This window comes from Thalia democratica, chromosome 8, assembly GCF_965202585.1.
Source record: "Thalia democratica chromosome 8, ktThaDemo2.hap1.1, whole genome shotgun sequence".
In the NCBI taxonomy this organism is placed as follows: domain Eukaryota; kingdom Metazoa; phylum Chordata; class Thaliacea; order Salpida; family Salpidae; genus Thalia; species Thalia democratica.
The window spans coordinates 18,455,551-18,527,639 of record NC_139172.1 but is presented as its reverse complement, the minus strand read 5'-3'; the positions used below and the strand labels follow the sequence as shown (position 1 = coordinate 18,527,639).

The window sequence follows — 72,089 nt, the reverse complement described above, 5'->3', positions numbered from 1 at the left end:
CTCATCAGATTCCAGGTTAGCAGTAGTCTCGGAACAACTCATTTCGGTGCACGTTTGTGTGCGTGGCACTTTCAAGACTAATGCCTTTTTTAGGGGTTTTAAGGACATAACTATATAATTTATATAACTAAATATAATAAAACTAAGTAATGTTGTTTTATTATGTACAAATAAACGCAATGACAGCTCACAATAAGTCTAAACACTTAAAGTTAACAATTAGAAGGAAAACGTGCTCTGGATTCCCTCCTTGACGTGTCACTGGAGACGTGTCACTGGTCTCCGGTCGCTCAGTTTCTGGCACTCGACGTTGGTCCGTCTCGTTTACAGAATCTTGATGTACGTGGCTTGATCTTCTTCAGTTTCCTTCCCGTAATCGGAGCGTGGCGATAAAATACAATATAAATAGGCACGATGATATAAATATGTATAAATATTACAATACAAGTACAATAGTAAATTGATACGATAATATAAATATGTATAAATATTACGACAGAATTATTTAAAAGTACGAAAACAACTTGTTCGTAGAAGTGTAGCTAAGGTTGACGCCACAATCTGTGTGGGCTTGCTCAATAAGATGAATGTTCAAGTTTGTTTCTTTGAACGCTGTGGACTCAATCGTGGAATTCAGTGTTCAAATTGATCCAAAGAAGTTGTCTGCTACAGTATGCGTAGGCTTATGATTATGGCACGTTAACAACTCAAATCGAGTTGTTCGCCCCGTCGACGTTGTTGTATAAGAAGGTTTTCTCGGGTGTCATCTAGCTTTTCCAAGATGGCGGCTAACGCTTAAATTTTCGAGCAGCAGAGTGTCGCTTCGTGCTTGTTTCGAGGTAAATGACCTGCTTCACGCTCTGATTGGGCGTATTTATAGTTTTTCGATTCTTTTTCTAGAATTTTCAATAATCACGCGATCTCTCATTTGATTCTCTCATTTTCCTGGACTTTGGACTGTAGATCACTTGATCTATCATTTGATTCTCTCATTTTCCCTTAGCCACACCCATAAACAAGCTATTTCCAGTTCAATCAAGAAATCAAAGACAAAAATCATTTTAACTAGCACTTATTTTGTTTGTGAAAAATAGTTTTTTTGGGAATTAGTTTTACTATATTTATTTGTTGTTTTTTTTAAAGGAAAATTATAATATCAAGTGATTAACATTAATTTCTTTAAGTTATCAAAATTTGGACACAAGGCAAAATAAGATTTTGCATAAGTGTCCTACACTCTAAATGGTATTTTAAAATAGTATTAACCAACCTTACAATATTTATATTACTTTATAAACAGTAAACAAAGTATTGTAAGGTACATGGTTGCCACTGATCAAGCTGAGAAAAATTTCCTGACTTTTTCCTGACTTTTTACTAAAATTTTCCTGACTTTTCTAAATCAAACTCTTAAATTAAACTTATTTTAGAATACATAATCTAACACTTGAAATTATATAAAGCTTTCAATCTAATTTTGATACAGGTTAAAAACATGAGTTTTTTGCTGAATTCTATCATCAAACTTCCAGTACATCACTTGAACCATCTGTGTATGATTGATGTTTGTAATAAACAGCTTTATCAGCAAAATACTTGTATTATTACCTTATAAACACAGCTCGTCTGAAAAATGATACAATTTTTTAGCATTTCCTAGCATAGATGTATCTAGATAAACAAACGACATATAAGGAACTTTTACAATAAAAACCTTGAATTAATAACGAACTTTCACAACTAAAATCTTAAAACAATAACAAATTTTCAAGTTGAAACCTTAATACAATAAAGTACACTTTTTTATAATTTCCTAGCATAAATTTATCTAAATAAACGAAACAACATATAAGGAACGTTTACAATTAAAAGCTTAAATCAATAAGGTTTTACTCAACTATTTACTTAAACAAAAAACACTTTGATTCTAAAATTATGCTAGATAAATTTTTGTGTATATATCATAGTTTCACTATGGAAGTGTCCTTGCTTCAGATCATCAATACTAAAAAGCTTACAAAATCTGCTTGTTCAAGTAGGGTATGTACATTTTCAATATGTTAATAGAAAATTTTTGCAGTTTTATAAAGGATATTTTACTAATTTATACCAGATGAAGGCATTGGAAATAAAATTAAATATTTTTAAATTTCTAGGAGAATTTTGGAAATTTTTTATGACTTTTAATTAACATTTACCATTTGAAGGCTTTGGAAAACAAGGAATTTTGTAAATTTAAACTGATAAAATCTGACTTTTTTTAAATTTTATTTAATTTCCTGACTTTTTTTCAAAACCCCCCATTTTTTCCTGACTTTTGTCAATTTTTTAAATTTTTCCTGACTTTTCCTGACCGAGTGGCAACCCTGAAGATAAAATATACTTTTTTTAAACTACACAAGGAAAGATTTTGATTTAAGCTAAATAAACTGAGAAAACTACTAAAAAATAATAACTTATATTTAAAATAGTTATAAAAACAATTAGTAAAATTTATTAATTCAGATGCCACTGAGAAAGTGTGTATGTCGGCAGAACTTCCCAAAAGTTTCATATAACAAGAGATCAACATATATCAAAATCCCTTAAAAGCTAGATGGACACGGGTTTGAACAAACCATCTAACAGGTTATCTGCAATTGCTGAACACTTATTAAATAATTATGAATGTTCAAAGAATTATCATGATAGTCGTTTTTCAATTTTAGGTAAAGCACGTAAGAAATATCATATAAGCGTTTTAGAAGCTCAGATTATAAAAACTTTTAGACCTAAGCATGGTTGCCACTGATCAAGCTGAAAAAAATTTCCTGACTTTTTACCAAAATTTTCCTGACTTTTCTAAATCAAACTCTTAAATTAAACTTATTCTAAAATACATAATCTAATACTTGAAACTATATAAAGCTGTTCATTATGTTAATAGAAAATTTTTGCGGTTTTATAAAGGATATTTTACTAATTTATACCAGATGAAGGCATTGGAATGAAATTAAATATTTTTGTAAATTTCTAGGAAAATTTTGGAACTTTTTTCTGACTTTTAAGAAATTTTAATTAATTTCTACCATTTGAAGGCTTTGGAAAACAAGAAATTTTGTAAATTTAAACTGACAAAATCTGACTTTTTTTTTAATTTTTATTAAATTTCCTGACTTTTTTTCAAAATTCCCCATTTTTCCTGACTTTTGTCATTTTTTTAAATTTTTCCTGACTTTTCCTGACCGAGTGGCAACCCTGCCTAAGTTATGCAAGCAATAGTACGTTTTTAAATCTAATCTCTAAAAGTTGATATAAATGTTTTGTCTAGTTTGTCGCTTATTTTATTTATTGTTTGTTTTAATTTTGTACGTATGCTTATCTTAGTTAAATTACTAGTTAATTTATAATTATGTGATTATAAATTGTTAACCTATTTCTAATTATTTTTGCTTAGTTTATCAATTCTTAAATTATAATCAATAAAGTAAGTTCTACTTACCTTCATCTATAAGTAAGTCTTTAGTTACTCTAAATAACTATCTGAACGAATAACTTTAACACCAAAAATAATAACCTGTGTTATTTTGTAGAGGTTTTTAACTTATTCTGAACTCATATAATTCTAATTATCACAACATTTTAATAAAATGTTCGGTTTTTTAATGACTTTTGTTGGGTAAAAAAATTAAAATTACCAAGATTGTTTTACCTCACAACAAAGTTAATAAAACAAAACTTAATATATTAAATTTTCCATGAAATTTTTGCAACTTTATATAAACTGTTCTGCCATTAGTGTTCATTCATGAGTAAAATATAAGATTACTTTTATGATGTCACAATTGACTAACGAAATCACTCATACGTTTAGTATATAACTAAATTGTACTGTTTTGTTAATTTTATACGTGTATAAAAGTATTTAAATTACAAAATGATGTTACATAACTCTTGAATGATTATCGACAGTTACTTTATACAATAATGACTGCAGAAGCATAACTAGAAGTATAAAGAAGTATAACTACTTCATATCCAAAAAGTTTCAGTATAGCATCTAAATAGTTTTAACAAACAAATAACTTTGATGTAAATTAAATGTTAGGTTCATTTTATGCAGTTGTTGTAACAGTTTTGAAAACTGTAAGCTAGACGTGTGTAAATTGTTAAAGCACAGATATGCGAACTTACGTTTAATAAAAAAACTGCACTGCTTTTAACATTACTAAAAAGATATTGACTTTTAGTTTTTTTAAATATTTACTTAGCAAAAAAATCCTTTTTCCGAGTAGAAAAACATAGAAAAAGTTTAATATAAAATTTAAACATTAATATTTTAAATTATAATTCATAATAGTTAATTATTTAATTTGCTGCAAATAATCATTAAAAACAATTTTCATTAATTGCAGAGTTAAATAAAAAATATCAGATACATAATTAATATTTTTGTGCATAGTTTATTTAATATCAACATTGAGAAATGCAACATAAATAATTTAATACTTTTTTATACAACTAAAAAAAATATTACACATTTAAATAGCTGGGATGTACTAAAAGTAATTAATTACCATGTTTTATAATCATAAATAATATCACGTTTCAAAATGTAAAAACTTTGAAGACCAAGGAACAAAGGTAGTTTATAAAATTGAAGAACATAAGAACAATAAAAAGCAATGTAACATAAAAAAAATCTCAACAAATTTATAAAAAAGGCTATTTCACTTAAGTTATAATTAGTAATTTGTGTATAAATGCTTCAATTATTCTACTATAACAAACATATAATATCAATGATATCAATAATATTTGTATCAATAAATAAAGACCATAAGAATATGGCTGATTAACATTTTTTTATATTGAATATTTGCTATTGACTAACCATTTGCAAAAAAAAATAATAATTTATTAAGCAGTAAACTATACAGCAAAAAATTCTGCTCACTTTCTGGCTTGATCGTAATTTTCAACAAACCAGTTACAAGTTTCCTGAACCGCCTGCTCGAACGGAGTGAATTTGAAGTCGGGCAGGTAACTCATCAGCTTGCTGTTGTCCGCCGTCTTCTTGTATTGACCATCTGACTTGCTTGTGTCAAACTGCAGTGGCTCCTAACAGATAATAGTTTGTTAATATAATTTTAATTATTTACAATTTGATGAAACTGTATAAAAAATATTTTCATACAGATCAGTTGTATTCATTGAAGCAGTGTAATTGAAATTTTCACTAATGGTATTTCATGGTTTGTAAATCCATAGTATGCTATTTAAAAAAAAGTAATTTGCTTTCAAAATCATTATTAAAAAATTAAACAAAAATTAAAAACCAGTCTTTTATGGTAAAACAATAATAATTAAAAATGCTTTTTTTCACTAAAAAATAATAAAGGTTATTGTTATAGAAAGAGTATCAAAAATAATTTTTATCTGTAGCATGAGTAACTCATTATTAATGATTGTTCTTCATAGAATATAACAGGGTTTCCCAAAGTGGGCCAAGTGGCCTTCTTGGGGGCCATGACAGGTACTCAGAGGGCCATGAGCATCAAAGGGGCCAAAGGGGGGCATTAGGTTATAATTTGAAACTTACACTGGATATTCTGGACTTGTTGATGAAGAGCAAAAAAGGTCTTAGGTGGTTTTTATGGCAGTTCTTAAACTTACACTAGATGTTGTTGAGTTACTGATAAAGAGCAAAAAAAAAGGTCTTAGATTTTTTTTATGGTAGTTTTGAAACTTACACTAGATATTCTTGAGTTAATGATGATCAGCAAAAATAAAATAATAAAAGTCTGAGGTGGTTTTTATGGTAGTTTTTGAGTTATCTCGGTACAAGGGGGTGGTAGCTTTTTTTATTTCTTTAAAGGGGGCCATTTGAAAAAAAGTTTGGGAAACCCTGGATTATAACAATCAGTATTTACGTTAGGTTGATTTAAGTAAAAAATTATTAACTAATTCGGTAATGTTTTTAATTATCATACTATATTTTGAATTTTAAAAGTTAGTGAGCACTTTTACTACAGTTTTAATTTATAAGACTTTAAGTTTATTAATTAAGTGTAATCAAATTAAAAAACCTAAGATACGAAATACTTTTTTAGTTATACAATTGATGTTTTATAATTAAATTAAATATTTTTAATTCAAAATTTTTTAAACACTTAATAATTATAATAATTAAGTGTAATTAATTAAATTAATTATTGTAATTATTAAGTGTTTAAAATATTTTAAATAAAAAAAATTCAATTTAATTTTAAAAACATCAATTGTATAACTTAAAAAGTATCTCGTAGCTTAGGTTTAAACATACCGTTATACATTATTTTGAAATAAGAAATCTAATTTAAAATAGCACTTAAAAGTTAGTGTACAACTAATTTATGTTTGAATTATCAAACTACTAATAATAAATATATTATAAATATTTCTTACTAGTCATTTAGAAAAAAAAATAATATTTAACATATAAAACTTGTTATTAGAGTGTTGCTTGAGAAAAAATACTAAACTTATAATCTAATTTTTTTATCTTTTTAATACTTTATACTTTTCAAAAAAAAATTTAAACTAGAAAAATACTATTTTAATTTAATAAGATTTAAGATGTTTTTTGATAGTAAGTACACCTTCCTAGTTAATGCCAAGCTTAAATCATTGCCTAGTTCCGGTTCTTAAAAACGCCTACAAAGACATATACACATAACTGTTTTTCTGATAACTAACAGTTTAAAGTTTACTTGCAATACATTTACAACTTTCGATTACTTATCTTTAGTTAAATTGTTTTCTTAGAAAAATTCAATAAATCTTAATCTTGTTGTTGATAAAAAATCCTGGACAACTAAAGCTAATTTTATTGTTTTTTTAAATGTTTACAATTAAAAACTACATTTTAATTTTTCTATATCAAAGTTTATTATGTTGTTTGGGTTTGTATTTAATCAAGCACTTACTTTGATTAAAAACATATACAGGTAACTACTAAAGTCTTAGAAGGTATTATTTAAATGAGTATAGAGTAGCAATAAATTTAATAAAAATAATACCTGATAATAATACTTCGACTTTATTTAAAATTTTTACATTTGACAGGGTTGCCTTTTATAGAGTCAAAAAAACTGTCCTGATAGACCTTAAACTATCCTGAGTCATCCTGAAAATTTTCAATTTCTTAAATATGTCACTTTTTAACTTGACAAACTTAATAAAAATCAGGTTCTTTAACAAAAGTTTGTAATAAAAAAACAAAATAATTCAAAAAAATATTAAATTTTATTCTCAATCTAAAAAAATATGTTCTGAGATTTAAAAAATATCGAAACAGTTCTGAGTATTTTATAAAACACAACACTATTTTGAGTCAGTCTAATTTAAAAAAAACCCTAATATCCTAAGTTATCCTAAGCTGTCCTGAGTTTAAAAAATATCCGAAGTATCCTAGTGCATGGCAACCCTGTTTTACTGAATAAATCTGATAGTAATCTTATACCAACAAATGACAAAAATCATGTGAACTTTAAATTATTTCTTCTTGACAAAAATAGTTTAAGTAGAATAGCAACTAGTGCAATATCAAAAATAATAAAAATAATAAATTCAAAGTTATTTATACAAATAATTTTATTCATTGAAAACTAACCTTTTTTATAAACATTGCATATTTTTTAGTTTGTAGGTTTACTATAAGCTAACAAAAAAATAAAAACAAACATCGTATTTCATCGCTTCCATGATGCATTCTGCCGCCTCCTTAATCGAAATTTCCTCATTCTCACCAACAGACAATATTATGGGTTCTGTTTCTTCGTATGATCGAAGCACCCACATCATCAATCTGGCCAGATCGTATGAATATATGAACTGTCTTCGCGGGCTCCCAGTTCCCCATACTTTAAACTCGCTACCTGAAACATGTAGATAGCTGAAAATTTTATAAATAATTGAACATTTATTTTAATTATATTTTTGAACGAGTTGTAGCTTAAATGCATATATATGCATTTTATCAATGTTTTTTGTTTTTTAAATTGTTTTATTGTTTAAAAAGTAAGTTACTGTGTTTAATCAATTAGATAATTTTCATATAACATTAAATGTATCTGTTGATGTATGTAATTTTACATTTACTACCACTTAAAACATGTTTTTTTTCACAATTGTAATAAAATTGATTCCTTAAATAAACTATTTTCATTAACAACAAAGCAATATAAGAACCTTATATCAAGAAAATTAATTATTTATTAATAAAATAATTATTCCTAACACTTAAGGACTTTTTCATACAATACCCTGAGTGGACCAAGAAAACTAAATTAAAATCATATTAATTAGTTATAAACATCAAATTAGAGTTGTAAAAAAAAATATTTTATTAAATTTGAACAACATTTCAAGTATATAACATAACAATCTAACAATTAGCTGAACAGAAACGTGTTACAAGTAAAAACGCAGAAAGTATTTAAATTATTTGAACTAGAATAACCAGCAAATATTTTTAACCTTTATTCTTGGCATTGTATATTTTGTGGATGAGGCCGGGCAGAACATGTCCCTGCTCAATGTTGAAGTTGTCATGGGGACCAAACACGTTGGTGGGGACCACTGATGTGTACTTCCTCCCATGATCGTTGTTGAATCCCCGGTTCAGGACATCAACCATTCGTTTTGCATAACTACCAAATAAAACAAAATAGTAATGTATTATATATAAAACTATTATAATCTACACTACAACTATGTTTTTTTTGCACTTATTGAGACAAAAACAAACTTTAAAAATTTTATTATGAAGTACACAAACTTATAGTAGGAAATAATGGAAAAGTTTTTTGTTATTAAACTGCTAAAACTACTAAATTAAGAACTTAAATAATTAATTTTTTATTGTAACAACCTCTTAACTATTGCATACATTTGGTTTTAAGTGTAACAATATGAGTGTAATAACTTTTTAAACATTTTTTATAATGGAGCTTTGAAAGTTGTTTTTACTACTTTAGTTAAAAAAGGATAAAAATCAGACAGCATTTAAAATAAAAATGAAATAGTAGTATTTAAAACAAGCTATCTTGTTTAAAAACCTTTTAATTATATATGCAAACAACAACAAAAAAACTTTATGTAGCAAAGGCCTTCTAAATTTTTATTAAAAGCGAATAAAGTTTTTAGTCTCAAAAAACTCCTACTTTATTCAGTTTATAAAACAGTTGTGTTTAAAAACTTTCTTGAAATCATCTCATACTTAATGTACTAATGAGTTACCTAAACAATTACCAAACTCAATTATAAAAGTATATTTTAGTATAATAGATTTACAAAAATTATTATAAGCTTGTTTTTAACCTGTATCCATAGTTAGAATCATGAGGAGGCCCATTGTGGACCATTTTTTCATTTATTGGATAAGAAGTTTTATCAGGAAATATGCAGGTAGATAGACATGAAACAACCTTATCAACACCATACTTGTGAGCTGTTTGTAAAACGTTCTGGTTCATTGCCATATTTTTCTGGAAGTACTCCAAGTTTGACTGCACATGTGCGTTTGGTATTATTTAAATATATACATAAGAGTATAAAAAAATATTTAAGGTAGAATAAAAAGCAACACAATAAGCCTATAGCTAAATACAAAATATTCAAAAAAAAACAAAGCACTATAAAGTCTTCTTTTTTAATAATAATTATTTTTTCTTTAATAATCTTACTTTCAAGTTTCCAAAAAGTCCGCCAACTTTTGCAGCTAGATGAATGACATGAGTTGGCCTGTATTTTTCAAACATTTTTTCAGTGCTCTCAGCATCAGTCAGATCTGCATCTTTGCTGCTTGCAAATATCCACTCCTCATTTTCCTTGTTACCTTCAATTTCCACTACATGTTTTATTGCTTTACCAACTAAACCAGATCCTCCAGTGACAAGAACTTTCATTTTTGTTACTTTCATTTTTATAAGATTATTTGTAACTAAATATAAGACTAGTCTAGTTTAAAAGGAATTATAAGTTTTCTAACCATTATTGATATAAGCTTATTTTAATTACAATTGTTAAAATGGCAAAATAAACAGCTTTTTAATATATTGTGAATATGTTTTTATTTTACTTTAAGCTTTATAAAAACCATATTTGAATTACCAGTTTAACAAAAAAAACTATTTAAAAGTGTTCAATAGTTTTTAAAACATTGTATTTAGGTTTATTCTATATTTCATGGTCAAAACTCTTGATGCAAAAAAGAGCAACTAGTTTGATCTGGCTCAGTCTAAGTTTATCAGTAAACATATTTTTTCAAATAGCCACTTGCCTAAGTTATTTTTCATGTTTTTTTTAAATTTAGTATTCTTTTATTGGTCTAGTTTTCTAAAACTTTTCATTAAAAATCTATATAAAAATAAAAAATATGTTTTACTTTTTGCAACAAAACTGGCTGCTTAAAGTTTAAAATTTTACATCTGCAATTTCATTGCTTGTGAAAGTATGAACAAAGATTAATAATTTAAAGTTAGTTTTTTTATTTTATAATGACAATCAAAAAAGGAATTATTTTTTTAAATAAACTTTGTTAATTTGCTTTATCTTTTTAATCATTAAACTTCTTGCTAAAAATTACAAATTTTAATAGAAACATTTTTACAATTAAACTTAAAAATTAAGTTTGAAAAATAAAATTAAACAAAAAAAAATAAAAAATAAATAAAAACATTTTAATCAAATATTACGTTTCAAGTTCTCATTTTAATAGAAATTCTAATTAATTTGATGGCCTAAGATACTGTAAACTTATCTTTACATTAAAAATTTAAATTATGTACAGCATATATAATGGATTGTTTGCAGTTCAAATTAGTCATATATGGTGTGCTTACAGAAGTTGTACTATTCACACAACAGTACATAATATATAAGTAAAGTTATAAACAAAAATTAATAATTATAATAATAATTAAAAAAACTTAAAGTTAATTATTAGTACTAATAATATATTTCAAAAAGTAATAATTGATATAATTATGTGTTTATTCCGTTCTCTTTTTAAATCTGCTATATAATTATTTTGTATTTTATTTTATTTCTTCCTGTTGTGAAAATTTCAAATGATGCAATAATTAGTTAGCTTTTCTTACTTATCAATTTAAAATTATGATTAAAAAAAAATATAATAAATCTCTCTATAAAGAAATCAATACTAAGATAAAAATTAATTTAGTAATTAAACTAAATTAGCTTCATCAAAAAGACAGCAGTACCTTGGTTTGTTAAAAGAACTAAAAACAAGACCAACAATGGATGTTTATATATATTGAAGGATTACTTGTAAAAAGCTGTTATGTTGACTACAAAAAAAAAGTTTTCTATAAAAAATGCAAATAGCTTTTACTTAAATTAAACCAAAAAAGTTAGAACAACTTTTGATTGCTTTAAATTTATCGAATTAAAACTATTTGCATAACTTTTATTTTTAATTTAACGTTCAGTAATAGATAATCTTTTCAAATTTATTAAAAACCTCTTTGTTTTCAGCTCAAGTTAATATTAAGGTTTGATCATAACAATTTGTTCATCAGTTTACTGAAATCTTGTGGTCTTCTGATAGAGTTGGTATGATCAAATATTGTAGTTTTACTGTGTTAACTGTTGAGTACTTTTTGTATACAGGATAAAAAGTTTAATAAACTAAAGAATACAACTCTGTTTTTCTCAAAACAATAAAATATAAACTTTTCTAATATGTAATGAGCAAGATGTTATAATGTATTTGTGGTGTGGACTTGATAACCAATAGGTTTATTTGTACACCAGGTCCTAGGACCAATTATTTTGAGAGTCTTTTTTGTTGTTTAATAAACTATAATATATTAAGATTCAAGTAAATAAATCTATGCTCTAAGGAAACAATATTCATTTCCAATCACTATAGTTAAAATGACAAGGTTGCCACTAGGATGCTAATAAAAAAGGAAATTTTTGAGTTTTTAGCTCTAAAAATTTTTACATAAGGCAAATATAACAAAAACAACATGTGCAAAACTTTAAATGATTGAAAAAACCTAAATTCTAGTAAATTTTTATTTTCTAAAATCAACCCTAAAGTTGGGACCCAAAAGCAGCCCCTTAGAGTTTTCAGCCAAAATTGTTATACATGTGACAATATTAACAACAAAAACACGTTGTAAAAAAATAATATGTACAAAATTTAATGTAGTTTTTATTAAATATGTAATTTAATTAAATTTTCTTGATTTTTTTGTTTTTTTTTTCAATCAAGAAGTATCTCCATGAATTCATTTCAATTGTCTTAAATTCTACATAATGTGTATTGATGACAATTGTCACACTTCAGCTGTTTTCGAAAAATAACTGCTGAATATTCCACTAATGCGTCGCTGATTTGTTTAAAATTTGTAGCGCTAAATAGCGTAAAAAGATTTAAATTTTTTTTAATTATTACGAAACCAGGGACAAAATGATGCGATAACAAAAAAAAAGCAAACATATTGTTAAAAAAATATATAAAACAACTCTAATATTTTAAACTTAGATGTATTAAGTTAACTTGAAAAGTAACTAATTTAAGTAATATAACATAAAACAGTTAGTTTTTAATAATTTAGTTAGTGTTTTTATAAACCACTAAGTATTAACATTTTTTTAATAATTACCTATAAAAAACCAAATTTACGTAAATTTTAAAATAAACAATTAAAAGAAACGTAGTTTTGGGTAAAAAAATATAAGATAATCAATAGTGATTAAATTTTTATGTTAAAACTCAGAAAAAAATAAGAAAACTTAAAAACTTTATAACTTAATCAGTTTCAATAAAAACAATGGTATTTAGTACATTTTGTATATAAAATAAACAATAAAACGTCGTTTAAACGTCATATATAGATCAATTTTTTGTATGTAAATATCAAAATATTATTAAAAGATGGTTTGATGAGAAGTTTATTGAAAAGTTATGTATAAATAAAATTTCACGTTTTAAGAGACAAGAATACACTCTAAAAACATTTTGAATTCTACTTATAACCCTTTAATACATATATGACAGAATATTAAATATATGGTCAAAACAGGTTTACCAAAGGAATTAAATCAAGGTTCGTACAATCAAAAACTTTATTTTAAATTCTCATTGGTTGATAACCCGTTTAGTAATGAATTTTATTAATTCTTTGTACTATAAAACAATATTTTTCATTTGTATTTAAGCTGTTTTCATTGAAAACACTCAGATAAAACAAAATTTTAAATAAAAAATAACACAAAACGCTTACAAAACATCTTGATTCGAGATTTTTATCACATATAATCAAAAAATAGTAAAAAAAATATTCAAGCAAGTTTTTAATATAAACTTAAAATAATTTTTTTTTGGCGAAAATAAACATAAAAGTATAGTTGAAAAAATTTTAAAATTATTTAAAAACAAAACTCTAAAAATTATTAAGAGTTAGTTTAATAAAGGAGTAAATTTTATGAGATCCATATAGTTTAGAAATAAAATGAGTGTAAGGGGTAGGCGTAGGATTCAAAAAACTTTATTAATTGTAGGTTAAAATATTAGGCTTATACTTAGGCATAACAGTTTAAATTAAAGTAACTATTACTTTTATTTAGTTTAACTAAGTCAATTATCTTGTTTGTTTTATGTATTAACTTGTTTTGTGTATTACGTATAATTTTGTTTTGTTGTTTTGTAGTTTTTTAAATAGCAAGTATTATACTTGATTAAAAATAACGATGAAATTAATTTAAATGTTAATTTAGTTGTTTTGTTATGTTAACAAAATTGGTACATAATTAACTATGTTATCATATTTTTATTGAATTAGTATTTATGAATAAATGAATTATTCAATGCAAAAACTTTTGAAAAGTTGTTAAAACTTTTACATTAATAAACGCAAAATGTGCTGCTTTATCACAGACAACATGGACGAGAAGTTAAAGCAGTGTATTTTTGCTCATAAACACCTGTGTTAGGGTTCAAAGCCCACCACTTCCATATTTTTATTTATTTATATAATTATGTAAGTAACCACATATAATTATAAAAAATAAATAAAAAGCCAATTATTATTTATCTATTACATTCAAAGAGTATCTTTAAGAAGTACGCATCCGTGTAAGATAAGGATAAGTTTAAGGGCATAGGGGAGTTAAAACACTTTTTTCAGAATGTGATCTTATTTTATATAGTTTTTACTGAGCTACAAGATGCTATTTACAGATTTTAAAAATTCAAAACAATCTTTGAGATACAGCCGGTCAAAGTCGGAGGCAACAATAGGTTCTTTATGGAAGGCACAACTAAAACAGCAAATAACTAGAAATCACTAAGAATATATATTTTCCTAGGTTTTTGAGATAACTACCTCAAATTTTTAGAAATTGTTCCTTGCAATGTTTAGAAAAGTCTTTTGAAAAAAAAAATAAAATAAAAATTTTATAACAAAAAAACAAAAAAAAATTGTTTTATTTTTTATATATATTTTTTAATATTTTTTAATATTTCCTTGCACAAGTATTTTTAAATATTGCAAGGAACATTTCCTAAAAATTTGTGATAGTAATTTCAAAAATGCTTGGAGGTATATCTTCAGTGAATTCTAGTTATTTGCTGTTTTAGTTGTGCCTCCAATATGGAACCTATTGTTGCCTCAGAATTTGACTGGCTATATCTCAAAAAATATTTTGAATTTTTAAAGTCTGTAAAAAGCAACTTGTAGCTTATTAAAAACTATACAAAACAAGATCACATAGCGAAAAAAGTGTTTTAACCCCCCTATGCCCCTAAATTTATTTTTACATGGGGGTTACACTTTTTCTTAATGAATAACTGACCTTTAACTAATATTTATTTCTAAAAAAAGTGTTTTAACCCCCCTATGCCCCTAAGTTTCTTCTTACCTTACACGGATGCGTACTTCTTAAAGATACTCTTTAAATATAAAACATATATGTTTTAAAAATTTAGTGAGTATCTTACATGGATGCAACCCCCTGGCCTCAACTGTAATTTCCTTTTGCTTATTTAATGGAAGAATCATAGTTATATAAATAAACAAAAACATGGAAGTGATTGGCTTTTGACCCCCTATAGGGGTCGGCAAACTGCGGCCCGCGGGCCACATTAAAATTTCTATTCAACTATTTTAATATACTAATTTTTTCGAAAACACAACAATAAATTTTTAGTGTTATATTTAAAGTATATTCTATCGCATAATTTTTTTTTGTTCAAAAAAATTGTCTTTAAGTATGTTTTTTAAAGCACATAAAAAAACGTTCCTTTTTGACTTGCCGACCCCTGCCCCATACCCTTAACAAAAAGTTCTTGTGGCAAATTAGATATCTGTTGTTCAAACAATGTTTTAGATCCAAAACAAAGTTATAAAAACAATCAGAGGCCTAAGTTACCCTGTGAACTTTATTTTATACATTTAACCTGAACTTAATTAAAACTAACTATAACTGTAAATATTATAAGCTAATACTTTAAGAAATAATAAAAATTAAATCCTAATATATACTTGTTTGCCACTCTTTGAGTCATAAAATCTTATGGGTAACCTTAACCTTCCTGGAGTTTTTTTCAAATCCTTAAATACTTTTAATAAACTGTATAAAAAATTTCCTGAGGTTTTCTTAAAAATCTTAAAACTGCTTTGAGTTTCCCAAAGTTTAAAAAAATTAAAAATTTCGTGAGTTTCCTTGAGATTTTCTATTATTTGAAATTTCTCTGAGCTCATTAGTGTGTGGCAATCCTATATATATTTTATTACATAAAAGCCAATGTGAATTTGATAATTATCTAGTATGATGTTGCACCAATATCTAACTGAAATTATATTGTATTTGATGTATTCTTAACCATAATTTTTGGCTAAAAATTTATATTTATAAGTACATAAATTGAGTTATATATCATAAATTAATAAAACTTAAATATATAATTGCTTTTATTAAACAATATAAAGCAATTAAATTATTTCAATTTTTTATATTGATTATGATATTGTAAAACATAATCAATCGAATAATTTAGTTTGTCATAAATAAATTTTATTTATGTGCACTATGTATCTAATTCTTGTTTAAAACAAAGTATATTTCAGGCTAAACATAGTTAGCATAAAACATTTATTTTTAGCCTAAAATAATGGTTAGAAAGACATTAAATTCAATATAATTTCACCTTGACATTGGTGCAACTTCATCCTAGGTAATTACTGTGAATTTTTAAACCAAAATAATAAACCCCACCACTCATAACCTTATATTAGCAGTAAAAATAAATAATCCTAATTAAATAATTATTATTAAGTTAAATTATTATTTAATAATTTTTTCCCATCCTACAGATGTATTACAGTTAAATTGTTTACAAATTTCTGAAACTAGTAAGGTTTAATATTTGAGAACAGATTTTTGAATTTTAAACTAAGTCTTTTGCTAACTTGTAACAACTTGTGGCTCCAAAATATGATATAAGCATCAACATTTACGGTTGGATAGTTTTATCTCTATGAAAATAGATCAGCCAATCAGCGACACATGTGTAGAATATTCAGCCCAAAAATAAAATTACAGAATGGCCCCAAATATATAATGTTAGGGGTAGTTTCAAATTTCCACAACTTTTTTTGAATTACTTGAAAGTCAAAAAGTAAACAAAAAAAAAGCTGACTCAGCAAATATGCAAATTAGTTGCATGATTTTCAAGTAATTCATAAACAGTAGTGGAAATTTGAAGCTACCCTAATAATAGTGATATTTAAATGAAACTGCAAACTGTACCTATTTTTGCATGAACTTTTCTTAAAACTAAAGCAGTAAAACCCTGAACTTAACTATGTGTTAAAGCAGTGTAAAATTACTTCATTGCTAATCAGCCGTACTACAGCAAACAAAACTTATGAAATTATTGCTGGACGAACTGCTTGTTTTCTTAATGAATGGTTTGGCTAAGGCCAGCATATTATATGAATGGGTCCGATTGTAATATGAAGTGCTTCCCCTAATACTTAAAGAAAAACAACAATTTTTTTTCAATTTTTACCCTTAGGCCTAATCTCTAACTCTTATTACCCAAACACATTAAAAATTTATCCAAAAACACATTTTTTATAACTAATAATAAAAAAAGTTGAATAAAAAACTTTTTTTATTATGCTGACTCACCACATATTAAAGGAAACACCTCCACTCCACATTGCAACAAGACTCGAATGTAATTCATTAAGTTTAATACTAACATAATTACTCCCTTAATCAATAACCTGACACCAATATTAGTTGGGTTTAACAAAAATTATGTATGAAAACCTTGGTAAATAGTTTTTTTTTACAATTAAATCGTTGTTTAATGTTGTTTTTCTTTTTAATCAAATCACAACTTAATTCATAACATTAAAACTACAGTTGTTTTTAAAGGAATAATGTGGTTTTAAAAGTTGTTTAAAAAGTAAGACTTTAGAAGAGTGTTAAATTAAAACTTTTTTAATTAAAAAAACAATTTTTTTTAAACTAATAGCAAAAGAATTTAGTTTAATTTAGTTATTGTACACAATAAACCTAGAAACATCTATTTTTTAGCCTATAAACTTTTCGAAAAGTGTTGACAAATTTATACAATCTAATACTTTCAAGTTTAAATGATCTTGCAGAACGTGTATTATCAAACATTACTACATCTTTTTAAATTTCTGTCATTAAAAAATTATTTATTTTTAAACTAAACTTTTCAATTAACTATAACTTACAGGTAGCTGTCAAATTTGCACGAGCGTATACAATTGCACGATAACACTTTTGCGCGAGTAAACAATTTTGCACGGAGGCATTTTTGCACGGGTTATTTTTTTTACTAATACTGATACCCCTTACCCTTACCCTCGGTCGGTAGAATTTTTATTTGATTAATTTATCTTTATTTATTCTTTTTTTTAAATTTTTTTTTATTTAATTCTTAATTTCATTTATTTTTATTATCACAGTTAGCACTAACCTTTACCCTCGATCAGTAGCTTTTATTTTTGATTTTATTAATTTATCTTTTTGTTTTTCTTTTCAGTTTTTTTTTTTTTACTCTCGTGCAAAACTGACTCTCGGTTCGAAATTGTCTTGGTGCAATTTTAGCCCCTCGTGCAGTTTCGTCTTCGTGCAATTTTGACCTTTTCCCATAACTTACGTAAGCATTTGTTTAAAATTTGTTCTAATGTCAATATTAATGACTACTGCTAGCAAAACTATCGACATCATACATTTAAAACAAGCTAGTATACTTAAATATCAGCCTTGTTTGCATGTTTGCTGAGCCAGCGAAACAAATAAGCTTTTTTTCATGTTGTTTCTAAAAGTTATTTAAAATATTTTGCTGGTTAGTTTTTAATACACTTGGGTAAGGGATAAGAGTATAAATAAATGAAAATTTTTAAATTGCTTTTAAAACATTTTACTGACTTAGCAACAATTCAAATCAGACTTTTAAAACTTTACTACCTCGCTTCATTCAGTGTGCTAAAAACTAAATAATAATAATAATAATAATAATAACTTCTTTAAGCTTTTTCAAATATTATCTGCTAAATTCTATTTCTAAACAAACTTTGATATTTCTTAAGTGCCTGAAGTTAGGCTAAGGTCAAATAAAACTATCTCAAATTAGATGATTAAAAAAATAATCGAAACAATTTTGGTATAAAATATTGAGAAAATTAAACAACGGTTAATTGACTCAGGCATCACTAATTAGAACGGTTCACTATCATTTCTAACCCACGATAATTTCTAAGCCGATCATTATAACCTGATAACTTCTAATCCGATCAATTCTAACCCAAAACTTCTAACCCGCTAACTTCTAAGTTCTAACCGATGGTATCTAACCTTATTTAATGAAGATTTATTATTGCACGAAGATGCTTTTGTACGGGGGGTCACTTTTGCACGAGTGAAAATTTTGCACGAGATTAAAAAAATTAAATAAAGTTAAGGAATAAATAAAGATTTAAATTTAAACATTACCGGACAAGGGCAAAAGTTAGTGGTAACAGTGATAATAGAAAAAGATCTAGAAAAAATAAAATAATAATGAAAAAAAATTATTAATTAAAAAAAAACCAATCAAGGGTAAGGGTTAAGGGTAACAGTAGTTGTCAAAAAAAAAAATATATACAAGTAATAAAAAAAAATTAACGACCAAGGGTAATGGCTAGGGCCTCAGGGTTTAGCCTAGGGGTAACAGTGATATTAATGAAAATATAGTAATAAAACTAATTGATAAAAAAGGTTACTGACTAAGGTAAAGTTTAGGGGTAACATTAATAGTTTAAAAAATTAAACAAAAATTTTAATAAAAAAAAAAAAATTGAATTTGTTCAAAATTGTCTTCGAGCAAAATTGACCCTTCGTGAAAAAGTATTTTTGTGCAAAATTAACCCCTCGCGCAAAAATGTCTTTGCGCAAAACTGACCCTTCATGCAAAAGTGTCTTTGTGCAAAAGCGTCTTCGTATAAAAGCGTCTTCGTGCGTAAGTATCCCTACGCGCAAAAGTGTACCTTTGTGTTTTTCTGACACCCACCCGTTTTTTGCAAACAAAACTTATACTTTAATAATAAAAATTAAGAAACAAACCGAATAACTTTTAACTAACTAACGAGTTTTGTTATAAACAAAACTTGGGTCTCAGTCTATAAAAGTTTATGGTCCGATCATCAACTCTATTGATCGAATTAGTATGATCAATTCTTTGTGTGAATATATTAGAGTAAGGGTTAGATAAAGAGCTTTTTGAATGTTTACCTAAAACTAATAATACAAAAGAGTAAACAACTTTAGTTTTATAAACCATGAATTATAATAATAATAAGTTTATGGGACACAAACAAGAAACAGCAAAAAATCTTTCATAAAAAAAGTTTAAAGACCTGGTGTAAGAAAAAACTCTCCTTCATTGAATCATTCAATACTTGCAAAGTATAATAATATTTCATATTAAAACAAGCATATGAAAATTAAATTCATCCTTTTTATAAAAGGTATTAAATATTTTCAACGTAAATTATAAAGAAAGTCTTAGTTTTACAGTTTTTTTATTTTTATGTATTTTTTGAGGAAAAAAATAATGCAAGTTGTACACTTAAAGTTTAAAAGTTTTAAATTAAAAAATAGTAAAGCATAGTTTCTCGCTATTTTACACTGCTCAACAGTTTCATAATTAACAATTCACATGTTGTTTTATAATCACACTAACTTAAAAGTTTAATGGTTGACCTTTTTATGATTCGGTTTGATTGAACTACAATTAATTTATTATAATTATGTTTTAAAATTTTAAATACTAGAAAAGTTAAATAATACTTTAAGAAAAAAAAGATTCGGTCGGCCGCTTTTAGTCAGCAGGCAAATTTGATACGTAAAACATTTTGTTAGCCGGACATGTTAAAAATGTCGTAGTGGGGGTTTAGTTTAAAAAACTGCATTAAAGAAATTAAACAAACCACTTAAAATTATAAGCACAATATAATAATTGTCTACTGTAATTAGATTAAAAAGCATGACTCAAAATACTTGTTATTACAGTATGTTGTACTTAACTCGATAACCGAAAGGTTATTTTGTACACCAGGTCCTTAGACTAACCTTTTTGAGCGTTTTTTTATCGTTCAATAAAAAGTATATCAAAAATCTCAATTTTATTCGGTTTGAAGAATATATTTCAAAGCTAAAGTTACGTCGCGGGCAGAATATTTGTTAAGTGGGCTTGATCCAGCCTTCGGGTATTTCGTCCTTCTTTACACTAAAAGTTTTTTTGTTATTCACTGTTAGTGGACTTACAACATAAAAAAAATCAAGTTTGAATTTTTTTATTTCTTGAAATTTAGTGGTCAACCAATACTTTAACGTAGGGGTGGGCAACGTGCGACCAGCGGGCCGGGCCAGATCCAGCCGGCGAAATATAAATGACTGGCCCGTCAATTTTTTCTAGTTTAAGTTGAATTCAGCCCGCGAAAAGTAAAACTACGAACCAAAAGCATGGAAATCTGACCCGCTAAACCAATTAAAAAACTTGCACTAAATTTTCTGGAGCATGAAATGAAAAGCAAAAAGATCTTATGTACAATTTACGTAAGTTTAAAACTTATATTAGACGTAGTAAAAAAAAAGTCGTACAGACTTAGCAGTTTGTTGAATTTTGCTATCGTTGAACAATTTTCGTTAATTTTAAAAAGTTAAAGTGCTCCGGCCCGTTTAGTACGAAATTTTTTATCTCCTTGCTCACAGACTAAAAACTTTGCTAAACGCCTACTCTAACGCAGTAAAAGATTCAAAGTGAATTACATCTACAACATAAATTGTCCAATTGATATCTTTAAAAAAATAAACAGTACTATATAGTTTATTAAACGACAAAAAAAGGGCTAAAAATATAAGTCTTAGGACTTGGTGTACAAAAAAACCTTTCGGTTATCGAGTCGTACATTACTTGGATACAGCATAACGTCTTGTACAGATAACAAAACTGATTTAATAAAAAATCCATAAAGAAAAATATATGTTTATTAAAGTAAGTGTTTTATTACTTTTTTTTTTAAACTAAAATATATTTTTAAACCTATTTTAGTAAGTTTTACTAATTTTACTAACATTTTATTTCGGAAAAAAAAAATTTAAAATTTTTGCTTTTTTTTGTTGAGCTACAAAAGTTTTTGTAGCTCAACTTTTAATTAACAATTTATATACTTTAAATAACCTTAAACTTAGTAAATTTAAATATATGTATAAACAATTTATCTAGAATTAAGTTTTCTCTATTTTTTTGTTAGTATTAAACCAGATGTTCTTCAAAAACATCTTAAAGAACTTATCTTCTAAATTTTTATCAAAAATAACTTAAACATTTTTTACTTTTTAATTACCTTCATATTATACAATAATCTACAAAGTATTAAATATTTACAAACTGTTACAAGTCAAAAATAACTAAAACATGAGTTTAACTTGCTTCACTTTCAAGTTAAAAAAGCAATTTTTTATTTCGAAAAAGCTTAAAGAAAAAACTTTTTTAAAAGCTATTGCATACCTTAAGTATAAAAAACTATACTAACGGTTTTTTTTCATTAGTTAGAAAAATTTGTCTGATGCAATCTTGAAGTACAATAAAGTTAAGTTTTGTATAAACTTTTAAATATTGATTTCATACTACAATTTATTTTATTTTTAAAGTTAAAAACGATTTAGGTTGTGAAAAAGTTATTATTTTGCTCTGAATATTCTTTATGAGTTTAAAAATCAGGTATATTTTAAGTATGAAATTTACTACGGTCGAAACATTGAAATAGGTTAGGAAATTTGTAACTTCTAATCTAACTATTGAATAGTTGTAAGCTAAAGTTAGTAGAAAAAGAATGACAATTATTCTTTCTTACTTATATTTGTTAGAAAATGATATATAACTTTCAATATAATCTAAAATCCTTGATTTTTTGCTGATTAAAATTTACTTTTGCAGTTTTCCTGACTCTAATAGCTTTATAATTTTATAACAGCTTTATATTTAATAATTATAATTTTTTTGTTAGAAGATGTGTTGAAATTTTTAATATAAATTATTATTTTATAATAAAAAATGGTTATAAGATATTTTGTGCCACTAAGGAAATAGTTTCAAAGTTTAACCAGTATTATGATAAAAATATAACAAACCTAAAATGTTTATTTTCTATTCTAGAACATTATTACTAGATTTTTGTTACGAAACGCGAATTTAGAAAATAGAATAAGTTTTAAAATTATGTACTGTAATGCTTAACCTTAATTTAAAAACTATAGATTAATAAAATCCTTATAGTACAGATATAAAGTTTAAATGCTAGGTAAAAATGTGTTAAGATTTTTAAAATTACGGAAAACATAAGCAATAAATAGATTCTACTTTAATTAAAAGAGCATTTTATTTTCCTTTGATTAGTTAACACCATTTGGTTTTAAAAACTATTCGACTTGTAAAAAGATGTTTTCTGGAATTTAACTTACTGTTATTAAATTCAATTAAAATTAAACAGATTTTGTTAAAAACACTTAAAAAATAAATAAAAATAAACTAGTCGATGTTAAAAAGTTATACGTAAAACTTTTAACACATAAATTTACTTTTTGTAAAACTTCTTTTAATATTTATATTTTAATATTATAATTTCATAACTAACACTATAAGAAACACAACTTTAATTAGAAAATTAATTAGTAATAAAAAACAAAAAAAAAAAAACAATAGTTTCTGTCATTTTAATTTTACAAGCAACTAAAAATAAGAAACGTCTACGTTGAAACTAAAGTTGTTTGTTTATAATTTACTAAATATAGTTCAACAAACTGTATTTAGGCCCTGGTAATTGTTTGTTTATGATCTTTCTGTTTGCTTGGCATTTCATTTTTCAAGATGTTGTTGCTTCACCACAGTTGGTTGAAATGAGTATAGTATAAATATATAACTTGTAAACTAACCTTTTATATAAGATATAAATAGTATAGATTAATAAAAGTTTATAGATTTAGGTGTTTATGTTTTTATTAGTTTAAAGTATGTTTTTAAGTTATAGATTTAAAACTAACTACTTAAAAGAAATTTTGTTAGACTCCATTTAAAAATGTTCTTGTTATTAAAAAAACGTATGCTTTATTTTATTAGTTTAAGTAAATAATAAAATATTTTATGTTTAAAATCTATGTTTCGATATAATTATTCAATGTTAAGCTAACATTTTTTTTTAATTTTTAGCTTCTAAGTTAAGTTAAAAGTGATAGTTATGATTAAAAGTAAGTTTTTTAAAGTACTGGAGAGCAATGAGCCACATTGAAAAATTATAGTATATTAAATCCCTTTGTTTGTTTTGTATGTCCTGGACAAGAGGTTAAGGACAAGAGGATAGAAGGTATCCATGGTGTGCTGCTCGATGACCGAAAGGTTCTTTGTGCACCAGGTCTTAAGACCAAATATTTTGAGCATCAAATTTTTGTTCTTCAATAAACTATACATAAAAAAAAAGTTGTAAGTAAAATTAGCATAAAAACGTCGTAATTAAAAATGATTGAGAAAATTATGCATGTCACTATAAAAATAAAAAAAGTACCAAATTTGCAATTTAAGGGCATGGGGGTGGGGGGTACACCTTGATTTTTATAAGTTGATCTTATTTTATAGAGCTTTATCTGAGCTATCAGACATTTTTAGCCGCTTAAAAAAATTCAAAGTATATGAGTGATCAAAGTTGATGACCTCAATAGGTTCCTAATAAAAGGGGCAAACTAAAAACAACGCAAAAAAGACCATTTTACTAAAAATCTATCTCCTCCTTCATTTTTAAGCAATCTTCTTCAAATTTTCACAGAAAGTTTATTATTAAATTTTAAAAATATTGAATGCAGGAATTTTTAAATTATTGAAAAATAAAATTTTTATTAGAAAAAAATTACCTATTTTTTTGTTTTTCTGGTCTAAAATTTTTATTTCCTAATGTTTTTTAAATTCCAAGATTCAAAGTCTTTAAAACAATAAAAGGAACATTTTGTGAAAGTTTGAAGTCTCTAGCTCAAAAAATGAAGGAGAAGATAGATTTTAGCAATTTTTTAACTTTCTAAGAAAATCGACGTTGAAAAATTTGTGGTCCATACATTTGTATCGAAAACTTTTTTTTAAAACTACAATATCTCAAAAGTTAAATAAGATTTTTTAATTTTATAAAAACTGGCTTGTAGTTTGTACTTCAAGCTTTCATATAAGATCCAATGTTATTTTTAGTAAAAAATGCCCTTAAAATAACTTAGTTTCAATAATTGATTTAATTTAGCATAACTGCTACTCACAAAGTCAATAGAGATAGGGATTTATCTGTAAGTTCTTTTTTTGAGAAAAGTCATTAAGTTATAGTACCTCTGGAAGCTAAGCTAAGCTGTGTGGCCTGAAAATGTATGGGTCCTAATAATAGAAAACTCTCTGAGTTGAGTGTTGCAGGATAGAAACCCATGGCAGACACATATACAAAAAGTTTTAAATTTGCAGTTTTTTAATTGCAGGTAGTATGATTTTTTTTAAATAAAATTCAACTTTATTGTGTAATGTTTAAGTTGTAAATATAATTATAATTTTATTTTAATTTAATTGTTACAAAAAAATGTGAAATAAATTTCGTTAATTAAATACTTTCATGAGTAACTCTAAGTTTTTAATTTATTAAAATGTCCTTCAATAATTTTAATCTAATACTTTTGTATAAACAGTATTTAAAAATTTTGGTTTTATATCTTTTTAAAACTTTTTTGAATAAACATTGTATATAAAATAAAATAAAAAATGATATGTACTTGTTATTTTTCTGTTTTCATATTTAATTTCATTTCAAAGCTATCCTAGTTTTTTATTCTAATTATTGTTAGTTTGTAAAGTTTTTTATATGTATCTAAATAACTTCAGTTGAGTATTTGTTTATTTTTCTGGCAACATGTCTAAAGTATATCTAAATTAATAAAAATTCCTGACTTAACAATCTAATGTACCTCGTTTTAAAGTTTATGCAAAAAGAAGTATTTCATCTAAAGCTAATTATATAATGTTATAAAATTACTATGTGTCTGAGGGTGCATATCTGTTGCCCCTTAAAAATGAAATTTTGGTGGTAGAGCTGAGTTTAACTTTTTGTAGGTTGGAAATAACATAAACAGACAGCACATAAAACAGCTTTTACTACTGTCAAAATATTTAATTTTTCTGAAAACAAACCCTATGTAAATTGTATGGGACTTTAATATTTCAATCTTTGAGTTTTTGTCTGAATTTTTTTTAGCAATCATCACAAAAACACATTCTACGCCTTTTCAGACAATTTAAAGAAAGTTTCTTGGAGGAACTTCTTGGTTTCTTCAAAAAAAAAAAACTTAAAAATTACAAAAATGATAAAAAAAATACAGAAAATCCAAAAATACCTCAATGAAACTTTCTTCAAATGATCTGAAAATCCGTAAAATGGGTTTTTGGGATGATTGCTACATTAAAAAAAAATAAGTCAAAAACTCAAACAACAATATGTAAGGTTCTATACAATTTACAAAGGGGTTGTTTCCAGAAAAATGTAAAACATTTTTTTTGAAATTTGATTTTATTTGTATAGTGTTTACTAAGCTACAAGATGCTTTTTACAGATTTAAAAAAATCAAAATAATTTTTGAGATATAGCCGGTCAAAGTTGGAGGATCCTTATGAGAGGGGCAAACCAAAACAGTAAATAACTAGAAATCACTAAAAATCTATCTCCTACGTTTTTTAAGATAACTACCTCAAATTTTTAGGAAATGTTTTTTGTAATATTTAGAAAATTCTGTTTGAACAAAATTAAAAAAAAATTTATTACAAAAAAAAAACAAAACAAAAAAGCAAGGAACATTTCCTAATTTTTTTTTTGCAAAAATTAACTTTGGCTTTTATATGAAAGCTTTAATTACAAACTATATGCCAGTTTTTATAGAATTCAAAAATATCATTTATTTTTTGAGATATTTTATTTTTTGTAAAAAGTTTCTAATACTAATGTATGGACTGCAAATTATTCAATATTAACTTTCACGGAAATTTTAAAAATCACTAAAAACCTAACTTCTCCTATATTTTCCAAGCATTATTCTTCAAATTTTCAGGAAATGTTCCTTACATTATAAAAAAAAAAAACATTACTTATGAATTTTGTGGAAAAATTAAAAAAGGAAAATTTTATGACAAAAAATAAAAAAAGTTTTTTTTTCAAAGAAAAAAAATTAATATGATTTTTTTAAAATTCACAAGTAATGATTTTTATTATTGTATAAAGACTAGACTGTGAAAGTTTGAAGAAGATTGCTTGAAAAATGTAGGAGTCAAAATAGTCTTTTTTTGTCGTGAACCTATTATGCGACTGGACTTTGACTGGTCATATCTCAAAAAATAATTTGAATTTTTCAAAACTATAAAAAGCATCTTATAGCTTAGAAAAAAATCTATAAAATAAGATCAACCTGTAAAAAACATGGCTTACCCCCTCTATGGCCTTAAATCTTTTAAAATCAAATTCAAAACTATGATATAAAAGTACAATAATATCTTCTAAGAAACTGCTACTCAAAGTAAATTAAAGATGAATATGAATACATAGTGGCTTAAGTCAGTAGTTCTCTAAATCTTAAAAATCTGCGCGTAGTAGATAATTTATGAGAAAGTCCTGTACCTACCAGATTATTAAGTAAACTTATAACTTCTAGAAGTGTTATTTATAACGTAACTTACAAAGAATAAAATTTTTAAATTTACCAATGAAAATAATGATTTTCACATGTGACAAAAAGAAAAAAAAAAAAAAAAATTAGGCCCTTTTAGCAAATAAAAATTATATCAAAATCTTTCTCTGAGTTTTTCAAATTAAAAAAAAGTTTTCAACCCTTAGGGTTGTCAAAAAGCCTAGAGTTTGACAATTTAGACCAAAATATCTGGAAAAATCAGGAATTTTAAACTATTTTTACATGTAAAGTAACAAAATAGAAAAAAAAATCTATCATAAATTTTTTAACTAATAATTTTTTTTTCCAACAATAGAACATTTAAAGTAGTAACTTCACAGTATTTTTTCAGTATTGGTATACTATTTAGGACATAATTTTTTATTGGGGTCTACCTTGATTTTTACAAGTTGATCTTATTTTATTGATTTTTATTTGAGCTATCAGACATTTTTAACCGCTTGAAAAAATTCAAAGTATTTTTTGAGATATGAGCAGTCAAAGTCGATGACCTCAATAGGTTTCTAATAAAAGGGGCAAACTAAAAACACAAAAAAAGACCATTTCACTAAAAAACTATCTCCTCCTTCATTTTTTAAGCAATATTTTTCAAATTTTCACAGAAAGTGTCTTATTAGATTTTAAAAATACTAAATGCAGAAATTTTTTAATTTTGAAAAATAAAATTTTTATTATAAAAGACAACCTTTTTTTTTGTTTTTTTTTAATCTAAAGCTTTTGTTTTTCAATATTTTTAAAATCCCAACATTCAAAGTCTTTCAAACTATATTAAAGTTCATTGTTTATTATTATAAACTATAAAAGGAAAGTTTCCTGAAAATTTGAGGTCTCTATCTCAAAAAATGAAGGAGAAGATAGGTTTTTGGTGATTTTTTAAATTTCCGTGAAAATTAACTTTGAAAAACTAGCGGTCCATACGTTTGTATCGGAAAAAGTTAAATAATATTTTTTAATTCTATAAAAACTGGCTTGTAGTTTGTACTTTAAGCTTTCATATAAGATCCAATGTTATTTTTGGTAAAAAAAAAATGTCAAACCCCTCTATGCCCTTAACTTAAGTTTAATTTAATACTAAAGGTATACCAAAAAACTTGTATTTTAAAAACCTGGAAGAAATTTACAGAAAACAGTTATCAACCCTGAACTCTGTGTAAAATACACATTTAGTTTAAAAAAGTTTTCTGGTATATATTATTTTTATAAACAGTTTATTTAATAAAAATTTGTAAAGGGGGTAATTATGAAAAAATTTTAGGGAACACTGCTCTAAAACTTAGAAACTAGTCTTAAATTAACATTAATGTGTGGTGTAAATCAAATTAAAAGCATGTTCCAAAATGTATCTCAAAAAAAAGCTCTTTTTTTTTGTTTTGTTATGTTCATTTAAAAAACTTGGTTGGAAAAAATTTCTGCATGGTAGCCTGTGTTGCCCACCCATATCATAGAATATGCATCAAAGTTTTTAGTTTAATGTAAGCTCAATTAAAGTTAATTGTTTTATATGTTAAAGCATTTGGTGAAAAATATTTTTTTAAATTTTAGTGTACACAATGCTATAACTTGTTTCATCTTTTAAGTTTCTTTATACTTTGATATATCTTATTTTGTTGAGCATGTAGTTCCAAGTTGTCAAATTAAAAAAATATTTTTAATTGATATTAGCTTGATTTAGTTGATTAAGTTATGAATTTTAATTCAGTGTTACATTTACCTAAACAAAGAGTTTAGTTTTTATTGACATGGTATTCAGTTACTAATACCTCTTCCTTTTTTGTTAGAGTGTAGAACCTTTAACAGCTTTTTTTCTTAACAAATATGAACATATCACCATTAGCACAGAATCTTTTTGTTGGTGCAGGAGTGATGTTATTAGCAGGAACAAGATCATATTATTATGTTGATGGTGGCCACAAGGCTGTTTTGTTCAGCAGGTTTGGAGGTGTTAAACCAGATATTTATGCTGAAGGTCTTCATTTAAAGATACCGTTTATTCATAAGCCTTTGATATATTCTATTAGATCCAGACCTACTAAGATAGGCTCTCCCACTGGTACTTACTTGATAATTTTTTAAATATTGTTTTTAAATAATTTCAAAACATTCTTATAATGTTAAATTTTATTTGATCCTTGTTATATTTTTCGAAAGAGAAAACTTTTTGAATTATTATTTTACTAAGTATGTACTAAGATTTTTTAAAAATCTTAATATTAAAGGTTTAAAATGATAGATAAATAGTTTTTTGATTTATGTTTCTTATTAAACCAAAAAAAAAAGAACATTTAATTAGTTTTTAAATGTTTCTATGATTTAGTCTACTATCAACAAGTTTTCTTATTGTTAAAACTTTTTAATAAAAATTCCTAGATCTCCAAATCAAAAAAAAAGATCAATTATAGAAATAATTAATATTAAAAAAGACACTGTTCTATGTATGTTTTATGTTTAATGTTTAACTACAGAATCTAATCAGTTTTGAAATTATAATACCTTTTTGAATTTTAAAAGTCAATCTAACTTAATTTTTAATCCACTAAAAGCCACTAAGTAACTTATAATGATAGGTAACGTTTAAGTGTTAGTTTTATATATTACTATAAATTTAAGTGATAATGATTTTTAGTGAAGGTTTAATACTTAGTTTTTGTTACTGGTATCTAAAATTAATATTTATCTTTTTCCTATCCAGAAGTTTAGTAAGTACATCCTCACTTCTAACCCACTCATTTTAAATTAAATGTTTATAATGGTAGTTTCCAGACTAAGGAGCAATTAGGAGGCAGTATTACACATTTTTTAAAGTACAAGTGCAATATTATTGTCCCCTTTTCTACTGAAACTACTTTTCTACTATAACTGAAAATAAAAAGTTTTTTGATTAGTTTGTACAAAAGAAAAGATGCTTGGATCATTATATCCTTAATTTGTTCAATTAACCCACATTCTTTTTAAACCAAGAAAAAAATCTAGGCACTAAAGACCTCCAGATGGTAAATGTGAATGTCAGGGTCCTTACCAGACCAAATGAAAATATGTTGCCCCAAATCACACAGTTTCTTGGGGTAGATTATGACGATAAGGTATTTTGAAGTTTTGTTGATGACGTTTTAGTATTGTTTTTAAATAGATTTTGTTTAGAAATAGCTGTAACTGTTAAAACCTTTATGTTAGCTAAAATGCATTCTAAAACTATTTCAGATATTTTATTAATTACAAAACAGTATATAACTTAAAAGTTTATAGGGTATGGCTTAATTTTTATTGTAGTTATTTGCTGAAAAAGGTGTTGCCTTCAGTAGTAAATGAAGTATTAAAATCCGTTGTTGCAAAATTCAATGCTTCTCAGCTGATTACACAAAGGTCACAAGTTTCAAATTTGATTAAAGAACAGCTGAAAGAGCGTCTTAATGAATTTCACATTGTACTTGATGATGTTGCCATTGTTGATCTTGAGTTTTCACCAGAATACCAAAAAGCTGTTGATAGGTTTTCAATTTACTGCTAATTTATTTTTGTTCTTTCAACTTATCACTTAATAAAGTTGAGATTTTTTATAAAAACCAAAAACATTTAAAGATCATTATTATTTTTAATTGTTGTTATGTAGTCAGAAAGTTAATATTTTTTTAGTAAATGTTTATATAAGTGTATTAAATGTGATATACTTTTCTTTTAAATTTAAGTCTTTTACAATAAGTTCTCATTAGTTTGTAATACACTAGTTTTAACATAATTTAATTTAAAATACATCCAGGAATATTTACAAACACATTTTGATTTTCATATAGTTTTACTGTGAGATTATGAATGTAAGCTTAATGCATAAGATAACTCGTTACTTAAAAACTTTGATGAAACTGTTAGGAAGCAAATAGCTCAGCAAGAAGCTCAGAGGGCCCAGTATCTTGTTGAAAGTGCTAAGCAAGAGCGACAACAAAAAATAGTGAAAGCAAAGGGCGAAGCTGAGATTGCTGAGAAAGTTGGTAAAGCAATGGGACAAAGCCCTGCCTTCTTGAAACTACGCAGGATTGAAGCTGCAAAGAAAGTAGCCAGTTCCATGGCAAACTCTTCCAACAAGATTTATTTAGACTCAAACTCGTTGATGCTTAACATCTCCAAAGATCAATACCATAGCAATTCCAATCCTAGTTTAAACATTGACTGATGTTTGATTAAAAAAATAATATAAATAATTAAATATTATAGAGTTCTAAAAAAGACTGCTAGTTGTAAATTTTTTAATGAAAGTGTAGTGTGTTTTAGAGCAGCATTTTTTGAACTAATTCTATTATTCTTTCTATGAATTTTTAGTATGATTTTTTTTAAAGGTAGATGAAGTTGTTCATTTGTACATTCATTACATGTGTTACTGTGTTTTTATAAGTTGAGTAAAGAGTATTTTAATTCTAAAGCAAATAAAAAGAATAAATGATTTTTTTTCCAAGTTATGAGACTTAAGACTGTTCTAGTTTTTTTTTGTTATTTAAAAAAGGTTTTTTCAAAGTTTCATAAAATAGTGTAACTTACTATGATAGATTGTTTTTTTATTTATACTTAATTTTTTTTGGCTTTTATACTTGTACATTGTTAAATGATTGTTTGTAACTTCATTATTTTTAAAATGTTTAAATACACTTTTAAAAATATAATTAAAGCCCTTAATCTGGTTTGAAAATTATGTACATTATGTTTGGTTTATGATATTTTTTGCTTTTTTATACTTAGTTCTTTTTATTAATTTTTATTATGAATTGAATTTTTTAGATAAATTTTTATAAGAATTATGATCAAACAGAAGTCACTTAATTCGACCACCACAGCATCCACTTCAAAGGTTTGTCTACTCAAAAAATTTCACAAGTTGCAAGAAGATTTGTATTTTTTATATTGCAAAAATTTTTATAAGTACAACTGCTTTTAAGTGAATATTTTTATTTTCAAAACTTTCATAGAAGTTTGTTATCATTTATATAAGAACTTTAAAAAAAATCAAGTACAAATGACCTTTTTATTGTATTTTACATGCTATTAGCCTGATAATTTTTTATTCAGATTAATTAAAGTTACATGTTTATATTTTGAAATATCAAAATTTACTACTATACTTAAATGCCTACTTATTATATAGAAGTTAACAGCCATTTAATTTTTTAGTACAAATTATAAAGTAACAACACAACACATAGTAAACATATTTTAATTTATGTATAATTGATAAAAGATTTATAAGCAAAGTGTATCATAATATCAAAAATTATAATAGTAGTTTAGTTATTTGCTTAAAGCGGTTGGGGGGGGGGGGGTTCAACATTTTTTACATTTTTTTATACTAAAGTTAACATTTTTTTAAAATTAAAACGTCGAAGTATGAACTATAAGTCAGTTTTATGCTTTCAATATAAACTTACGGACCACAATTTTTCATGATAAATTTTCTAAGAATTTTAAAACATTTTATGAAACTTTGCTTGCAATATAGAGGAAAAAACTTTTCATTTAAAAAATAAAAACTATGATCAAACAAATGAATATTTTTTTTGGTTATTTCTCAAAAAAAAATAAAAGTTCTTCCTGAAGGTGGTTTTAATTATTATAAAAATTAGACTGAGAAGGTTTGAAAATGATTGCTCAAAACTTGTAGGAAAAGATAGATTTTTAGTGAAATAGATTGGTTTTACCTTTCATAAGAAACCTATAAAATCTCAGAAACCTTACTCATACTTTATTTTTTTTTGAATTTAAAAAACAATAAAAAGCAATATGTAGCTAGTTATTAATGTAAAATATTAGACCAGAAAACAATTATTTTAGGGTGCACAACAGTTTAAATTCGGAAAATTCAAGTTCTAAAAAAAGTTAGAGGGCCTCAACTTAAAAAGTAGTATATATTTGAAAAAAAAGTATGTTGGTTTTATTTGTATCTACAAGCCATTTTTTCTTTTTGTAAACTACTAAATATTTTTTCGATATGTCTGAAATAAGTTTTAAAGGAAGCTTATTTTTATTATTTAAATATTTTAAGAAATATTTAATATTTTTCAAAAAGAATGGCTTGTAGATACCAACATACATATTTTTTATTATTTTTCAAGTATATAATACTATTTAAAGTATCTTTGTGTAAATTTATCCCCTCGTGCAAAAGTATCTTTGTGCACTCGTGCAATTTTGTACGCTCGTGCAAATTTGACAGCTACTTAAGTTTATTAGTAGCTATTTATTATTAAATTTTCTAAAATTTAGTTTTTCTTAAACAAAAAACTTAGTTTTATTCTTTTTTGTAAAAAATATGTCTGTAAAAATATACATTTTATATTAATTAAACAAAAATTATAGAAAATATATATTTTAAATTTTTAACAGATTGGGCTCGACACGATAACAAAGAAGGGTAGTATAGCTGGTTAGTTAAATTTCAAACTTTGCTAGAATTAATCTTTTAATGATCATAAAATATAATGTTTCTGTAACATTACTTGATTGTATTTACTTTTTAATGATTTAAACTAAATCAGTTAAATTCACACAACTGGTACAGATTTTAGTTATAAATTACATTTAAGTGTAGAGATGTGACAAAAAGTTATTAGTTATAACTTGTTTGTGTATTTTTATTAATTTTCAAACTTTGTTAAAAGCTTATTAAAAATTATCTTTTATTATTTTTTGTCAAATAAAAGTTTTGGTATTTACTAAAGATCTATCTATGTTTGTAAACTGTTTATAAACATGAAAAGCAAAAACAAAACATTTTTTTGGATAATTTTTTTTTTCTATTTTAAATGAATTTCTAAAAAAAATTTGTTAACATGTTCTTTATTGGGTATTTATAATTTATGTAATTTGAGAAATTTGACAAAATTATATGTTTTATTATTTTTATAGACAAAAAACTTCAGTTCCTTTATTTAAAGACATTTTAAACTCACCAATTAATGATCAATTGAAAAAATAATATATTGTGTCTAATCAGGGTGGCCAAAATACCTTGATCCTTGAAAAACCTGGAATTTGACAATCTAGTTAAACGAAAAACCTGGATAAACCTGTAATTTGATTAAAATGTGAAACTTTAAACAAAAACTCTTAAAAACCTGAAATTTTAAACACTTTAAAATGCAAAGTAAAAAAAAATTCAATTAGATACAAAGAATCCATAAAGATAAAAAAATGTTTGGTATCATATTTTTTTTTAATAAAAAAACATATAAAAAGTAGCTTTACAGTATCTTTTTAATGAAGTTATACTATTTATGACAGTTTCTATAACTTAAGTTTAATTATATTTTTATACTTAAGTGGACCAATAACCTGGAAACTTGATTTTTTAAAACCTGGAAGAAACTTACAAAACAAATTTAACAACTCAGGTCTAATCTATTTTAATACTTAATTTTATTTTGTGAATTTTATCTTAAGTTTACTTTTTAACAAATAAATCTCATCTGATCACAATCAACATGTTGCAGGAAGCGTAACGCTACAGAAGCGCAAATCAACCAACGGAAAGTCCCCAGGTGATTTTGCAGGGTTGAGCAAGTCGCCGGCGACCCCAAAGACGCCAGGTAATGGCAAGGCAGGTAGGGGGAGGCCGAGGAAGCATTCGAAAGACCAGCAAGATGCCAACGCGTCGAAGAAGCAGGAAAAATTCGACATGTGCTCCCCAAACAGCTTGCTGTGTGAAGTTGATTTGAAGGTAAAAAATAGTTTGCAAGAGAAATAATAGCTTACAAGCACACAATTGTCTATAATGTACTTGAGTCAAATTAATGGAAGGAAGTTTTTTTTAGTAAAATTGTTATTTTCGAGTTATAAATCTACTTTTTCATTAAATACCATTTTAAACTGATAATTTTAAGACATTTTACAGTTTAGCTAGTTTTCTTAATTTGTATAGAAATACAAAATATTATTTATTGAGGCGTACATTTGTACATTTCATAAACAGATGAAAGTATTAAATTGTTGTTTATTTTTAGTTAAACTACAATAATTAGAATGCATTCATCAATTGTTATGATTTTATTTACAAAATTAAACAGAGTATTATCAATTCATCAATGTTCAACAAAATATCTGCTCACTACAAAGAAAGGCTTGTATCACTGCTGCCGAAATGCGACCAAGTTTCCACAAACGGAAAGATGACAACTTCCTCGTCTGCTCTCAGCAACACCTATTTCCTGCAGAATCTCACTGTGAGTTTGTTTATGAAGGTTGTAGTATAAACCAGAGGTTCTTAAACATTTAAAATTTGTGCAAAGTTGACAAAATAAGACCATGTTATCATGTTAAATCATGCAGTAATTTATGGGAAAGCTACTACTTGTTAGTAAACTATTAGTTATGGCTAATTGTTTGTATAACCCATTTATTTTTATTTTTTTTAATCTAAAGGTTTAGAATGTATTACAAAATTTAATGAAAAAATGATTGTACTTTGGTGCAGGTTAAAAAAAGTAAACTACAACTGTGTAGGTAGGCAACAACTGAGTTTCCATGGTTTGCTATAAATTTGTTTTTTAAAATTATTAACTTTATAAAGATGTTTTTAACCATTCGAGGTTTAAATAAATCCAACGTTAATAAATTGAAATTATTTTACTTTAGTTATATAATGCGTTAGTAATTAAAACTCATTTAAAAAAATTAATTATTAACTATATTATTTATCAATTTTAACTAACCTTTACTTCATTAAATACTAATTGAATTTATATTCAAGCTTTTTTTATTATTAGAGTGTAAAATTTAATTATTTACATTTGAAAATTTATAATAATAAATTGCAATGTTAATAAAAAGTTATTTAATTGTTATTGTAAAAAAGTTGTTAAATAACAAAACTTAGTTATTATGTTTTTATTTTTGAAACAATTTCCATTAGTTAATGATGACTTTTTATTTTCAAATTTTAAAGATTAATTAGACGATTTTTGTTCTATTTATAGTTTTTTAAAATGAATAAAAAGTTGTTGCAGCAGTAAGCTTTTAATTATTCTAACTTTTTGTGCTAATATCATTGGTATCTTTTAAACTGTTGTAGTTCAAATGTTACAACAAACCGATTTATAAAAAGTCAATCAACAGGAGTGGCAGGGAAAGCTGATAGAAGGAGAGTACACGGCGGAAACTCAAGCCAGATTCGCCATTGAAATCGGCAGAGAAACGCACAGCAGAATTCCTGAAGCAAAACAAAAATTGATGGATGATGATAAATCGTTAGTTATTTTTATCAAGCTAAGAACTTTTAGGCTCATACATGTAGTACCCTCAAGTCTTTTTAAGTGAAACATACATCAAAGTTGTACTGTAATTTGTAAAGTTAGTTATAAATGTTTTCAGAATGGAAATGGAGTTATTAGGAGGGCCTCAGACTCGAGTAAGAAGCAGAAACCTCAGTTTATTCCAAGAATCCGGGTATAGAGTCCAGGATTACAGTTACGAAGGCATAATCGGAAAAATAAAATCTGAAAGTATGTCTAAAATTAGAAGTAGTGTTTTAGATCAATCTTATTTGATAATTTTTCATTGTTAAAATAATTTTTCATGCAATTAACTTTGATCACAGCAGTGTTTTATTTGTTAACATACACTTGCAGTGAAAGAAAAAAACGACTTAGAAAAGAAAATTTCCGTAACACATTCAAAGGATACTCCGATGAAAAGTACCCAAAAAGATCTTCTGCCAAAAACAGATGCAAAAAACTCACCGAGTAACAAACCACCAAACCAACCGAAAAAGTCTAATCCTGTTTGTGAAAGTGCCGAGAACGACCTATTGACCCCGGTCAAAGTGACCATACCAATGAAAACTTCCAGCTTGACATCCACGCAGAAAAAAAGTCGCAAAAGGAGTTACGTCAGTGGGGAAACGACGGATTCCGCCAATGAAGATGCAAAGTCGACTTCAGAGTTAGTTTTTTTAGTTGCTCTAGAATTGTGTAATGAAAACAGCAAAAAATGTTTAGAAAACTGTTCTAACAAATTACAAAATAACTTTTATTCATATTGCCACTCACTTAAAGTAAACGTGTTTGATAGAAAAACAACAATTAACTTGGCATGCTCTTGGCTTAATTTAAAAAAATAAAATTGTAAATACTCGTAATATGCAATTAATATTTTTTGACTAAGTTTAATCTTGTTTAACTTTAGTAGTTTTAAATACTTAGTACCTTATTTAAAATAAATTGTATGCAGAGTTTAAGTTTTTATCAACAAAGAATAAAAACAAAAAGTTATGACGATACAATTGTTAATATTGTGTGCAACAACTGAATCTCATTGAATTTAAAAGTCATTTAGAACACAGTACTATTTTTGTGTATGCGACTAATTAATGTTTTTTAGCTAAAATTCTCTCAATATACGTTCTATTTTTATATTATTTTTGATTGAAAATTCAAGTGCTGAATTTACTTCTTTAAAGTCTACAACGTTTAAAATTTCAGAGAAGTTTTTTATTTCCTTGTCTAAATAAAAATTCAAGGTTGACATCTATTTGACAAATAGAAGTTGACTAATTTGAACCATTTTGTCAAGTTTAAAATAAGATCTAGTTCTAGCCCACTGCGGTAAATTTACTCGTTTTCAAAGAAATTGAAAAACCTAGGTTGACTCAAGCTAGCTAAACGTTTTTTATTTTTTTAATAATTATACACTTATTTTGATATTAGTTTTGTAACGTTATGTTGTTAATTGATAAAAGTTAAGCTTTGTTCATTCTATAGTTTTTTGTAACAGTAATAGTTAACTTTGTCATTCTTAGCTGCGGCTGCTCTTAGTTTAAAGCTTATTAACTTACCATAATAAAAAAACTACAGCTTTTTTATAGAACATCCAGTTTTCAAAGAAAAAGAACAGCAATTCTTTGTATCTAAACTTTATATTCCAAGTTTTTAAGTTTAGATAAAAATCTTTCAATTCTTGATTGTTGAATTTTTTGACATTTTCTATCCAAAGCCCTTCCAGTTATTAATAGTACACACTCCAATATAATCTAATCACTTTATTATAATGCGTTTTTCAATTAACTAGTTTTATATAATTGTTGTTATAAAAGATAATATAAAAAAAAGCGTTATAGTTAACTTATTGTTCTCGGAAACATGAGTCTTGTTTTTATGTGGTTATTTCTAAGGTAAAAAAGTTTACAAATTAATAACATTTTATAGTTTTTTGATCAAGTTTGAATTTGAATTTGCAGTGTTTGATTTTAAAGTAACTTAGAGATAAAGATGATAAAATTGTAAATTTCAATAGGTTCTTTACGCAAGGTGCAAACTAAGAACACAAAAAAGAATATTTCACTAAATCATATATTTTTTAAATTGCTAAACAATAATATTAACTGATCTTGTTCTGCAGACAGCCGTTGGTTCAAGAAAGCAAAAGCGAAGCTCTCACAACGTTCACATTCATCACAGCCAGCTCAACTATCACCCAACCTTCCAACAAAAAGTTGACCAAAACTAAAAGATTGTCCTCAGCTTCGAAGAGAGACGCCAGGAGGTCGGACAAGATAAAGCTGGCAGAAGCTTTGGAGAAAAGCGCCAAGGAGGAAAACGGTTCCTCCCCCAATTCCACTGACAACCTGGTTATAAGGAGAAAATCTGATATTTGCGATCACACGCAACTGTGCAAACCAGTGAGTTGTGTGTATTTTAACCTTATCAAAGAACGTAACTTTTCAGAAATGATTAGTATAATAGTTTGAAAAGCTGAATGATATTTTTTATTTAGTTAAAGTTTTACTAAATATATTTTTAAATTTTAGTTTTTATTTGGCTTTCTTATGTCTTAGTTTTTATATCTAATACCAACATTTCTCATATATAAATTAAGTTCAAGAAAGGTGTTTTGATTTAATTAAAAAATACATCTACTTAATATATATTGTAAAAGTAAAGATTTTGAAAATACTTTGTTATCTACAATTTTTAATTTTTTTGTAATAAAACTCAGTTTGTACTCACAAAACTTATCAAAAATTTTAAAGCTACTTTGTAACCTAGCAATAAAAAAACTTTTAGTTAAACGAACAGAATCACCCAGTGTTTCTTGATAAGGCTGCTACAACCGATCTGACATCCATACCAGGAAGTTACGACCCAATTATTGATTATATGAAGATGCCCTCTTCACAGCAATTCGTCATCAAAGAGTCGTTGAAATTTCCCAGGTTTAATTTTTATCTTGTTTGTTTAAATTACTTTAAACTTATCCTTTTCTTTTTTGTTTTCATAAAATATTTTGTTTTTAGTTGATGAAAAGCTTAAATGATATATATATATATATATATATACCACAGATGTTCTTGTGCTAAAACTGTATCTCAACTAACGGCGTTTCACTGCTCTCAAATAAATTTAAGAACAGATCTACGGTGTCTATAAAATATTAACAGTGAAACGCCGTTAGTTGAAATAAATTTTTAGCACAAGAACATCTGTGGTATATATTCCGATAAGCTTAGCTTTTCAGGATCTCCAGGATTTAACGCCTTTTAACGTTACATCTTATATATATATATGTATATATCAAATAGTTTTTATACAAAACGTTGATTTAATTAAAAGTACAAAATTTAAATTTTGTCATTTTTTTTTTGCAGGAGCCAACAAAACGGTGTACTGACGAATGAAGCAAAAACGGAAAAGCTGAATAATATTTTGGACAAAATAAAAAAGAACAACAACACAACAAACCTCAACAACATAGCGAGCAATTCCGCGAATAATCCCGCAAACAACTCTAAAAATTTCAAGCTGGATATTGTTTCAGTTGGAAGTAGCAATGGAACTTCTAACAAAGCAAACATTAATTCCACTCACTGTAAAATACAAGCCATCAATAGTAATGGTGCTTCAACTAGTTGCAGGCTAGTTTTTTTGAATATTAAGTCATCAGGTATGACTATTTGTTAAAAGTATAGTTTTGTTCATTTGGTTTTTGCTTATTCTTATCAACTTAAATGTATAAAACATATAAGTTTTTGTTAATCGCTAATGTTTATTAAGTTTAAATATACAATAAGAACCTTTGCAGTTTCAGTGTATTTTAGCTTAAGTATTTAAGCCTATTTATAGTTGATAAAAGTTAGAAATGTATTTGTAATAAAATTATGATTGAAACTAAATTGTAAAAAATTACTAATTGTAGGGTAATACATGTAAACAGTGGTATGATGGTTCACAAAAATTATCTAAACACTAAACCAGCCTACATTCTACCTACCAGCATACTTATGCCTAGAAAATTCGTTAAAAAAACCGGTAAGTTAAAATTTTGTATTTATTGAACTAAAAAGCTATTTACTGAAAGTTAAGTTTGTCTGAGATATAATTTGAAAATTTTGTGTAGTATTTTCTATTAATGTAAAAAATGATATTTTTATTACTTTAATTTCTATCAGCTTCTTGCAAGTTTTATTTTTATAAGTATTAATATTTTCTAAATATAATTAATTTAGATAGTTTTATGTTTAAAGCTTTGTAAAAGTTTTTCCCTTTGAAGCTATTGATGATAACAAACATATATTAAACAATATATTTCATTTTTATTGAAAAGTTTTATTTTGAAAAATATTCAAATCAATAACAGAAGTTATATTAAATTTAGGGCAGTCAGAAAATAAAAAGAAAGTAGTGCAGATGAATTGACACCACAGAAAGTTTTTATAATTATTTTGCATTGATCTTGCCTTTTTCAAATTGATTATTTAATTGTTTAAATTTAATCATACAATTTAAACGTGCACTTTTCAAAATTGTATTTTTTTACATTTAAATTTTATTTTCATTCAGCTTTGTTTCAAACAACAGTGGTTTTTTTTACAATAGTCAGTTAGCTGGACAGATAAAGATTTACACCTTACTAGTTTACAATTTTAACCAATTCTGTTGGAATGTCAGCTTTTTTTTTATGGTGAATTATTTGTGTAAGATTTAAGGTGAAATAATTAGCAAAGCGCGTCACTTGTTACGTTTTGTTTGAAACATTGTTAGTTTTTTGAGTGAAAAAGTTTTGAGTTTTAAACAATTTTATATAGTTTGTTTTAATTATTTCCAATACATTCTGTTAAAATCTTAAACGCATAGTTTTATATTGTTTTTTTTTGGCAATAAACTGTTTGATTAAACATTCGTACTGTTAATTTTTTGTTGATTTGTTTATTATAATTAATATTTTACCTCATTTTTGTCATAAGGTGTTATTTTGGTAAAAAAAGTGTTATAGTCACAATATTAACAAACAATACAAGCTTATGTTTTAACTTTATTTGAAATGTAAAAAAAATTGTACAACTAAAAAAAAATATTGTTTAGTTTGTAATAAATTGTCAGTGTAAGTTTTACTAAAATTATTTTTATAAATAAACCATACTTTGTTATGATATTTTTATTGATTGTACTGAATAATATGATTTGTGAAATTCTGTACTTAACTTTAACATATGTAATTTTTTACTTTTTATTCAAAAGTATTAAAAGGTATTGCTAATTTTAAATACATGTTTATCAACTATTTTAACTAGTTGATGAAAAGTAATAGTTTAAAATTAATCAAGTTGCTTATTGTTGAATATTAGTTCTTACTATTTATAGAATTATAAAACTTGTCCCGACTATTCATAAAATTTTATTAAATAAATTAATCTTCTATTTTTAATTTAGTAAATTCAGTTTAATACATGTAAGTAAGTGTTTAACTAATTGCATATTTAAAAAGATGAAAAATATATAAACTATATTATGATAAAATTGTTCATTGGACTAAATCAAATAAATTTCAAATTGAAAAATTGCGCCACAGTAAAAACAATCAAGTTTGTTATACAATGTACATATGAAGTTTTAAAAACATTTTTTCTCTCTTTTGTCTTCTACCATATTAAGCGTCTCTTTAGCGTTGCCTAGCTGATAAAGTTTAAGTCGAAACATAAATTAATATTACTTTAGATTACGAATTAATTAGTTGTTATAAAACATACAGTATTATTTAAACTGGTTGTTGTAATATATTTATAAAATAAACAATAAAGAATTCTCAACTTATGTGCGTGCAAGAGGACACATTAGATTTTATTTAACAGATTGTCAAAAACAATACAATTTTGAAAACAATACTATAGAAGTGAAACAATTTATTGTTTCTGATAAATTGTTAAATAAAGTCGTATTTAAACTAGTTACAAAAATAGTAATTATTTTTATTATTAGAAAAAGATTGAACTAAACTGTATATTGGTCTCTAAAATGTTTTATAAACTTTACTAAGTTTCACAAACACGTGTAGTATTATTCTTTGATTTTAAATTTTACTTAAGTTTTAACTAAGTGTTATTAATTTGTAATGCAAGTTTTAAACTTATCATAAAGCATGCACCCATGTGAATATAAATAAATATCTACTTAAACGAAGTTTTTTTTAAATTATGAAATTAATGTTATCATTATAACTAATTTAACCAATTTTTTTTGATTACATAATTTTCGACTAAGATAACCAAAAAATAAGTTAAGTCTACCAATAAAAAAATGTTTTTTATTTGTTTAATTGAGAATTTAACATTTTCAACTAATAGTTTTAAAACTATGATTCATTAAAAATAAGAAGTGTTTGTAAGACTACAGGTATTTAAATGTACAACAATATTTTTTATTATAAATTAAAAGAATGAAAAGTAAGATAAAACGAATATTGTTGCAACTAAAGAATAACAAAAAAATAAAATGCTGTTAGAAACGATACTTTTGGTTATATTACAATTTTCTTTTATTACAAAGTATTTTAGTTTTATACTTTAAAAGGTTTAAATGTAGTTGTTAAAAATATTTCTCAAATAAGTTTATTGTTAAAACTTACTAAAAGTTTTCAGTAACTAAGTATATAAAAACATGTTTTTTTTTAAATATATTCATTTTATTTTAAAAGTGAAACAAGTAGCTAATAAGAACAGATAGATACTTCTTACTTGTAAATAAAAAAGCTGATTTGCTATAATCACCAACTTATTAATGATAAAGTTTAAAATATTTTAAACAGGTTCGCAACAATTTATTTTATTAAAATATTTTCATTAAAAGCAAGATGTTTTTTTCTGTTTAATTTATTTGTTACTAAGGATCTCTGTGACAAACTGAGTAAAGTATTGTTTTATGAAAGAATTACTAAATTAATATGTTTTTTTAACGGCTATTAGAAACAAAAAGTTCTTATAGATTCAAATATAAAGCATTTATGTATAAGAGACACTTACAAGTACTACCAGAAATTTTCGAATAAATAACAATATTGCAACACTGTCAAATCTTAAATTAAAATCTTTAAACAAGTCCATTTTGAACTAAGAGTCATTTTTACAGGTGAAACATCTTCGGAACCCCCGATTAAAAAAACAAGAGTTCTTAGTGATCTGAAGAAAAACATGTATGCAAGAAAATTAAAACTACAGTAAGTTTCAGCAATTTCAAAAACCTAAAGTAACATACTTAAGTTTAACATTGTAAATGTCTTAATTCAAAGAAAGTATAACTACTTAAGTTAAGACATTCAATTTTGACGAGAAATATTAACTATTTGTTTTAAAACTATCAGGTTTGTTTAAAAATTTTTTAGCAAAGAATTTTTTACAGGTATAAGAGTTATTTATCAACATCTCTAAAATAAAGTTTTGCTTTATTTTTCAAAAATACTTAGAATTTTTTTTTTCAGACTATACTAAGCTACTAATAGTTAAAAAAAAATATGAACCAAACCACAAATCACTGTTTTAAAAGTTTTTAAGTCTTAAGTTTTATTACCCTTGTTGCAAACAGTACAAACAACATCAGTACTTTTATTCAAACACTAACTTTAGTTTACCAAACGTTACAGTGAGTACATAAAAACATAAACTGCAGTGATAAAAAGTAGCAAGTTAAAGTTTTTAATCAACAAATCGCACAAGTTATAAGTTTTAATACAGTTGTATGAGTTCTAAATTTTTATGTAGAAATTTAACTTATTAAAGTTTAATCAAATAAAATGTCTAACCACGAATTACCGCATTTAAGATTTTTTTACTAATACTATTAGATCGTCTAGTTCTGTGTCCCTCAATAAAGCAAAAAAAAATCTTTTTAAAGAACATCTTTAAACTAAAACTTTCTGTGCACACTAGTATTTAAATTATGTAATTTGAAAAACCCTGTTTTATTTTGATTACCTTAAGTAGTATAAAAGTTCTTAAAAAGTTTAAGTTACAATAAAAACATTTTTTAAATCAATAATAAAATGATTTATATACACATTAATGTGCACAGATACATACTTTAGGAAACACTTGTGCTACCCTGAAAACGTTTTAGTACAAAAAAAAAAGCTAAGAGTTTTTATTTTATTTTTAGAAACGGACACGCTTCAAAATCAGATCTAAACTCTCAAAAACAAACGAATCACAGCAAGTCACCTCTGATCAATCCAATCGCCATGCCTCGCTTCCAACAATCAACCTCGTCACTAGGCGGAGTCGTGTTCAGTAACAACAAAGCTATCGTCAACGTTTCGGTAAGTTCTGTTGCTGAGTTATTTTTTTATTGAATAAAATTAAATAGAAGAAACCTGTAATTTTTAAAGGTAAATTTATATATAAATATGTGATTACAGCTACCAAGGCGAGTGATACCCGTGGCGAATTCATCTCGGTCGACTGAAAAAAATTCTTCTGTCTTGCAGCAGCCCATTAGTAAACCAATGATAAAAATAAAGCTGAAAAAATCGGGCAGCGGGTATTCCCCAGTTCAGCAGGTTTAAATGTTGCCATAACAATAAACAAAACTAAAGATTTTTAACTAACAAGTGTGATGCTAGTTTTTTTTCTCCTCTAGATAGAATTTCCGTTGAAGTTACTTTTAAATTAGTTTATACCATAACTTGAATTGTTTTAAATACTTTTAAACATTCTAGCTAAATAAAACAAAATGTCTAAACTTTTTGCATTTTAAGCTTGCTTTACTGTTAATTTATCATTTCAAACCACCATAGTATAATAATAGATAATTTTTTTTGCTGTGAAACACGTAATGAGTTGAAAAAATTTATTACTTTTATATTATAAAAAAACTTTTAAGCAACACAACTTTGCTGTTTTAAACTTAAAATTATTTTTCCTGACAAAACTAAGTTCCTGTTTAAAAGCGGAACATTTAACTTCATATTGAGCACAAAGCATGCTGCTTAGTGACTTGGTGCCGTCTATATGAGTCTTGCGCCATATAGCGGTTAGAAAATGTTCTACTGCCAAACTTCTTGCTTTTTCTACAAGGTTTTTAAGTAAATATAAAAAAGTATATTAGTGTAACAGCTGAAGCATGCTTCAGTGAAAAACTGTTTATGATAAATTTTATAATTACCCACCTCCTCAACAGCAAATACAAAATGGCTTATTTCACTTTTTTGTTGTGAACCTTGTTGTAATTAAAAAATCACTTTTGTCATAATACTTTTGCATTTTTAGTTTTAATATAAAACAATAAAAAAAGAAGCCACAGGTTAACTAAAGTGTATTACTTGAATTTTTATTAATAACATTTCTAAAAAATTTTTTTTTTAGTTTAACAAAGTCTCGCGCAATTATTTATGGTACATTTTATTTTGTTTAAAACGTTCCAAAAACAACCAAAGTTTTATTAAATGAGCTTTCAATTGATAGATTAGTTATATGTTTGTTTTGTAGACTATTTAATGTTGTTTTTAAACAATTAAATGTTTTCATAATAAGAATATTTACCATAATATATGTTTAAACATTGCTGTCAAGTTAAAAAATTAGCTTGAAGATTCTTGAACTTGCTTTTATGTTAAATTATTGACGTAAATTATATCTGCTTTGCTTTTGTTTTTTACTGTTTGATCGTTACAATTTTATTCAATTCATCGTGTTCTTAATTTGTCCTGAAAATAAAGAGTTTCAACACGTTTCAATGTTGTAATGATTTTGTAGCTTAAAAAAGTAAACTTTTTTATATGAGACAGTTAAAACTTGAACAAGCTATCTCGATGTGGTAAAATTTATTTAAATTTTGTTACATACAATTTTGTAATAAGATCAGACAACGGAATACAATTTAAATAACTAAAACGAAGTCTTTAAATATTAAACTAAAAATGGTGACAAAAAAGATCTAAATCATTTTTGATTTGAAATGATAAATAAAACGAAGTTGTAGATTCTGCAAACACACAACTTGTTTTTATTAGAACCTATTATTTTTTCTTTTATTTAAAGTTTATTAGGGAAACAAGTTCGACGTTCTAACCCCTTTAATTAAAAAAGTTAACCTTTAATTTAAAAAGGAGCAATTTTAGAATAAAATGTTATCTTATACTAGAAAAATGCAAGTAAATTGCAACAATGTTATGCATAATTAGTGGGCTTGCTTGTTTTTTAGATAAAGCTTGATAGTATCAATCATATGCTTAATGCTAAATGTATGACTACTTGAATGTAATTTTTTAGCTTTACTGCTCTTGATAGATAAACTAAATACTGAAAAGTTGCTAGGTTCTATCAAGCAAATTTAGAAATAAAACCTGCGTTAAATTTTCAATCAGTTGTTGTTTAAAAGTTTAGAAAGACCGGTTTAAAGTTTCAGATAATATTAGTACATAAGTATTCAATATGTACTTCACAACACATAAAAATATTTAAGACAATACACCTATAATTAGTAATTTAAATATGCTTTAAATAAACTGATATAAACTACGATAAAAAATCAGGCGAATTCAGCTTAAAACAAATAATGAAAATTAAAAACGTTAAACAACAAAACTTACGTTATGTTGAGATTTACAAATAATAAAATAAGTTTTAATCACAGTAGGGTAATATTATTTATCTTATGATAAAAACAGTTATTTTAAATCAATTTTAATTGATACAATAAACTATTTTAATTTTTTTAAAGGTTTTATAAAGGTATAGGTAAAAAACTAATATAAATCTTTGTTTTTATTAAGTTTTTTAAAATAATTTCTACAACCAATAATGTCTACAACAAAGTTTTAAATGTTTATAGATCAACAGTAGGCTTGTAAGAGGACAATTAACTTTTTAGTCAATAAAAAAACAATCCAAGTTTCATACATAAATGGATAGAACTAGACTTTTTGTTTTCAAAATTTGTTTTGTTTGTTTTCTAATCCAAGTATTTTAAGACTATAGATTGCATAATTTTACCTCAAAATTTAGAAGAATAAACTTAACAATAATATTGCTCTTGTTTATGGTATGGTGTTTCTAAAATATAAGAATATAGGTTGTTTAAGAACTTTTTAATTAGTTTATATTTTGAGTTTTTAAAGTTTTTTTTTTTGCAAAGTAAAGGGTGCTTCTAAGAAAGTTTAAGGTTCTATTTAGGGTCAAAAAACTAAAATGTTTGTTGGGAGACTTAACCTGAAATTTCAAAGACTAGAAATTTTTGAAGCCTACGTACGATAATAATAAAAATACTAAAATAAAAAGTGGTAAAACTTTAAGTTTTCAAACAATCTACTTAATTTTCAATAGACAACGTACCAAATTAAAAAAATATAACAAAATGATCAGTTATAAGTGTTTTAGTAACTTGATTTATTTATTTTTTGACAACCATTGGGAAGCAAATTTAGTGGTTTTTGAACTGAAAAACAGGAAAAAATAAATTGCATTTAAACTCACATAAGTTCTAAAGTGCTTGAAACAGAATTTAAATCAATTTTTAAAACAAGACATCCAGTTCTATCTACTTATATATAACATTTTGTTGGATTATTTAGTCAAAGCCAGTCTTGACTTGATCTCTCTTTTCAACCAAGTTAATATATAGTAGCAAAACTTTTATCCTAATTTATAAGTAAAAATGATTAAAAAAAACCAATAAGTCTCATTTTATCTTTTTTTCAAAATCTATAACTTTTTAAAATGAATCAGGTATACACAAAAACCACAACTTCTAAAAACCTGTTCAAAACAAGTAAAAGCAATCTTTTTAAGTTTTGGTGGATATTTAGTTTTGCAACAAGAAATATGTATTGTTTTAATATAATTTTTGATAAAAAGTTATTTACATGTTTGTACAATCTTAAGTAAAAGTAATAGTTTTAATTTTAGAAAAGTTAAAATAAGATAAAGTTTTATTTTATTCTTTTCAAAGTATTTAATTATACTAAAAAATCACTTACTATAAATTGACAAAATATAGATGCATAACTTTTTAAAAGTTTTGCGCGTATTCACAGTAGTGTGCCCAAAAGTTATTTACAATGCTCAAATAGTTTGTTGATTACTTTTAGAAAGTCATGTTTAGGATTGTAGTATGTTTTAAATTAGTGGAAGGCTTATTTTCTTATATATCCTAACAAATTTTAATGTTTTAATAAAGGAATTAATTTTAAATAATTTAATTTTTTTATCATGAGACACAATTAAAAGTGCAGAAACAGCAGTTTGTGTTAAAATTAAACAAATTTATATAACAATAAAGTGTGCAGAAAATGTCATTTAATTATTTGCTGTGCTTAGTTATTCAAACGTTTTTGATAAAAACATATATAGATCTTATTAATCTTTTAAAAGATACAAACAATTAAGTTTTTCAAATTACATGGATTTTCTAAAGATATGAATGTTTATAAAATAGACTAAAGTAGTTTTTGTATATACCTAACTTCGATAGAAATAACTTTAATACAAACTCAAACCTCAAAATAGACTAACAGTTTATGTATTCAGAAATTCTTAGTATAACTGAACTTTAGTTTTGTATATAAGTTTTTAAAAAAGTATAAGTGTTGATTGTATTTTATTTTTTTATAATTTTGAAGATAAAACACTCTAAAAAATTAGCTACTTCTTACTAATATAAATAAATATAATAACAAAGGACTAGTTATGTTGAATAAGCTTAAAATATGATAGTACTTATCTATCTTTTATTATAAACTAAACTTAATTTTTTTATTACTATTTACTAAAAAAAAAATATTGTTCAACAAATATACACAAATAACAAATACATGACAATGCATAACAAATAAAAAACACTCTCTTAAGTTTTTCTGTGATAGTTTAATACTTATTTCACTACTTTTTAACAGAACCTAACAGTAGAACAAAATATAAAATATGAATAGTTTTTTTACAAAAACACAAAAAGTTAAAACTAACAAAGTAATTAGCGCAATAAAGAGTTAGTGTAAAGTAATAACTAATTTAACTTAAATACTATTTACGGAAACAAAATGGATAATTTAACTAAATAAAGACACTTTGTAATCAAACTCCTTTTGTTGGCACTATTCTGGTTTTTCTAAAAGTATAGAGATAGTCACAACTCAAACTTCACGAGATCAAATACACTATTGCTTTGATGGATCATTTTAAATCTTGATGGACCATTTTAAAATACATGACAATTTAAATTTCTATAGTATAAAATGTTTAAGGGGTAACATATCAAAATATAGTTTATATTTTTGAAAAAAAAACCTAATGTAGGCTTAAATAACAAGACTAATAATAAAATACAAAAACAAACTAATTAATTACTAAAATTTATAGTATTTTAGTAAGTTAAAAAACTAGTTTAAGCCTTATCTCAAAAATATTTTAAGCTTTAGAAAACAAAAAATTGCTAATGTAGGCCTAATTAATAAGTTTTTAATACTAAAATATTTTTGATTTTTAATTTTTTTTTAAAGAGATAGTTAATAGTTTCAGAGTTATTAAAGTTTGAATTGTCATATAATAAATAGTCGTGACCACAAAATAAGGTTTTCGTTAAGTTTTTAAATCAGTTATAACACTAAACTAGACTTTAATTATTTATATATTGGTTTTTACAAAAATTAAAGCAATTAAATAAAAGATTACAATCCTTAAAAAAAGTTTATGGAAAATATGACGATAAAAAAACTATTTTTGTCTGTACGGATTTAACATATGTAAATGATTGACTAATAATATTGTTAAACAGTCTAATGGAAAAATAAAGAGACTACCCAACTCATCAAAAAATAGCGAGAAGGTAAAACTTGTAGAAATATCAACTTTTAATAAAGCTGCAAACGTAGATGAAACTTATGACAAAAGTTCAAAAGATTTTTCGAAGAAAAAACCTGAGCACGTTTTCGGAACCATTCCTTTTAATATGTTGGTTTAAGTTAACTATTTAAAACTGTGCGCTTTTAGTGGTTTATAAATTTAAAACACAGAACAAAAATCAACAAGTCAACTTCTTCTCTGAATCAAAACAGTTGTTTTAATTCAAATTCAAACAGCCTATGGTCATCTCGATTTGTAAATAAAAACAATGCTTCATATCCTTCAGAAAAAGGTAAAAAGTTAAATATTTTTAGTTTAGTTAGATTTTAAATTTGTATCAAAACTTTCAATAGATATTTTTTTTTATTTTCTAAGATTTTGACCATCAACATAATTTATTTAATTCGTTAAATTTGATCATACCATTAATATTTTTGAGTAGTGATATTAAATCTAACTTTGAAATATACTAATACGCATTTAGTAATGCACAAACTTCTTTAAAATTCATATGTGTAAGTATTAAAAAATCTACTAACTTTATTCAGTATTTGAAATTTCAAAACAATTTCAAAACAAATTGCTTGGTTTTTACAGTTGTTTAGTTTTGTAAATCTTTTATTTTTAAGTATAGCAATTAAAGATTTCAGCTTATTGATAAGGAGAATAATTTAACTTCAAATATTTTGAATTTTTCTTTCAAAACAATTTTTCACTCAAAAAAGAGATCATCAGCTAGTAGTAAAACTTGCTAATAAAGTTTTTAGTTTTCATAAAACTGATGAGTATTCAAATAAAACTTTTTTTTTTCATAAAACACATCGCTAAGATAACAAAAGTCTTCATTTAAAAACTAGTTTGTGCTCTACAAAAATACTGAATTTAAATTTTTTAATTTAAACACAATTTTTCGTTTACAAAATGGAACTTTTTGCAGACGAGATGATGCGGATGCAAGACAAAACTGTGATGAGTTCAGAAGAAGATGAGGATGAAGATGACGACGACATTTTAACTGAAACTTCGGAAGACTCGTCCATAGTGACGTCACAATCGGAAGAAGATGAAAAGGTTGTGTTCATTATAATTTATGTCTACTATTGTTTAGTTTTTTATGGTAGACAAGTAATATTATATAACTATAAGAGCAGTTAAACTAAATATTAACCGAATTTAATTGACTTAAGTTGTTCAATAAGTTAAAACTTTAAACAAAAATAATATTTTGATTTCAAAACAAACAGTTGAGTGACGATTCATCAGATAAGCGGTGGAGGCACCGACGAATATCGCAATCACAAATTGTCACGCCACTGTTCTTGCCAAGCACAGATACCAAGTTTTCTGCGACAACTGATAGCTTAAAGTATAATTAGTACTTAATATGATAATACTTCAAGAAAGCTTAACCTTTAAGTTTATAAATTTAAAACACTTTTTATAAGAAAATTTATATAAATGACTAACGTTTTTATTATAGTACATATCTCAATTAATGTTTATGAACTCTTTTTAACCAGAAAAATGTTCAAGTAAATAAGTTAAGTACTAAAATATTTTAAGAAAATGTAGATTAAATCTTATCAATATTTTCAGTTGCAGCAGCTCAACAGTGAAGTTTCAACAAAAAGATCAAAAATAAAGTTCAACAAAAATAAAAATAAATGTTTTTACCCGCTTTTAAATTTTTTTCTAAGCTTTAAAACTTTTCAAAGAAAACAAGGGATTTGTCTTTTTAGGTTTTACTCTTTCTTAAGTTATAGATAAAAGTATGAAAATTAACAACCGTTTTCAAGCTAGTAATTCAATAAAAAAGTTAAAAAAAAAACTGATTAAATCAGAAATTCATCCTTTTACAAATCTTATATGAAAAAAATTATTATTCTTTTATGTTATCATAAACTTCTTTATAATTACACAACGCATACTTTTTAGGTACATTTAAGTCGATTAGTGTCTTTTGGTTAAAAAAACTTAAAATGTTTTATCATTTATTTTATTTTTCATTTTAATTTACTTATGATTCAAAAGCATAAAACTTTCATATTTTTAGTTTTGAAAAGTGTTTCGTTTTTAGTTTTTTCACAACTCGTTTCACACTTTGTGTTTGCAAACATAGATCCTATACAGTTTTAAATTTTAAAGCGGTCAATTTTGATGAAGTATTGACAAGAAAACTAGAGTGTCTGTATTAAGTTTAAACTTGAGTTTACTAAAAGTTTTTCATACAACTGTTATGTAGTATTAAAATAAAATTCTATTTAAATAATTTTGTAAAACTTAGATGAAAGACTAATAGTTATTTTTTATTTTGAATGATAGAATTTGTAGTGGAGTTTAGTTATAGGACTTTAAATTTAAACTTTAAAAGGTACTACAGGTTTTTATTCTTGATAAAGCTTCTATACTACATGATTTTTTTTGGAAAAATCTTCAGTATCAATACAAAGCAATCTTATACAAAAATTAAATTAATTTTGTAATCTTAGTGAAAAAGTTATATCTTTTAACTAGGTGCCGATAAAAAAAAAACTATTAAATATAAGATATATTATCAAAAAACTTTCCCTGTTTTAATAAAGCAAGTCTTATTTAGATTAACTATATTACCGATAATCAAAAAAAACAATGAATTTTTTTAACTTAAAAATAGTTTTAAGCATGTAGTAATCAAAAGCCACAGGATTTTTTAGTTAAAGCTGTTGAATAAAAACAAACTTAATTATTTTTAATAAAATTTTGCGTGATCAGACAACCGAAAATAGTCTAGATTTAAATGTTGAACTTTTTAACCTGATACATATTTAAGTAAACGATGAACTTATTGATTTTGTGTAAGTGTGTAATTGAAAGCTTCTTGCTACTACAACCTAGATTGATCATACTTAAATTTAAAAAAATATCAGTGCATCATTCAAATAACTAAACTAAGTTTGTTCTTCTAGAGACTGTTTGTTCATTAAGCTAATAAGTTACTGTATTCACTTAGGAAGCTAAGTAATAGGGCTTTTTAAATATTTTTAATTTATGACAAAATTTATATTTAAGTTTTGAAGAAGTTAAAAAGTTTGTATCAATATAGTACATATAAAAGTTACATTTTTAATTAAGCTTAACTTTAAAAAGTTTTTTTAGATACGTAAGCATATAATATCAATACAAATTCTAAAACTCATGAAATTGGTTTAGATTATTATTCTTTATTTTTAATTAGCATTTGTTTGAAGCTATTTTTTAAAGACAATAGAATTTAACGAACTGATAAAAAAAATTATGCTTAAATTTTAAATATCTAGTAAAATGTCATAAAGTTTGTATTGTAATAATATAAAAATTCTTTTTTTTTTAATGTACATAAACTGTTTTTATAAAAGGTAAAGATAAACGAACAAATTTGATAGGTAAAGTATACTTGTAATTTTTTTTTTTCAAACTTGATATTTTTGATTTTCGAAAAGTTTAATTATTTATACAATTAGAATATAGTTTTTAAGAATCCTATTACGTGTAACTTCAAGTTTTGTTATAAATTAAGGGTTAAATTGAAAAATTTAGCATCAGGAAACGCTTTTTATTTTATACAAAAACTGAAGACTCATCTCAGACGTTTTATTGGGCAAACTCATTTAATATAAATTTCTACTTACCCCTTTTAATTACTACTGTTAGCAACTAATTTAGAAAATAAATTTTATGCCAGTAAACAATTAAAATTACATTCAAGTTGCCAGTTTGATATATCGTCTTTGTTTCTGAAAATAAAAAAACTTCATTTACAATGAAATTTTAAAAATAATAAATTGGTTAAATAACTTGTTTTATATATAAAACAATTTATTATTTAAAATAAAGCTCTTTGGTTTTATCAATTACTCAGTGACAATGCCATCTATAAGGGTACAAACGCCACCTAGTGAAAAAAAAACTTGCCCGTGATAAACAAGAAGCAGGAGCGCCAAAAATTGAAATTGCGCTCTAACTCAGAGGAATCGGAAACTTCAAGCAACTAAACTTTAATGAGGCATGATGAGAATATGAAAAGCAAAAGAAGAAAACGGGGTCTGCGGAAGTTAACGAAACATCAACTGTCTTTAACAAAATAACAGAGACGCTAGCACCAAAAGCAGTAATACATGCCATATAGAAAATAATTAAATGTTATTAACAAACGACGAGAACAAGATATATAACATGGTTACTAACAGCAACAAGTCAAGTACCCCCAAGAAAAAGAGAAAGCAACTAAAATTGTTAAGTAAAAACATTTCAGAAAACAACCGCAATAAATAAAAACAGGAAAGTTTGAAAGAAAAGGGCAAACACGATGAATTAAAGATGACAAATGAAGCTAATGTCTTATTTATTAAAGATAATTCGTGCGTAAAGACAATAACTAAAGAGGAAAGGGTACTTCATAACGATCTTGAAATATTAAAAGAGACTTTACGGGGAAAAAAAAAACATAAACAGCTTGGTAGACGATTTAAAGAAGACAAGGTACTAACTAAAACATTCAAAAAAAAAAAACAGAACCAAGCTTTAATCGACTTTAATGAAAAAACAAGAAATACTTTAGAGAATTAATTTAGAGATAAAAGAAGTGGAGAGAGTGGAAGAAGAAGAACATTGTAGATGAAGTGAAGAGGTAGATAAGGTAGAATATGTAGATTAGGTAGAAGAGGTGAAAGAAGTAAATGAGCTGGAGATGTAGAAAAGTTAGAAGAAGTAGTAGAGGTAAACGAAGTATATGTAGAAGACGTGGTAGAACAATGTAGAAAAAATAGAAGAGCTAAAAAGAGTAGAAGAGGTACAAAAAGTAGATGAGGTAGAACGATAGAAGAAAGTTTTTCTCTAAAATTTACCCTAAATAGCGAAACGAAGAACCTAAAGGATAGAAAATTATATTGAAGAAAAAATTAGAGGAAGCTCACATAAAATAGTAACTACGAATCAGTTGAATAAAAAAGAAAAAATATTAAAAATGGAATTCATGAATTTGAAGGAGAAAAAGGAATCGATATCTAGGGTTAACATTTTACTAGAAAAAAAAGTAGCTACGGAATAAAGAAAAAGGGAGAACAAACAAGAAAAATTGAGAAAACAAGAAAGAGGAAGTAATTAGCCTCTAGATCAGGGTTTCCCAAAGTGGGCAACTTTAGTAAAATGGGGGGCAAAAGGGGGACATTTTCAAAATTTTGGGCATTTTGGACGCCAAAGTGGGCGAAAAAAAAATCTTGAGTTGCAGATGAAGAGTAAAAAAAAAGATGTCTTAGGTGTAATTATTAGTAATTAATTTTTAAACTTATGCAAGATATTCTTGAGTTGCAGATGAAGAGCAATAGGAAAAAAATAAATAAAAAAGGTCCTAGATGTTTTAAATGTAGTTTTTTGAATAGTCTTTTGGAGGGGGCAATAGCTTTTTTAATTTATTCAAAGGGGGAAATTTGAAAAAAAAACGTTTTGAAAACCCTGCTCTAGATCATTTTAACATAGTACGTTGTATTATGTGCTTTATTTTAACTATCCTGTATAGTGTATACGTTTATTAAGCAGGGTGTATATTAATCAAATTGTTGTTTTTTTTATAGTTTTTTTTTCATGTTCTAGCTATAGTTACAGTATATAAACTTGCAATAAACCATTTTTACATAATTTATAAGCAGTGGTAAACAATAGTTACTATTGTTAAACTAACAAGGTGACAAAGTTTAAACGACAGACGAAAAAGTTTTTATCTTTTAAATTTTAAACTGTTCTTTTACAACCACATAGCTTCGAACATAGATTCGCGTTCAAGAAGTCTAACAAATTTTCTAGGTTACAAAAAAGAGTTTAAAGTGCTATCATACTTTTAACTTTGTAGGTGTGTTTTTTTTAATAAAAAAATTTAAAAGCCTTTCTGTATTATAGTTGTCTAAATGTTTCAAGAGACGTAATTTTCCAATAGCTAAATTAAACGGAAAACGATAAAATTTTGGGAGGTGTAGATAATGTTGTCAATTATAAGTTTGTGATAACAGCAATTTTTTTTAATATAAAACCAGCTGTAAAAAAAGTTATAAATATATTACCTTAAACTGTTATAATTTTTTAAGTACTTTTGTAAAATTTAAGGTTTTTCAACTTAGTATCTATAATCATTTATAAACCTTTAAAATGATATAAATCTCTAAAAACTTTTAATATCTTATCACACTAATAATTTACTTTTAAATAAAATTTTATTTTGGAAATACTATGTCTAGCGTTTCAATAAAACTGCAATATAAACTTTTACGTTCTTATTATACAAACACAATAAAAATTATTATTAAAAAAGTGAAAATAAAATAATTTTAGTTAAATGTCTAAAATATAAACCTTATCCTCATTAGTAATTTAACGCTAATTTATAAACATTACAAATTAAAATTGAAAAAATTAAAGAAAAGTCTTGAACTATCAACTACTACTCGAAGCTTTAATCTATAGCTAGAAGTTTTATGGACTGGATTACATGATACATTATCATTATGATTTTTATTACTACACTAATCTATCCAACAAGTTTTGTTTTAATTACTAAATTAAAACAAACAAATAATAAATCTTATGAACAATATTTTTATCAAAGTTTGAAAGCAAATGTAAACATTATCAAAAGTCTAACAGTCGTTTCAGTAGTAGAGTAAAACCAAAATTTATTAAATTCATCTATTCTACCAATCATTGATTTAACAATTTGTTAAAAAATTATGGTAAACTGATAAGTGTTTTTGTTACAGCAAAATTTTCAACTCTTACACAAATTAGAAAATTTAAAACAAATGAAGTCACAAGGGAGTTTAAAAACGCGACTTCAGTTAAGAAAAATTTTAATTTTCAAGTGCTTATACAACTTTTAATGATAACACTTATAGACTTTTTCTTTTCTTTTTCTTTTAGACATAATATCACTTAAAGCATCATTTAACAGACTTGTTTGCGAATATTAAAAATAAAGTATAGACATTTGTTAAAAATTAATTTATATCACAGTTCAGTATAAAAACTTACTTTTTTTTGTTGAAGTGACATAAGGATAGATGCTTCGTTGCTTAATTTAGTCTATTTTGATAAATATTTTACAACATTACAACAATATAATTTTTGGATTATAATACTGATCAATTATTTACAATTATAAATTTGTTTTGAATTTTAGTTTTTTAATGATATTTTACAAAAAAAAATAGTATGACTATTTTTTAAAAGTGTTAAAAGTAGAAATACTTCTGATAATAAAAAAAATCTAAAATATTACCTAACATTATTCACATAAAAAATAAGGATTTCAAAAATAAGAATATACTAAAAAATAAATATACAAAACACATACTATTTTAAAATTTGTCACATACGCATGCACAATAGTTCAAACAAAAAAGTCTAACATTCAAACACAAGTGGTTAAAAATATAAAGAGAAAATTTTCTTTAAGATAAAACTTCAATACCAGTTTGTTGTGAATTTTCCAAGTAAGAAGATACGCCGTTACTTTTTTATGTTTGGTCAAGAAATATATGGTAATTTAATGACCCATTTGACAAAAAGAAGAGTTACATAGGCACTAGATATAACCAACATGAAAAAGTTCTTGCTTATGCTTGACTGGACACACTTAATCAGGAATTAGAACTGAATTATTTTTATTCTCCGAGTCGGTAGATTGGTCAGCAATGAAATTTGAGCAGTCAAATGGCAGATTAAGAAGCTCAGCTCATTGCGATGAATAACTATCTAACCGTTAGTTACCGTTTTATTAACTACAATATTAACTACCGTTTCTAAATTATTTTATAGTTTTAAATGTAAATCATCTCGATAACATTGGTAAATACTATCTTACAACTGTTAACCGACTGGGTGATTTCACACATGTGTGCGTTTAAACCAACAACATCGTAACCTACTTAATAATAAATTAAGAGATCTAAGGTAAAATAACAATAAGATGCAAAAGTTAATAACTAACTAAAACAGTTAATTATATATACTAAGTGATTTAGATAGATTTTTTTGTTGTATATATATTATTTGATTTTTAGAAAGTTTATTTTATAAATAAGAAAACATTTTATTTTTACCAAAACAATTTAGTTAAAAAAATTGTGCGTAACTTAAGCCGAATATCAATTTTCGTAAACATACACTTTCGAAATTATCTTGATAATAAATTTTCTCTATATTTCTGTTTTCCCAGATAGTATATTTATGATATTATAAGCTAAAAATATTCTTAAAAAAAAAATTAAACCTGTAATCAGCATTCATGGACATTATGGAGTTTTTATTTTATAATTGATATCTTTTTAAAGCAAAAGGTTTATTTTATCAAGACATAACGCGTTACTTAAGTTTATATTTAAAACTTTATAAAAACATACATTTAAAAATACCTCTGATAACATATTTTCCGATCATTTTAATTAATTACGCAGTAATGCAATGATTTTTTACTTTGTTTTTTACTTTGTATGATTGTTTCGTTTAAAAAGTCCAACTCAAACTTAATAAAAAAACCATTCCAGACACCATTAAAAGATAATAAATTAAAAAAGGGAATATAGAAACGTTCTATTAACTTACAAAAAACAAACTATCTTTATTTTAGGATGATAATTTTTCGGATTTTCTGCCCTAGTTAACAGCTGTATTTTTTCTTTTACAGTACATTTTTTATCCTTTCAATGTATGCTTATTTAATTAATATATATATTGAAAATAATATGGTTAAATAAACTTAAACACCTCCACAGAGACCACTTAAAGGGTTTTTAAATAATTTATTTAGAAAAGTCGATTAAAAAAAAAACAGAACATATGTTTTATAAAACCAAAGATTGTCTTTAATCTTTAGCTGGTACGGTTTGAAATAAACAGCGCTTTGCTAAAAAAATGATACAAAAGTTGTATAAAAAAACAAAAAAAAAGTATGACGTAATTATTAGATATTGTACAGTACAAATACTGAGTGCATCAATTAATCTTTCATCCGAGCAAACAACTAAAATTCACAATACTACATTAAGTGACTATGAAATATTTTAAAATTTATTGTATTATAAGAGGAGCTTTTTTATATGTCGACAAGGCAATATAAATTCACTCCTCTTATTTTAACAACCTTCTTTTTTCAACGCATACACAACGGCCGTTGATTATTTTAAGCACAGCCTACAAACAGAGTTATTACCATCTGCTATTGGTTGTGCTCTTTTTATTGCCTCCTAAGTTATTTTTAAATCAATGACTTTGCGCTTTAGGTCGCAAACATACTTTAAAAGCTCAGTCTCATTTTCATAAACACCACCTTTAAAAGATTTTCAATGGTTAGCATATCTGAATCTGAATTGAGTTGAGCATAAGCCGATGTAGAACTTCTTTTCATGGTCAGAGTTAACTGTTGCCTTGTAAATAATGTTCTCTGAACGACAATTGCCCCCTTTCAAACTATATTTGCAGCCACCAGCGCAGTTACATTGATTCTCGATTAGATTACTTTAATTATATACCTTTTGATTGTGTGACTTAATTAATCTCTCGAAGTTCGCCATACATGAATTACTAATTCGCATATTATGTTTGTTAAAAATTTTTGAAAAAAGATTACTTTTGTTGAAATGTTTTTTACTAGATTTATATATTGTCTGCCGATATTTGTTTTAACTGAACTGCTAAAAGAAAAAAAAAATATATATGTACATATAGAAAATAATGTGATGAAATAAACTTATAAACTTTTCACAGAGCCCTCTTGAAGGGCTTTTAAAAACTCTATTAATTAAAGTAGTGTTTTGTGTTTTTTTGTACAACTTTTGTATCGTTGTTGTTTAGCAAAGTGCTATTTATTTCAAACCATACTAGCTGAAGATTTTTTTGAATCTTTGTTTTTATGAAACGTATGTTCTGTTTTTTTTTTAATCTACTTTATTTAATAAATTGTATATATGTATATACGTTTTAAATTGATTTTAATATAATATTCTACTATTTGGTCTTATATGTTTTGTACAATTATATCATTTTGAGAAGAACCATAACTTATTTTATAATCTCAAACTACTTAAATTGTATATGCTGAATTGTTTCTAAATCAGACATTTAGTCTGATAAAGTTTTAAATGATTAATCATTTTGTTTAAGCTATTAACTACCTAAGAGGTAAGTTAGGCAGAAATAGGTTAAATAGCAAATATAAATAATTGTGAAATTAAGCTTAACGATTAAGAGAAGAGTTTTTTTTTCTTCCTCTTACCGACTTATAAAAGAAGGTAATCTAATAAAAGCAAGGTATTTTTAAATCTGTCATTTTAGTAATAAGAATATTTTTCAAACTTTACACTATAATATCAAAAATCCTCATATATTAATGCTTGATCGAGCTTTTGAGAAAATATTCAACACTTATGCTGAAAAAAAACCTTCAAAAAATTTGTAAAAGAACATTTTTATTTTTATATTTTTTCAAACAAAGAAAGATGTAAAGAACTCGTACGCTATTAGCTTGTTATTGTTAGTATAGCTCACAAGATAAGTTTCAAAGCGACGTAAATGAAAGAATTGGAATTACAGATGCGGTATTGAGTCAAATTAAATCAACCGTGCTTTAAATGAGGAGAGAAAGCAACTAAAACGATCAGAGTTTCTCAAAATGGGCCAAGTGGCCCCCTTTGGGGCCATGTAAACAATTGTATATATTTTTTTATTAGAAAACTTCCAGATAAAATATAGATAATCCTACATCTAATAATCAATCGTTTTTACCTACCAAATTGACTCAATGTAATACTATTACAACAAAAGTATCCAATTGTGGAATTAATCATTAACACGAGTATTACGCACTTCCATTTATCTACAAAAATTACAGCGACAAATATTTTCTTTCCAAAACTGAACAAAAATTTTTTTAATTATAACAAAAAACAAAACAAAAGAGTAAAATATTAGACTCCCATTTAGATAGAGAGTTCTATCGAAATTTTTTTCTTTTGTTTTTTTTTAAAGCTACAAATAAAAGATCTTTGAAAAATTCTGACAATTATGAAAAAGTTCATACTAGTAGCCATCTATGTAGCCGTTATTTTATCAGATGTGACAAGAAAAGTTAAAAATTTTCTGTGCACTGATGAAGTTGTACAACATAAGCAACTCTAATTTTATAAATTGAAGAGAAACATAAAAATCAAATTTAATAGCGAAAGTATGTAGTAAAAAAGCGAACTTTATTTTAGACGGTAGTAAAAATGTTTTGTTTTGTCTATGTTTTTATTTCCGTCTTAAAAAATTCGTAAACGAATAAAATAACAAATACAAGGTTGCCAAAAGTTTTTTGAAAATTTCTAGGAATAAGATCCAAATGCACAACTGATTACATTACTTTTTAAGAAGTAATGTGTGCAATTTAATTAAGACAGTTTATATATAATTGTCTAAAAGAAATGAGAATCGGTAAACGAGCGTTTCTTTACATCGGCTGGATGACTTCTGCCAAATGAAGAAAAATATATGAGACAAAAAATACTTTGCAACCATATTATTTATGGTGGGAAAATGAGATGAAAAGTTGAGAATTTTGTCATGTCAGAACTATAACAAAAATATTGTGACAAAAGAATATCATCATATTGCTACGGGCAAACTTATCTGTAATAATAAGTTCAAAATTAGTACCGCAGGACGCTGGAGAATCAATTACGTTTAACCTTAGGAAACAAACTGTGAAACAGTTTCTAAAACCGAGAGTTCAACATGTTGATCCATAATACTTTAAAAGGATATCTCTAAAGAGGAGAGTATTAACTTAATGATTTAATACTAATAAAATGTAAATATAACGCAATCGTTTGCTTAAAACTAAAGTGCAAACCATGATTTATTTGCTTACTAACAGAGATCTCCGAAGAGAGCAACATTGAATAAATGGGTATCGCAAAGGTTAAAATACCGGCATCACTACGGGACTTTCAAGCTACGATAACACCGGCATCGCATGAAGAATTTTTATACCATAAGGGTGAGAAAAGTATTTAAGAATAATGACATACGAAACTACCCGTGCCAACATTGTGGCCCGCAAGAGAAGCCAGAGTCTAAATCCCTCCCAAGTCCTTTCATACCTCTAAGAAAAAAAAAAGTTCAATCTATTTTTTTCACGGGGTGTTGAAAAAAACTTACATGCTCAAAAGTCTAAGCAGTGTTGTAACCTCAGTTGAATAAAAAAAGACTATGTGCCAAACAAGCCTTTGTTCATGGCATATTCAAGAACAGAGACAGTACTAAATTCCTTTAGGCAACGGAGATAATTATCAGAAAGAACTAGTTAATTTACCAAACGAAAAAGTTTACCTCAACAGTAGTGTCTTAATTTACGAAAACAACTGGCTGTTTAACCAAAAGCCGGCTTTAAAAAATATTACAAAAAACAATTAGGAAATAAAAAAAATATTATTTGACTTTCTAGAGAACTTAAACGAATATTAGCAAGATGTGGCATGGTTCGGGGAAAGAATCACTCAACAATAACTCAAAACCTTATACTAGTCACAAAACCGAGTATTAGGGCTTTAATATAAGAGGAATCGCTGGCAGAAACTTACAATATGGATAATATGATTAAAAAGCTACATATAATAAAAAATACCTTTTGGAAAAAACAATAAAAAATTTGAACTTTCTTGTATATTTCTACACCGTCACTGGGAGTGTTTTGATTATAATTGTCGTAACTTAAACCCGGAGGTAAAAATATTCGTATAACGAGAGATACTAAATTATAGAATAAGCCCTTGAAAACTTGTAACGCTTCATAATATTTACTGTCCACAACTTTCTAAGATAGTGAGGACAACTGCTGGTTTTGGTTTATATTTTAATCATTGGGGAACGGGTGACACTTTAGCACTGAATCTATTTTGCATTTTTCTTTGATTAAATCACACTAGGTACTGTATTATTTAAAAATCTAAAACGAACTATGCAACATGTAAACTAAAAGTTGACAAGCTTTAAGTGAGTTACAAAGTTAAGCTTTAGTTAAAACTAAAAATAAATTAAAAACTTTATTAACTTGTTTTATTATTTAATTTTAAATGAAAATATTTTGATACTTTTACGTTTTTGACATAAACAGGGTTGCCACTCATTTTTTCAATTTTTTATCCAGGTTTTCTAAATTTCTTTTAGGTTTTTAAAAGTACACATTTTTGGGTCTATTTTTAGTTTTAAGTTAATTTCTATCAAAGAAACTGTGTTAAATAGAATAAAAGCATTGAAAAGATACTGTAAAGTTACTTTAATGTGTTTTTTAATAAAATTTGATGATGACAAAAATTTTTAATTATATGATATATTTTTTGTGTCAAGTCAAAATTTAACAACTGAAAATGTTAAAGTTATTAAAAATTCCAGGTTTTTCGATCAAATTTCCAGGTTTTTTTCAAAATTTCTCAATTTCCAGGTTTTTTTAGCCTAAATTGTCAAATTCCAGGTAAAGTGGCCACCCTGGATATAAAACTATTTTGATAAAGCTAGCGATAAAAACAACCTCTAGGATTATAAAAACTTTTTTTGAATGCTTTAACAAATTTTAATAAGGCTAAGCTTTAAGCGTAAGTTTTAAATAAAAAATGAGATATATAAAGATTAAAATATTTCTTACTTCATTTTAAGCCCACAGTAAAAACTTTATTTATAATTCTTTTAAGACGATATATTAAAAATTGTTAGAACTAATTTTCACAATTATTTGTTTGTTAAGTTAACTATTTTAGATAATTTAACATAATTTATATGATCATTTAAAAAAACTAAAAATTATTACATGCTAAAATCTCACTCCGTGCTAAAGTGTCACTCCGTGCTAAAGTGAGGCTTTGCTTTTCTGACACCTACCCTAATCATTGAGAGCTGGGCTGTAATAGTTATGCTTTCACACTTAATGTTTATAAAAGGCTAAAAACCTTTGCTATTTTAAAGTAGCGCTATCTGCAAGGTGAAAACCTTATCTAACAATGAAATTTATCATTATAAAATTAACAAAACTGAATCAGTAGAACAAAGTTTAACTAACGTAAACTAACTTATTTCATACTGACAAAACTAGGAACGGGTCAAAATTGCACGAGGGGACAAAGTTGCACGAAGACAATTTTGCACCAAGGGTCATTTTTGCACGAGAGTAAAAAAAACTAAAAGATAAATTTAAAAAAAAAACAAAAAAAAAAAAAAATTACCGACCGAGGGTAAAGGTAACAGTGATAGTAAAATGAAAAACTAAAAAACAAAACAGTTTATAAAAAAAAAGTTACCGACCGAGGGTAAGGGTAACAGTGATATTAAAAAAATAATAATAAAAAAATCAACCCGTGCAAAAATGTCTGCTCGCGCAAAAGTGTCTTCGTGCAATTTTATCCCCTTATGCAAAAGTGTCAGCTACACGACAAAACTAGCTGGACTTTTTCAAAATATTTCAAAACAGCCTGTATTGGCCTGAATTAAAAAAAGACTAGCCCAGTGTGCAACAACAAGTATGAAACAAAAATTTTTAGTTCACTACATCTCATTGTAAAAATCATTGATTCTATAGAAGGTTTCTTCTTTAAAACGAACTTTAATAGTAAAGACTAAATTATAGGGAAAAAAGTTAGACTTGCAGCTACAATTTTTTATACACAAATTTAAGTAACATAGATGTTAAAAATAAAACTTGATAGCTGACCAACATTTTTATCTAAAATTATACAAAAATTATGTGTGTATGATTTCTCATGAACAAATCGAAAAAAAAACTTATGAATTTATAAACAAAAATATTTACCAATACAATATAAACTGCTGCAAAAAATTGATTAAAAATACCATTTAATACACAAAGAACACGATGAAACTATTAAAAAAATTAGAAGAAATCCGAGGCAGTTTTGCGACTGTTTTGAGAAGTTTGTGAAAATTTCAACAGGTTGTCAGTGACGCTTGTGTCTTGTGGAGTCGGCGTCTTCAAACGAGATTTGGGAGTTTTAACGCGAGATGGCGTTCGTGATGAGCTTCTAATTCGCGGCGATGGAGTGTAAGAAGCCTTCAGCATTTTATCTGTTCCTATATTTGAATTATCGTTCAATGTTAAACACATTTAGGAAGGTATAGTGAAAACTGTTGATAATGTATTTAAAAGAATATGCTTAAAATTAAAGTATGCATCAAATGGGACCCGAAACTAAAAATAAAAAAAAATGTTTAATTTTTTAACGTTTTTAAATATTAGTGAAAACCACTGTATCCTAGAATTAAAAAAAAATTACTCCTACAGATGAGGTTATGCAAATGGCATATGATCATTTAAAAGTTACTCACTTAACAAAATTTAAATTACAATTATTTTAGAAAGCCAAGAATCAAAAACTATATAATAAAAAACCAAGTATTTATTTCTTTGATTTTTGTTTCGTATTTTTGAGAAATATTTAAAAGCTTTGATTATCAGGTTATGCTTTAATAATATCTTGTTAAGCATATATTAGTATTTAATGTTTTTTTATAAGTTAAAAAAAATGTGTAATATTTGAAGAGGATTACCACTCGTTTTTTCAAAAATTTTTCCAAGTTTTTAAAGCACACATTTTTGGGTCTATTTTTAGTTTAAAGTTAAGTTTAAGGTAAAAACTGTGTTAAATAGTATAAAAACATTCAAAAGATAATGTAAAGCTACAATAAATTTGTTCTTTAATAAAAAATTTTTTGATGATGACAAATGTTTTTTATTTATATGATAGATTTTTTGAGTCAAATTGAAATTTTACTACTGAACATGTGAAAATTGTTAAAATTTCAGGTTTTTTAGTGATTTATGTTCAAAATTCGGGGTTTTTCTTACCTTGTTTGTATTTGTTGGCTCTTAGCCTGGTAAATCTTCAGAGATTGTGAAAAATCAGTTATTAGTACACACTTTATACAAATAAAAATATATACTTTATTAATTCAAGTCATATTAACAGCTAATTGTTTCAAAATTCAGATTTTTGCTTGCAGATGTCAAAACAATCTATTTCAATAATCTTTGTAAACAAACATTAATAAACCAACGTTTACCTCTGGTCAATTTTTTCCCGAACAGTTTTTGTGCAGCAGGGGAGAGTGTGGATATTCTGTCGCAACTTCTCATGTACTTCGGTGTCGCTCGCATCGAAGCTTTTATTTGCTTCAGTGCCTTTTCCTTCTTCGCTCTAAAAGTATTAAATTACAATCCTTAATATTTTAAATAGATAAGTATGAATTTATTTTTTTAAATAATTGTAAAAAGTTGTGGTATAAAAGTAACTGAATAAATTGGGAACGGGTCTAAATTGCACGAAGCCAAATTTGCACGAGGGCACAAAATTGCACGAAGAAGATTTTGCACCAAGGGTCAATTTTGCACGAGTTACATTTTTGCACCAGAGTAAAAAAATTCAGAAAAATTAGAAAAAAGAAACAGAAAATAAAAAACTAAAAAAAAAATTGATAAAAAAAAAAAGAAAAAAAGTTACTGACTGAGGGTAAGGTTAAGGGGTAACAGTGATAGTAAAAAAATTAACTTTCAAAAATAAATTTATAAAATTATTAAAAATAAAAAAATTATAAAAAATTAAAAACTAAAAAAAAAACTTACCTACCGAGCGTAAGGGGTAACAGTGATGTAAGAAAAAAAAAACTAAATTAAAATTATTACAGAAGTTAAAATAAAAAAGTTTAACTCGTGCAAAAGTATCTTCGTGAAATTTTGTGCACTCGTGCAATTTTGTCCCATCGTGCAAATTAGACAGCTACCCAAATAAATTATGCTGATATTTAAAACTTATAAAGAAACTATTTTTATGATTTATGTAATAGATAAGTAGTAGAGTTAATTTTTTTTTGTTAAACATCTATCTATACAATGTTAGTTCTTCATTTCATAAAATATCATAATTACCCAACAGAGCTTCATTTATGTCGAAATTTAAACAGTAGGTTTTCTGATTACTTATTAGAAAATATAAGTTTTACATATGAAATGGTAATTGAATTAAAAGATTTCTGTATGTATACATAAAACTTCTACCATCAACATACTTATAATTATAAAACTCTTTTTTGATTTAATATTAACCCATTTACTCAGATATATTTTTCTCGGCGTAACCTTCAATAGATCACTGTCATTTAAACTACAAAAAGCAGAATAAAAGGTAAGCTTACTTAGCCTGCGACGGTGCAAAGAATATTTATATATTACACGCTCTAAGTTTACTCAACTACGCTGCTGGTGGATGTAGCCAGACCAGTCAACTTGATTGTTGAAAATTTGGAACGAGTTTAGAAGATAAATTCGACTGATAACTTGATAATAATTAAGCTCATCAGTGAGGTTTAAAGAGCAGGAGCATCGATTGGCCACAAAAAATGAACCTTTTGATAAAATTTGTTGGATTTAGGATACGAGTCCGGAGGTTTCAAAAAAATATATACAGAAATGATTTCAGATCACCGCAATACAAGAAATTATAGTAATTTACTTTGGCATTGGTAGGTAAACTTGAAAAAGTTATATTTTTCTGTAATAAATATTCAGTGATTGTTTATAATAAGAAAGACTGGTTCTTTGTCAAACATGCGTGTACTGAAACCACCAGTTACAATTTACTCAGAAAACTTTACAGTAAAGATTTGCATATGTTACACAAACGTTATGTTTAAAGCACATCTAACTCTAATAGGCATAATTTCAGTTGTATATAGATTTATTTATTAATGATAAGAGCTTAGTTTATTTTACCAGCACTTTTCACTAATCTTCAAAAAGGTTAAAAAATAAAAAACCTTTTATTATTAACTTTGGGTTTCATTTGATGCATACTTTAACTTTAAGCACATTTTTTACATACATTATCAACTATTTGTACTTTATTTTCAAAAATGTATTTAAAATTGAACAAAACTTCAAATACAGGAAGAGAAAAAATACTAAAGGCTACCTACATTCCATCACCGCGAGTTGTAAACTAATAACTATTTATTAAATTTAAAGGAGATTCATTTTATTTCGATATTTTTTGACTAAATAAGTGTGTACAAGACGCTACATCATTTGTGTGCAAGATAAATTTAAGTCCAGCTGTAGCGCTATTCGCTATGTAGTATACAAACGTAGTAGCTATAGTGTATACAAAAGCAAAACACGCAACAGAATAGGTTGTCTTTCTTTTTACTTAAGTAGTTATTTGTAATGAAATTAATAATTCAATCACGGGCTTTGTTCGCCTTTAACGGATTTCAGTTGGTTGTAACATTATTACTTTGAGTGATAATTTTATTGTGTCGTATATTGACTCGTAGTTTAAACCTTTTTCCGAACACCTTGTATATAGTTTATACATTTAGTTTAGTAAGTAAAGTATATTATACTAAATAAAAGGCATAGTCTTTAGTGCGTCTAGTAGCACAGTACTAGTTTAATATTGGTATAAGTATAAGACAGAACATTATCGTGAATTATACACAGGCCCCTTTTACTTTACATAAACACTACATATCTTAATTTAGGCCATAAGGAAGTAAGGCACTTTTTTCATGTTGATATTATTTTAAAGATCTAAAACTAAACTAGCAATTAGTTTTTACCGGTTTTATAAATTCAAATTAAGTTTTGATATAAACAATCAAAGTCAGTGAGCTCGTGCAAACCAACAACGTGAAATAAGACTACAAAACTAAAAACCTATCTGCTCCTTCATTTTTAACTAAACTTTTTTAATTTTTACAGTAAGTCGGTTGATAATACTTAAATTGATTTAATGCAGGTTTTTTTTAGTTTTGGAATTAAAAAAAACTTTGTGTATACTTTTTGTTTATTTCAAATTTATCTTTTTTTTTCTATTTTTAATCCCAACATCGAACGTCTCTTAAATTATATATGGAATTTTTCCTGAAAGTTTGAGGTCTTTAGCCTAAAAAATGAAGGAAGAGATAGATTTTTAGTGACTTTTTTAATTTCCGATAAATTTGACGCTGAAAAAATTGCAGTCTATACGTTTGCAGTGAAAACTTATTACAAAAAAGCCTTTATATCTAGAACTAATTTAAAAATTTTATAGTATAAAAACTGACTTTTACAGGGTTGCCACTCGTTTTTTCAAATTTTTTTCCAGGTTTTCCAAATTTCTTCCAGGTTTTTAAAAGTACACATTTTTGGGTCTATTTTTAGTTTTAAGTTAATTTTTATTTAAGAAACTGTGTTAAATAGTATAAAAATATTGAAAAGATACTGTAAAGTTACTTTAAATGTGTTTTTCAATAAAAAAAAACTTTTGATGATGACAAAAAATCTTGCTTATATGATAGATTTTTTATGTCAAATCAAAATTTTACAACTGAAAATGTTAAAATTATTAAAAATTCCAGGTTTTTCCAGGTTTTTTTCAAAATTTCTCAAATTCCAGGTTATTTTAGCCTAAATTGTCAAATTCCAGGGTTTTCCAGGTAAAGTGGCAACCCTGCTTTTAGTATGTATTCTATGCTTTAAATTAGAATTAGTGTTAAATTTTGTAAAAAAAAAATTGTACAAACTTATTCTTCTTCATAACGTCTTCTACCATCCGATGAGCAATCTTGTCCCTGGCCGATTCATCTGGAAACTTGAAGGCGGGCGTTCCGGGCGTAGAAATTCTCTCGGGTGTCGATCCCAATTCTCCCCACGTCATCAGCGGCGAGTCTGCCACTCCTAACAATTATTTTTTCGATGAAAATCCAATTTATTGCAAAGTTTTTATTATTAAAAGATTTAACAATAAGTTATTTTTATAAAAAAGTTAAACAATTGGGAATATTCAGACAAACCAGGCATGGGTGAAGGCATGTCGGACACAAAGGTGAATCCCCTGACCCTGGGCGTTGCCGGGGAAACAATCTGCTTTCCGTCGGCCCCCACTTTTTCCTCGCCCATGCGCTTCTTTTCCATGGCAAACCGGTCCAGCTTCTCCCTGGTAACCCGGTTTTCAAAGGGATTCTTGGCCAGCCTGGTGTTCTTGTGGATTATTGTGGGCTTCTTGAAGAGCAAGTCGTCGTTTGCAGATGGATGGTGGCCTGAGTGTTTGTGTGGGAAATTTAAGAATTTATTTATAATTTTATTTTCAATAAAAGAATATTACTTAAACAAAGTTTATATAAGCAAAGTTATTCAGAATAAGTTTGAACTTACTTTTAAATAAACTAATTTATGCTGCTTAATACAAATTTAACAAACATAAAAGAAGTAAAAACAAGGGTTGGTGTCAAGTATGCACGAAGGGAAATTTTTGCTCGAAGACACTTTTGCATGGCGTCAATTTTTCACAAAGACACTTTTGCACGGGTTAAAATATTTTCAAATTTATTTAAAAATTTTACTAATTTAAAAACTTTAATCATTTTATTTTTACTATCACTGTTACCCGTAACCCTTACCATCTGTCGGTAATTTTTTTTCTTCATTTTTGATTTTTTAAATTTATTTATTATTATAATATTATTTTCTTGTTTTTTAATAATTTCTGTTACTTATTTTTATTTTTACTATCACTATTACCCCTAACCCTTACCCTCGGTTGGTAACTTTTATTTTTATTTATTCAATAATTTTTTTTTAATTTCTTTTTTTTTTCTTCTTATCTTTTTAATATTTTTTACTAGTTCTTTTTCTTTTACTATCACTGTTACCCCTAACCCTCGGTTGGTAACTTATTTTTTCTTTTATTTCTAACTAATTTATCCTTTTGTATTTGTTATATTCTTGTTTTTTTTCTTATAATTTTATTTATTTGTCACTTTGCAAAAGTGGCCCATCGTGCAAAAGTGTCCTTTCGTGCATATTTGACCCTTCATGCAAAAAGGTCTTCGTACATATTTGACCCGTTTCCCAAAAACATAGATCAAATATAGTTAAGTGATTAAAATAAGACTTTATCTTATTTATTTCTGAATAAAATGCAATAGACTCAAAAGAGTAAAAAATAATTTAAACTTTGTTAAAAATTTTACTTCAACTGTATTTAAATTTAATGTTTTTAATTACCTTCAGGGTAGTACATCAGGTGATTTTTAGCTTTATACGCCCATGTATTCAGTGGAACTGTCATACTTTTATTAGAGTTTGAAGTAGATACGAGGTCTCCACTATTTTTCTATAAAAAGGTAAAGTGTGAAATCACTAAAGTCATTATATAATAAAAATAAGCATATAAATGTTTTTTATTACTTTATAACTAAAATATGGAACATTATGTTAAATAAAATCTTTAAGTCGTAGTAATATAAAAGACATTATCAAGTTTTATATTCATAAAGAAAATACTTTATTTTTAATATTGTAAAGGACAGTTTAGAGAATTCAAATTTATGTTTAGTGAATTATTTAACTTTAAAAACAAATAGAAATGCTTATTAATTTAAAAAATAAACGATCGTAGAAAACATTGGCTAAAGTCTACGGAGCCTAAGCCTAGACTTACGTATGCCGTATGTCAAGCTCAAGTTAACATAAAGACTTTATTATCCTTTTTATTAAAAAACTGAATCATATTTATTCAAAACATAAATATTTTACTTAGTTTTAAAATTTTAATAAATAACAAATTAAATTGATAAAATGTTAAATAAATAATGTTGAATATTA

The 72,089-nt window shown here is 25.7% G+C and overlaps 4 protein-coding genes across 6 annotated transcripts in view; 2 read left to right on the top strand and 2 right to left on the bottom strand.

Moving 5' to 3' along the window:
- Nucleotides 1-4,533: 4,533 nt before the first annotated feature.
- LOC145843353 (GDP-L-fucose synthase-like) lies at nucleotides 4,534-9,973 on the bottom strand. Its single transcript, XM_082950819.1, has 5 exons — nucleotides 9,708-9,973; nucleotides 9,343-9,530; nucleotides 8,500-8,672; nucleotides 7,705-7,898; nucleotides 4,534-5,100 (listed from the first exon to the last, which is right to left on the bottom strand). The coding sequence occupies exons 1-5, from the start codon at nucleotides 9,942-9,944 to the stop codon at nucleotides 4,933-4,935; spliced, it is 960 nt and encodes a 319-aa protein (XP_082806945.1). The 5' UTR covers nucleotides 9,945-9,973; the 3' UTR covers nucleotides 4,534-4,932.
- A 19,175-nt stretch (nucleotides 9,974-29,148) lies between these two features.
- LOC145842954 (prohibitin-2-like) lies at nucleotides 29,149-31,498 on the top strand. Its single transcript, XM_082950428.1, has 4 exons — nucleotides 29,149-29,383; nucleotides 30,304-30,413; nucleotides 30,617-30,819; nucleotides 31,198-31,498. The coding sequence occupies exons 1-4, from the start codon at nucleotides 29,149-29,151 to the stop codon at nucleotides 31,496-31,498; spliced, it is 849 nt and encodes a 282-aa protein (XP_082806554.1).
- Nucleotides 31,499-32,101: 603 nt separating this feature from the next.
- Nucleotides 32,102-52,330, top strand: LOC145842277 (uncharacterized). 3 transcript variants are annotated; one of them, XM_082949699.1, is made up of 19 exons: nucleotides 32,102-32,167; nucleotides 33,697-33,736; nucleotides 34,803-35,029; nucleotides 35,376-35,531; nucleotides 36,424-36,554; nucleotides 36,679-36,809; nucleotides 36,936-37,248; nucleotides 38,704-38,983; nucleotides 39,381-39,517; nucleotides 39,950-40,216; nucleotides 40,498-40,610; nucleotides 43,704-43,791; nucleotides 44,727-44,886; nucleotides 44,986-45,126; nucleotides 50,337-50,512; nucleotides 50,575-50,696; nucleotides 51,342-51,475; nucleotides 51,649-51,770; nucleotides 52,001-52,330. In XM_082949699.1, the coding sequence occupies exons 1-19, from the start codon at nucleotides 32,117-32,119 to the stop codon at nucleotides 52,044-52,046; spliced, it is 2,835 nt and encodes a 944-aa protein (XP_082805825.1). In that variant the 5' UTR covers nucleotides 32,102-32,116; the 3' UTR covers nucleotides 52,047-52,330. The 3 variants fall into 3 exon arrangements, with proteins under 3 accessions (XP_082805825.1, XP_082805826.1, XP_082805824.1); XM_082949700.1 differs by having other exon boundaries at nucleotides 39,369-39,517; nucleotides 51,649-51,743; XM_082949698.1 differs by having other exon boundaries at nucleotides 39,369-39,517.
- Nucleotides 52,331-65,270: 12,940 nt separating this feature from the next.
- Nucleotides 65,271-72,089, bottom strand: part of LOC145842187 (splicing factor ESS-2 homolog) — a 12,614-nt gene continuing 5,795 nt past the window's right edge. The window contains exons 6-10 of the mRNA XM_082949586.1: nucleotides 71,490-71,598; nucleotides 70,277-70,522; nucleotides 70,007-70,160; nucleotides 66,512-66,645; nucleotides 65,271-65,521 (exon numbers count right to left, since the gene is read on the bottom strand). Of these exons, the coding sequence (XP_082805712.1) occupies nucleotides 65,325-65,521; nucleotides 66,512-66,645; nucleotides 70,007-70,160; nucleotides 70,277-70,522; nucleotides 71,490-71,598 (840 nt within the window). The 3' untranslated portion in view covers nucleotides 65,271-65,324. The remainder of the gene's footprint in view (nucleotides 65,522-66,511; nucleotides 66,646-70,006; nucleotides 70,161-70,276; nucleotides 70,523-71,489; nucleotides 71,599-72,089) is intronic.

Excerpts from the sequence above, each read along its gene's own strand:
- LOC145842277 (XM_082949698.1), top strand. The coding sequence starts at position 32,117 with ATGATCAAACAGAAGTCACTTAATTCGACCACCACAGCATCCACTTCA. Across the intron at positions 50,697-51,341 it reads TTCATATCCTTCAGAAAAAG|ACGAGATGATGCGGATGCAA; the intron begins GTAAAAAGTTAA and ends AACTTTTTGCAG. Across the intron at positions 51,476-51,648 it reads AATCGGAAGAAGATGAAAAG|TTGAGTGACGATTCATCAGA; the intron begins GTTGTGTTCATT and ends CAAAACAAACAG.
- LOC145842954 (XM_082950428.1), top strand. The coding sequence starts at position 29,149 with ATGAACATATCACCATTAGCACAGAATCTTTTTGTTGGTGCAGGAGTG. Across the intron at positions 29,384-30,303 it reads TAAGATAGGCTCTCCCACTG|GCACTAAAGACCTCCAGATG; the intron begins GTACTTACTTGA and ends AAAAAAATCTAG. Across the intron at positions 30,820-31,197 it reads TACCAAAAAGCTGTTGATAG|GAAGCAAATAGCTCAGCAAG; the intron begins GTTTTCAATTTA and ends TGAAACTGTTAG.
- LOC145843353 (XM_082950819.1), bottom strand. The coding sequence starts at position 9,944 with ATGAAAGTAACAAAAATGAAAGTTCTTGTCACTGGAGGATCTGGTTTA. Across the intron at positions 7,899-8,499 it reads ATACAATGCCAAGAATAAAG|GTAGCGAGTTTAAAGTATGG; the intron begins GTTAAAAATATT and ends TACATGTTTCAG. Across the intron at positions 5,101-7,704 it reads TGGAAGCGATGAAATACGAT|GAGCCACTGCAGTTTGACAC; the intron begins GTTTGTTTTTAT and ends ATTATCTGTTAG.